This window comes from Limanda limanda, chromosome 20, assembly GCF_963576545.1.
Source record: "Limanda limanda chromosome 20, fLimLim1.1, whole genome shotgun sequence".
NCBI lineage: Eukaryota > Metazoa > Chordata > Actinopteri > Pleuronectiformes > Pleuronectidae > Limanda > Limanda limanda.
In genome coordinates this window covers 3,223,500-3,295,588 of record NC_083655.1, presented here as the reverse complement: position 1 = coordinate 3,295,588, position 72,089 = coordinate 3,223,500, and the positions used below count along the sequence as shown (strand labels likewise).

At 43.5% G+C, this 72,089-nt stretch overlaps 1 protein-coding gene across 2 annotated transcripts; it reads left to right on the top strand.

Moving 5' to 3' along the window:
* Positions 1-15,273: 15,273 nt before the first annotated feature.
* Positions 15,274-70,439, top strand: LOC133026853 (cadherin-18). 2 transcript variants are annotated; one of them, XM_061093832.1, is made up of 11 exons: positions 15,274-15,504; positions 29,711-30,005; positions 34,635-34,754; positions 43,665-43,832; positions 45,451-45,638; positions 46,029-46,282; positions 50,196-50,332; positions 53,054-53,175; positions 54,997-55,114; positions 63,474-63,725; positions 69,934-70,439. In XM_061093832.1, exons 1-11 carry the CDS (start codon positions 15,274-15,276, stop codon positions 70,437-70,439), a joined length of 2,391 nt encoding a protein of 796 aa, XP_060949815.1. The 2 variants fall into 2 exon arrangements, with proteins under 2 accessions (XP_060949815.1, XP_060949816.1); XM_061093833.1 differs by lacking the exon at positions 34,635-34,754 and having other exon boundaries at positions 15,436-15,504.
* The last annotated feature ends 1,650 nt before the right edge of the window (positions 70,440-72,089 follow it).

The window sequence follows — 72,089 nt, the reverse complement described above, 5'->3', positions numbered from 1 at the left end:
ATTTTTATGAGACTGCAGCATTTTGACCTCAGCAAAACACAATAAATGACGAAGTCGGCCGCGTTAAAACCCAGAAAATATCGTAATTCTTCACGAATCATAAATATCCAGTTTGTGATGGTTTCATCCATGATATATGCGATGATGTTTATCAAAGATGTGACGCCTGACTTCAATATGCGTGTCATTTATGATAAATAGATCAACGTGTCCTACATTTGAACAACACGTCGCACCGCTCTGCTTGAGATGATTCTGATTTAACACAAACATTAAAAAATAAAAAACAGGCCTAGTTTAAATGAGTGTTGCAGGGATGCTTGATCTAAATGCAGACAGGAAAGAAAAAAAGATGCAGTAGCTTTAAAGTTTGATGTAGCAGAAAAATGTGTTAAGTGAAAAAAAAAGGAAAGAAATTGCTGCTGCAGTGGGACGCAGATAAGAATATTCCCTATCTGCATATTTGTCCACCGTTTTATGGGAAGAGGTTCTCTGCAAGCCCGTGAAGACAAAGCCGTTTGATTGGCAATATGCTGCATGAATAGTTAATGTCCTATTAGGGAGGGGGGGGGGGGTGGATTTCCATGTCACGTTTGTGAGTGTTTGCTCAGAGACTTTTCCTTGTTTTAAATAGCTCTTAAGGACGAAGCGTCATTATGTAATCGCTGTGCGTGTCTGCCTGGGATCCTGCAGGCGGCCTCTGAGTATTTGTTTTGTTCTCTGCTTAAAAAGCGTCGGGTGGTGGATTTGCCTCTTGGTCACATCCGGGAGGTTTCAGCTTCTTCAAGGAGAGGCGCCTTGTGTTTTGATTCACCTGAGCACATCCTTCATCACTCTCATCCCCCTCTAGATTTACATTCTGAGCTTAAGGCGTTTCGCTAACACTTTCATACCCGGCGATGTACGCAGAATAAATAGACGTGTTGAGCACAAGGAGAGTTCAGCAGAACATGTTGATACACAATTCGGATTAAACTTGTTTTCAGGAGTTATATTTCCAAAAGTTGCAGAAGAAATCTTAATAACAAATTACTTTCACTCAATATTTCTTAATAAAATATGTTGCCTGATTCCTCTTTGTGTCAGAAACTGGTGGTTTTCTAAGCAGTAGTTTAAAGGGACTCTTACCTTTGTTGCATTTTTACACTTTTTTTGGATAAGGTTAAATTGGTATTAATAAGGTAATGACACTCTAAAATGCAAGACAGACCCACCAGGAGTAAAAACAAACAATTATTTCACTCTCATAATATTTAGTGAAAACTTCAACCAATAAAATTCTTCGGACCGAAGGACCTTATTGGCCGACAGACCTGTCTGTTTGCTGCATGGACATGCAGGTTTTCCGTCTGCTTCTTGTGGCGCATTCGGTCCCGCGTCATCAAGGCATGTGAATGTAAATGTATATAACTTACCGAATCCATTGCTTTGGTAAACAAAAACTCACGTGCGTGCGCGGAGGCAGTAATTGTAAGTCTGCTTGTAAATAAAGTTTCTTCAAAAAAACACCGCGGATGGGAACGAGGGGGTGGGGCATTGGAGGAAGGCGGGATGATTTGAATGTGCTGTAATTCTCAAATGCAACAAAGGTAAGAGTCCCTTTAAGATAAACCTCACATGAATTATTTATAACATTACACAACTGCTGTGCTACATTAACTACCTTTTTAAATATTGCTCGCCATGGACTCTTAATACAAAAGCCTCAGAGTGTGCTGTCATGTCAGTGGCGTCGGCGTCCCGGTGCGAAGAAGAAGAAACCCCCCCGATGTGTCTCACTGATAAAACATTAGTGTGCTGTGCGCCTGTCAGAGCTGCTCAGCCTTCACGTGCATCTCCGGGATCTGGAAATGTGAGATAGATGTTAATTGGACCATGTCAACGATTTATGAGAGTGATGGGGGGAGGGGGGTTAGGGGCTGGATGGGGTGTCCCTACTGATCACAGATCTGAGCTGGATGAGAGGAGAGCCAGTAGGGGGGGGGTGCTGTGTGGACGACAGCTGGAATTTTAATAACACCTCTTGAAAAATGCCTGTAAAAGCTTTCGGGTCAATAATGAATTTGATTTAATAAACACAGCAACAGACCTGAATGTGGTTAGATGATTTCAGAGTGTGTGTATGTGCAGGATAGAGAATAGTGCCAACAACGTGCATCTTTTCAATTTGCACATTTACTACATTTCACAATGAACGGAAACCGCTGTTTAATTCATGCAGTCGCTCGGTGGCTGTGAAGGTTCCAGCTGGGTCGGGGTCGTGGGTGTGTGAGCAGATTTTCTTAGAGCCGTCTCCAGAACTGTGATTGAACCATTCACTTTGTAACAACATCTGCCCCGAGTTCTCTGCTGGTGAGCCCGGGCACTGCTGCCAAACCATCACGTCCGGTGCCAAAGTGTCAAGCAGCTCTCTGTGTGAGCGGAAATTAATCTAAACAGAGTCAGGAAACCCGGGTGAGGAGCCATCATTTTTAATCTAGACAAGCAGTCGGTACTAAAACCAGTGTTTATTTATGTTTATGGTGATGAAGCCTCTTGTATGAATGACATTGATAGTGTGCATGCGGATGTGGTGGGAGATCTATCGCTCATCATTTCCATAAAGAGCAATTTAATCCTGTTCTAGTTTGTAAACATAAAATACAAACTCTCCACACCATCAATAATCCATTTTCACTGGATATGATTTTCCTCCCATTGCCAGGTCTTATACTTCTACTACGTCAACAACAAGCAAAACGTCAATTGATTCATGAGTTAACTGACGGATACAATCCTAATTGTGTAAGTACATTCTAAGGCAAGTATTCACAATATTCACACTTGTCCGATGAGATTTTCTTAGTCTTGGATGCTATCAATTTCGATCTGTTGTGGTTTTATGGCTTTTCAAAGGCAACGGGAGCTTGTGATTGAGCATTTCAGGACAGTTAATTTGTCCAAATAAGGCATTGAGTCCACAAACAAAGCACACAAACAGACAGTAGACAACACACCTACACACATCAACAATCCAAAAATACCAACATTCGAAAGAGCTAAAATACACGAGGATCTGCCAGTGAGTGAGTCAGCCGGCGGCAGACGAGTCCAACACCACAGAGGCATGGGCAGTGAAGTCAAATTCACAAATGCAGTTATAAAGTTCATAAACCAGTCAGACTGACCATTTGTTCTATTACAGCTGCTCCACAATTCTTGTGGCTCCTGGAATTCAACCAAACAATGTTTAGTTTGATTAACCATCAACTGAAAGAAGTCAGAGATGGAATTTCATTTTCAACTAGCCCTTGACTAGACATTTGAATTTGAATTCACTAGATCCTGATTTTTATTTGGAAAAAAACAATCCTGTATCTGCCTCCTGATCCGTGTCTGCACCAAAATGTAATGGGTTATTTTACGATCAATATCACATCCTCATACCAAGTTCTGTCGTTATTTGACTCGTTCTTTTTGTGTAATCCTGCGGACTAACAAACAAATTCAAATTAAAACACTTGTCAGAGATTATCAAGAGATTAATAATTATGAGTTTTTTCTTAATGTCACTGCACTTATTCAGAGGACCCAATACTCAAATCTCTCTTCAAAACAATCTGTTGAAGTACGACAATGAAAGAAGGAACCAGAAGAAGAACCGTTGATTTAGAGAAACAGAAATCAAAGTGCAAGAGAATCTCAATCTGAGTCCGAAGTGAGAAAGTCGTGATTCTCACTTTGGGCCAGAAACCGGTTTCTGTAAATAGCTGATTGTGTTTGTTTTCCTCACGATGCTGCAGCAGGTTTTTTAAAATTTTGACAGCGTTGGTAAAAATGCATCGAGAGGAATAAAAAACAGTGTGAGTGTGAAAGCACGACTCCCCCCCCCCCCCCCCCCCCCCCCCCGGCCCACACAACATACTGTGTTTTCTCCTCACACTTCCCCTTCTTCTCTGCCTGTCGTCTGCATCACCAGCTTTTTCTTTATTTGAACAATGAGGTGGCATATTTCCCCCCCCCACACACACACACACACACACACTCTCTCTCCCACGGGCCTGTGTTGGCACCTGAAGAGCAGCGTGCCGAGCATCTGCGAAGCCCCCAAATCTCCTGCACTCCAACCTCTCATGAGGGAATCGACCTGGCAGCGGGAGAGCCAGCTTATCTGTGTATGAAATGCTAATGTGAATCGCCTCAGCCCGACTTTGTGGATGAGAGCACAGGGCCCCCCCCCCCCCCCTGGTTGTAAAGCCCACCTGCTCTGTGTGTGTTTCAGCATGTGAGAAAAGTGTGAAGCCTGCCAAACCGCCTCGGCCCCGAGTTTAGACTTCGCAGACATGAAGAGAAGCGAGTGCTGCCGGGGGTGTGAATACATTCTCATTCTCAACCCACCTGGTCGCCTCTCCTCTCTTGTTCCCGCTCGGCGCCGGGCGACCTCAATCCCCCAAAGCTCGAGAGGCTCGCCCGCGTGGCGCGGAAAGGATTTGTCACTTCATTGATTCGTGGAAATTTATCAACAATTGCTACAACTCATGAATCACTGAAGTCATTTTTTAAGACAATGCGCTTATTAAATTAGAAGATTTTGTGATATTTATTGTTTCAAGGCGACTGCAAAATGATTGTATGTCTTCATGGGTAACCATTTGTAAACAAGTGGCCCAACTTGAGTCCCAATTAGGGCTGCAACTAACGACTATTCTGATAGTCGATTAGTCACTGATTATTGAAACGATTAATCGACTAATCGGATTATGAATGACACAAATTCTCAATAGCTATTATTTAGCAAGCAGCTTTTAAATTTAGCTTGAGGTTGTTCAAGGCATGTGATGACTGAAAATAAAGGCAATAAAGATCGATACTAGGGTACTAGGGTACTGTTGACACAAAAGGGTACTGTTGACACAAAAGCAAAGACAAATCAAGTTTTTGTCCATTTAAAAGCAAGGACAGGCAAAGTGCTAATAAAACAAATAAATTAAAATTCAAGTATCCATTTTTCGTGTTAACAAAAAAGGACAGGGAAAATAACATTAATAAAAACATCAACAAACGAAACTACAGTCTTCTTCAGACTAAATCATTTTGATTAAAACAAGACGTTTGTCAAGCAATAGGATAACATAACGCTTTTAAACTCATTAAAAAAAAGTTTAAACCATATTTGTGTAATGGATGCTAGAATCCTGCGCGCAGGTATATACGTGTGTATATAACATCTGACAGAGGCGAGTCCGCATCGTCTCCGTTACGAAGTCACACGTGCCTCCTCCGCACACGCGCGTGTCATGTTCCATGGAGAGCAGGTCCGCCGCAACAAATACTGCAGGTTGGTTTTTTCGGGCTGCTACGGGTGAAGTTTTCCCGAACTTTTTACTTCCTGGTGCGCGACTGCGCGCGGCAGCGGACGCCGACATTGGTCCATGTTTCGTCGCTATTGCACATGCGCGACTTTCAGAGATAGGAAGGGAGCGAGATGGCTCACTCCTCAGGTACTTCCATCAGCACCTCCGGTAAAACTCTGTTTAGTTCCGCTGCGCGGCACGAGAAACACGCGCTATGACGTCACCAACGATTCATCGACGAGTAAATTCGTCGGCGACTATTTTGGTCATCGACGACGTCGACTAATCGTTGCACCCCTAGTCCCAATACAATAAGATGTCCTGATTTATACTGTCACCAGCCCTGAAATGAGGGGAAACACACATGTTTTGTACATGTCTCCATTTCTTATCCAAAAGTGAAGCATTTTTAGAACAAGGACAAGATGGTGAATACGTTTGAAAGTCTTCTGCACTACCTTGATGTTTGGTTGACAACCACCAGCGGATGGTAGGGACTTTTCATCCGTTGTGTACCTTCATGTCATCAGGTGATACGGCCTTTTAATCACCTTAGATTTAGACCCCCTCTGCTAAGGCTGATCCGACTTGTGTGTGTGTCCTTAAACACTTGGGGCCCAGTTGGGGTCTTTGCTCCGGATCCAGAGTAGTTGACAGCAGCGCTCTGCTCGGCTTGTCTGTGGATTTACAGATCTTTGAGCAACCCGATGGTGGACTGTGCAATAGAAATATCTCATGTTATACAATATCCAAGATAGGAATGTTGTCACATTGCACCAGTGATGGAGGAGTTGAGGCTGCGTTCAGCCACCAGGGGAAATCAACACGCTTTGGACTTACATTTAGGAAGACGTCATGTGATCTGTCTTAAAATACAATCTTTGTTTAGGACATTTTGTCAAGAGAATAATTAATGTGGATAATCGAAAACTGAAGTAACTTTTGATTAATTATTTTTTGGTAATAAAATGTGCCAAAACGTCTAAAATTGTCCTGAAAGTGTTTTTCAGGAAAACCAAGCAGTTAGCGTACTCGTTCAAAAGTTTTACATTTCATGACATTACATTTACCAGAACAATGAATACATTAACTCAATAAATAAATCAGATAAATCAATAAATGATTAGTAATCTCGAGTTGGAGCGCTGCATTCCAGCGGTTGCCGTTTGTCTCGTGCACATCACTCTGACTGACCCGGGTCTGGATGTTTTGCGGCAGCGTTGCGGTCGGATCGTAGAGATGATGGTGAGGATGATGATGATGATGATGATGATGCGAGTTGAAAAAGCGCGTCTCCTCTCTCCCTGCAGTGGCCAGCAGATGGGTGCTGTCTGCTCCATCCCGCCTGATGAGAGCTCAAGAATTCAGCCATTAAACACACAACAGATGGGACAGTTTCCTTCTCCCGCCCAGCTCTCATTAAGCAGCCAAACAACATATAGCAGGCATGTCGAGAGCAGGCGTGTTTCTCTAATTTGAAAGGGGGAAAAAAAATTCAGGATGAACTCCTCCCTGACAAAAATAATTAAGGTTGTTTGACTTGGCGTGTAAACACGAGGAGAGGAACCCATCGGAGGCTCTCCTCTTGGAAACCTTTGGCTCTTCGAGCTGTGTGAGGTGAGCTGCGTTTTGGGTTGGTGGTAATCAAAGCTGAGCGTGAAGACAGATGGCGTTTGGACGGTAGAAGCGCTGGAAGGACAAGTCGCTGCTGACTTTGGGAGACATGGTGGGAGGGGGTGACTGACACACCATCCTGCCCACAAGACTCAGTGGGAGTCATTACTGCAATGGGCCTAATTACCTTCCGGCCTAATCTGTGTTTAAAAGCCTGCTGCTTATTGCTTTTAATTACCCACAAGTGTATTGAGAAAGACGGAAATGCAAGGTTGGAGAATTCGCCTGTTGTGTTTCAGGATCTTGTTTGTCCACGAGGGAGATGTCACAATCTTGACACATTTTTAATTATAGATCTTGTAGAGTTAGTATCTTTGCTGTAGTTCGGTATTTCCTTGAGTGTTTATATATATATTTACAATATTATATTGGTTTTATTCAAAAGATGCTTTTCTCAAACATATCAGCATCTACGTCTATGTTTGCCCATTCCAACATGAAAACCTATCATTTAAAAGAATGTTTACTTCTTATTTCAAGTTCTACATATTTAGATATAGATTTGTTTTCTTTTTATTCATAGATATCTATCATTTCTCCTCAAGCCTCAATGATATGTCTTTGTCATAATAGTCTGATGGCAACATCCGAGAAATTAAATGTCTGAGCGATATCAAACACATTCATAAATATAGCAGATATTAACATAATTAATTATCACAATAAATGTCACATTATTATTTGTTTGAGTTTAAATCCTCTTCTTAATGACAAACACTTGTAACACTACTTATATCGATATATACTATAACTCTGTTGTATTGCTATTTATGGAATTTCATTATTGTTTTAATCTATTAGATATCAAATTTATATGTATATGAGGCAATGTATTGGCATTGGACCCCCCCCCACACACACACATTGTCATTCAGGGCTGTAGTTTACACAGAGGCCTTCAACTCTCCTCATGCTCCGGAGCACGAGTGCGTTTGACAGCCTGACTTTTCCATTTTCATTTAAAATGTCACCCAGACATTTGTATTGTCTGTAGCCTTAAAGCTAAATTATTTTCACTTTCAAGGCGAGAAGCCGAGTCCCGGCTCCTCAGAAGTCTGTCTGACAAGAAGACAAGTCGAGGGGAGTGGGGTCGTGATTATCAGACGATCTCAAAGTTGTTTTCTGTCGCACGTCCTGGGTTATGTAACGTGATGAAAGTCGTATTTTCTGCAGGTGTTTGAATTCAGAGCTGAAGTTAACTTGGGGTGAGAGAGAAAAAAATATCCATCATTTGCTGCTGGGAAGCTGCTTAAATTGAGGTATAATGTGTTTTTCGTTAAATGGAGTGGAGTTGTAGTGCAGAGCCTGAGCAGGTAGGAAATGAGATTGGTGCCATTAGTTCTGGGTGGTGGTGGGGGGGTTGGGGGGGGGGCTTGAAGGTGAAGCGAACGTGCGACGAGTTGCTGGTTCATATTTCAGACGAGCAGCTGCAGAAAACCGCAGATCGGCCCCCCCTCACATCTTTAGAGAAGGTCATTAATATTTTCCTCATTAATGATTTATCAGGTGAGCAGGAATCCACTATTAATCACAGTGTTCATTTTAATGTCCCGAACGGCCGGATCCGTGTCCATGAAGCAGTTATATATACCGAGAACTTAGAAACCTCCCTAGTAACAAGGTGTTTAAGTGTTTGCATTAGCTGATATACTCACCCAGAGCCGGGGTATAAACTCTGAAGTGAGTTAATCCCTCAGACTCTGGGTCTGTGGACACGTTCAGGTACGATGAGGCTCCTGCAAGCCGTGACTGAGGGAATAGATGAACGGCCGTGACGCCGGGGTTTTGCACCTGAAACGTTTCAGATCTGCCACTGAGTGATAGTAACTATGGTAACAGCATGAGACCCTGTACTCAGATAAGAGTCAGAGCTCGATGTGTCATTACCTCCGCCCAGGATGTTGTGTTTCCCCCCCTGTTGGTTTTTTGGATTACACAAAAACTACTGGTTGGATTACCAAGAGACTAGGTGGAAAGATGAGGTGCTAATCTGGATCAGGATTAAGGAATCGCTTGAGGATGTACTGCAAAACAATTGGCATGTTTAGGCGAATGACTTATATATAAGTGTGCTCAATTGGATGCAGCCTGGGCCTTGGTGTCACTCGCGTTTCCTAAAACATGTATTTAAAACTCCAACATGCCTTCCATCCTTTCCAGGGAAGATCTCTGCTCATCCCAAACACATCTCCTGCTGTATCCATGCAGATAATTTCCGGTCCAACAATAATCTCAAGGTGAAACGAGCGTTTTAACACCAGCAGAAACACTGTGATCCCAGCAGACAGCTTCCATCAGTGAAAGCTATTTTAATGTGGCTGTGTCGACAAAACCTTCATCACACCATCAGTGGTGTATCTCACAAACATCACACTGAGATGACAGCTGAAAAAAGACAGTATTTGTTGAACCGCTTAAAACAATCCAGTCGTGATGAGTCGTGATTCACTGTGCGTTTTCTTCCTAAGATGTGAAATGCCACAGTCTGCCGGGGTAAAGCCCCCGGAATCCCTGGCTCCGCTCTGCAACCTGTTTGTCTCCTCCGATTTCACGGGAACCTCGAGGGTGGGCCGCACATTCAGGGGATTGTCTGGCTCCAGAAGCTGATCAGACTAATCTGCTTCCTTTCACAAACAACGAGTCGGGTCAGATCTCCCAAGAAAGACTCCGGGCGAGTGGAGCTCGATACAGGACGGGTACAGATCAATCCCAGCTCTGACAAACTGTTGTGACTGTCAGGGAATCAGGGAAAGAATGCATGAGGCATTTAGTTCTGTTACTATCAACGTAATAAAAAACTAAATAAACCAAGAGTAAAGATCAAAACCAACCGAATGATGGTTCTTTGTGCAAATATGACGGATTCAGACTGATAATGAAAACTAACTCTGTGGGTTTATGTCGATATTCACTGGAACAACTTCTTGTGCAGAGCTGAAATTGCTCTGAACTGAAAGTGAGCGAGTGATTCAGAGTAAAATCCTCTTCTGTGATATGTGTGATATTTCTACAGCAATTTAACCGTCTACCAATCCAGGAAATCTCCGTATGTATGTGGCTCGCATCTGAAAAACCAAAAGGAAGTGCAGTGTTGAATTTGGTGCGATTTGGACAGATGGGATGAGTTCGATATTAATAAACTCTGCGTAAACAGGCGAACAGCGTAAGTGATATCATCAATCAGGACAAAGACACGTTCACGACAAGTGATTCTCCAGTTCGGGGTTCTTCGTACTGATTCGAGCTTCACTGCATTTCGAGTAAACAGCTGAACAGCACGATTCTGCAGCTTCAGGGTCCAGCAGCAGGTGTTTACTTGTTACGGCTCAATGGGAAACGTGCATCCAGCATCAGCACGGGTCAAGGTTCATTGCAAACAGGCAGGTTTAGAACGGGCAGGGCACTAGCAATCTGTTTGTAGCTAATCCTGCAAATTAAACACCAGGGTAGGTCATCACATCATAGCAGAAAGCATATAAAACTATAGTAGTGATATATTCGTAAATCTCTGATTGAAGACAAATAACAAATGTTCCAATTTCTCCCGTTGCAGTCCGTGAACTCTAAAATCTGTAAAACCATCTCGCCTACAATTAGAAATGCATTTCCTTATGGTTGTAGAGAATAGACCCGAACATGCAGGATTTGTCTTGAAGCTCGTTTTTCCTGTTAGTTGCACGCAGAGCTCCGTCTGACTCAGCAGAAAACACACACACTCGTGCTCAGGCCTCGGGAACATTCCACCGAGCGGCTGCAGACAAACACCGGCGCATTTTGCCGTGTCACTAATTTTCTCCTCTGCTGTTTGTGTTTTCCTGTATTTACTTTAATCCTCTTGTTTACTCACCGTTGCTCGGCGAAACATTACCTGACACTACAGGCTGTGAGCGGGTGGGAACGTATTTGTATTTGTTCTTTTCGAGTCAACACAGTCTCTGTTTCCTGGTTGTCTCTCCTCCTGGCTGCTCCTCTTTGTTCCTGATGACAGACAGAGGTTCAGCGATACGTGCTTTGACCTGCCCCCCCCCGGTCCTGTGCTATCTGGTGTTTGACATCGACTCAGAGCTGATGCTGTGAAATCGAATGCAGTGGGTGAGCGTGCAGCAGGAGGCCCAAACACGAGCTATTAGCAGCGAGTGACGGGAGCCTGTTCCAACCGGGATCTCTCCCTCTCTCGCCCCACATCTCTCCCTCTCTCGCCCTCTTTCGTTTTACTTTATCTTTCTGGCTTTTTTAAGTGTTTCACCTCCTGCGGTGTCATCAGTGGCTGCGGCTACGTGCGGGAACTGCTGAGTATCCTCCAGCTGAAGTCTTATTCCACTTGGGACTGTTTACATCACAGGGTTGATTCTGATTCCCGGAGAACGACATTGTGGTTTCTGCAGAAACAAGGATATAAAACAATGAAACACAGCAAATAGATTCTGAAATTATAGATTCTGATTGTTTTTGTCAGCTAATCATCAATCAATACATTTAGCAGAATCCACATTACTATATATTATGAAAGCTCTTCACTCTACAAGTCACATCAACCCATACACATACATCCATGCAGATCTTCTTCTATTAATCACCATCCACACACAGTATCTTGCTCAAGGACACTTCATGCAGAAAAGAGCAGCCAGGGATCAAACCACCCACCTTCTGGTTACTGGCAGGGTTTTCTTAGTGTTCCTAACTCACACAGGAGAAATCACTGTATTTGTTGGGGACATTTAGTGCTCTAGTGCTTATTTACTGCAGCAGAACAGTGGCAAAGATATAACATCTCAACCATGTCGTCCATTTATATGTTTTTCATTCGTTTTTGTTGAAAAATTACTATAATTTCTCATATGTATTGACAGTATATGTAAAAGCAGCATTCACAGAACCATCAGAACTGTGTGTACACGCAGCCATCTTGTGTGCATCCTGCCAAACATCCTAGTGGCTGCCGCTGTGCATAACCCATCGTGTTAAACGCTGCACATATACAAACATGCCGTGGGCAGCAGGCTGCTCAAAACAATATCATCAACATAAAAGGGGCAAATTATTTCCATTGACAGAGCCAGATGCTGTTGATTTCATGGCTCCCTGAAATGTATTTTGCTTAGAATCAGCATGATAATCAGACAATTAGGCGACTGATTGAAGAGAGCCCCAGGAGGCAAAAGTGAAACCACTGGAAAAAAGAGATTCTCATTCTGACACACGCAGCCTGACTCACTCGGGTACCCACGATTTTTCCTCGCCAGCGCTTTGACTTTGTGGGGAAATTGGTTCCAAAGGTAGAATCAAGATTTTATTGAGTCGTAAAAAATGATTTTTGGAGAAAAGGCGTAAAAAGAACTCCACTCGCTCGTCTCTGCAGGGCGTGATATCATCCCTCAGCCACAGAGAGGAGTGGGTGGAGCTCTACCTATGCAGATGAGGATCTTTCTCCAGATTACACATGTTCAGTGTCTGCCTCAGTGTTTATCCTGCGCTGCTTTAATCCAAGTGGATGTGGAACAGACTGGCGCAGCCGGAGCCAGCAGCAGGTATCCTCCCTCACGACGGCTGCACTTAGTCAACAACACATATAGTCGAGCTGGATAATTTGCATGGAAGAGATATGTAAAACATGGGGATTAGTCAGGGGGGTTCTAAGCACATCTTAATCCATATATACGTACAAATATTTATATTCATACAAAATAAAAAAAGAATCAGTGATTATCCCTCGGAGTGTGCGACAGTGGTGAGTTGCATTAGCGTCTGGTTGTAAGGTTTGGCTCTGATGATGTCACATGCATTGTGAGCAGCGGCCTCTGAAGTCTGTCGGCTCTTATATCCCATTAAGTATCAAATACATGTGTTTGTGCTTTCGATAATCCCCACGAAGCTGCCACTCCGCAGCACTTTGAACATCCGACCCGCTCTCCTGCTGCGAGTCACCACTCCAGCGTGTAGTCACTTCCTCTTCTTATTGTGATTACTTAGGAAAAATGGGCTAAAATGTCAATTTTTATTATTTACCCAAAACGTATGAATCCCTTCCACTGAAACAGAAGTGGTCTCCTTCTCCATAAGACTGTATCATGTTTTTACCCCTGATCCAAGTCTGCATTGAGCCAAGAAACTATCTAAACCTCTTATTAGCACATTGCTGTGGCATCATGTGGAGATCAGAATCCAGGTCACAGGTTCCCCAGCTCATCTGGAGCAATGGGCTGCACCTGAGACCTACATCAGCTGGTGGGAATCAGTGAAAAGAGATTGTTGTTTGTCCAGTGTTATTTACCCCACTAACTCTGTGACTCCCACTATCTGTTGGTCCGGTAACATTTCCTCTATCCATTTCATCGAGGATCCTTTGGGTTCTGACAAAGAGTTTGAGCCTGATGTAGAAATGTAAAAAGTTTAGTGAAGGAATAAACTATTTGGATTTTGAATTAGTTTGGTAATTTTCTAAAAATAGATCCAACTTCTTGGTCGGACCAGTCAGTCGGTGTCGTGGTCGTTCTGAACGACATGTTAGTATCAGTTATGTCTCTGTAGCTTTTAAGATAAATAGTCAAAATCTTCGTTATTAAATATTTGTTTCTGCTCAAATAGTTTTTGCCTGGAAATAAATGAAAGCTTCACGTTTTCATTAACCTCTTAACAATGGAGCCGTGCTGCTGCTTCAAGCAGACGAGACAACAGGAGGCAGTGGGAAACTCTGCAGGGACTTCAGGGAACCGTGATGTCCTCAGAACCAGAGGAATCTCGGTCCACTGAGGAGTCTGATGGTTTCATCTGTGACTTTCAGGGGGAGCCCTGGTAATAACAATGGGTCGATGTGTTTATCACACAGTCAACACGGCTGAAAGCTCTTTGAGAGGAGAATAATTTGTCACCCAGCAGGTGCACGGCTGTTTTAAAGTGTGATCACCAGAGCCTGGTGGAGTCGTGTCGCAGTATTATGTGTTTTCTTTTTACTACCGATGCTGTTTCCACCTCGACGTGCTCTGATCTGAAGGAAGACGTCTAATCTTCCTGCACAGCAACTTTAATGAGACTCAGAGTCGATGTTAAATCACATCGAAAGGCGTCTCGGAGCAGCAAGGTCAAATGATGCATTTTTTCTCTCATCAGAAAAGGAAAATAAGTGAACAGCAGCACTTAAACAACATCTAACTCTCTGTAATGCCTCCGTGGAGTTGCAGGGGTGCGATGCACGTTTAATGCAAAGGCGGCGCCGGGCGAGCTCCACTCGAGTGCTCGCTAACACGGGAACCCGACACAGCTCGCGGTTATTTTTTTACTACTTCAATGCCACCTTCAATATACAATTTTGATTTAGAAAAACTGTTTTCCCTCTGTCTTTTCCATCCCAGTGCGTTCTGAGAATCACCCTCCGCTCCACGTCTGAGTGGCTTGATGTCTGCGCTTATCGTAGTAAATGTATTTCTTCCCGCCACACTGATTATTCACCGTGCCGCGGCGCACACTAAGCCTGGCAGTCCCCCCCCCCTCTGCTCATGTTAAAACATCCAAATGCTCCTTCCCCAGATATGTTTTAATGAAGCCAGCTCATCCTTTGAGTTCCAGGGCCGGACGCTGCTCTGCTGTGATACGTGACTCTGACCTCACGTGTCTGCATCAGTCACCAAACACTGCGGTGACCTCATGGGCACGGACGGCCTCTTTTAATAGCAATAACTCCTCAAGTCCAAACTAGTTTGTGTCACCCTGCATAATGGAGGGGAACAAAAATGGCTGGAATACTGAAGCAGGGATTTTTTTTCCGACAGTTTGAAGTGCACGTCCTCATCTGAAAGGAATTCATGAGTTGCAATTTAATTGGAGGGAATTAGCGGACATTTAGCTTCTTATATCCGTCACATTAATCTCTAACTGTGTGTTTCTCTCTCCCCTTGTCTCTCTCTCTCTCGCCCAGGAAATCCAGAATGGCTCCAGGGATTAACCTCTGCTCTCGGTAGAACTCACCAGAAGTTCACGTCCGGGTTTTTTTTTTGGCGGAGCGTCTCACAGCCGGGGAAATTCCATAATGTAAACGCATCTTTTTCTCTTTTCTTTGCTTTTTTGATAAACCTTCGGCTTTTGGGCCATGAACCTTAGAGGAGCTACCGGAACCACGGTTTTCCTGGTTTGGATTTAGATCCTCTCTCGATCCTGGACCACACCCCCGACCTGCAGCGGTGGCCAGTGGCGGTGGCTGTGGCGGTGGTGGCGGCAGGACCTCTCCACCTCGGAATACAGGGATAACTTTACAAAAGCGCTCGCCGCCATGAGGATATCCGCCACCTCGTGTATCTGTCCCTTCCTGGTGTGCCTCTGCTTCATCCAGAGGTGCTATGGTGCGGCCCCCCGCGCCCCCTCCAGGGTGCCGTCCAGAAACCAGAGCAGACTGGCCAACGGGGAGTTGGAGGTGCACCACAGACCCAAGCGTGGCTGGATCTGGAACCAGTTCTTTGTTTTAGAAGAACACATGGGACCGAAAGCACAGTATGTGGGAAAGGTAGGAATTTACAGACTTCCACTGCAAAGAAAAACTAAAAAAATCGTTTGATTCCCATGCAGGGAACTTGCTTTTGAACAGCTTACTTGGCATTTTTTGTCTCTCCTCTTGTTTATTGAGAAGTGGGTTACAGCAGGAACAAGCTGTTCCAGTGAGGTAGACTGCCACGTTGGCATTGTACACGCTTCTGCCTCCTCTGATGTGGAAATTCTGCTCTCATTTGTCAAGGTGTTTGTGTTTCCTTTCTGTCTTTACAAAATCCGACCGAGGTTCCTCTCATGATAATGTCCAAGAAAATGTTTAATTCTCTGTAGTTAAGAAGTCTCTCAGCAGGTCGGCCTCTCCGGGAAGCCGAGGACACGAGAGTGGATTAAGATTGAAAGTGAGAGTGGCCCTTACGTCAAGCTGTCTTTGAACTGAAATATCAGATTTGGTTTCTCTTTGGGAAATGGTCCCAGATCTGATCTCTTTGTAGAAACAAGAACCAGCACTGAAAGAGAAACTGAGCAGGGGTCCATACATAGAATGTCATGGTGTGAATTCTTCTCTGGATGTGATTTCCGTGTCATTCCGGAGTGACGGGCGACGGGAAGCAGTGGGTGTTCTCCGTGCTTCTGCAGAGGTGACGGTGCCGCGTGGCTGTCGGCCGCGGTGACTTTTCTGTTAGCTCCACAATAAGCCACCGGGAGCTGGTTAAGTCCTCTGCTTGCAGATTGCCTGCCCTTATCTCCTGAAATGTGAAAATGTATTTCTCCGCTGCGGTGATCATTATTCCAGGCACTCAGGCGAAGACTAATCCCCTCAACTGCACTCAGAGAGAAAGAGAAGGAGAAAGGCAGGACGCCCCTCTGACTGCACGCATGTCTGTATTTCAACAACAGTGGCGTTTTGAAGGGAAAATGAAAGAAGCAGGGACGACGCTCGGGGGGGAAAAAGGTGCGAGGGAAGAAAAGGAAAACACACAACGTGAGCAAATATCACCTTATAGGTCGGTTTTTGAATAAACCTCGTGAAGAAAAGGCTATTTACTGGTGAGGCATGTTTTTGCTAATATTATTTGACGCATGAATGAACCGTTAAATTCCCACAACGGCAACAAAAACAATCCCTCAGCGTGTACGAGACAATGTGTCCCGAGTATCAGACAACACAAAGATTCCCTTCTTATTTTTACCGATGCACTAACGGTGACAGACGTTCTTATTCCAACATTAAATTCATCCACTGCTTTGAAGTTCAGGTTGTTTGGTTTGCCGGCTGCTCGGCTGATCTGCTCCTCTCCTACCTTAAGGGTGTTGTTGTTCTCTCTGTGTGTGTGTGTCTGTGTGTGTGTGTTTGTGTGTGTGTGTGTGTGTCTCTCTGTGTGTGTGTGTGTGTGTTTGTGTGTGTGTGGTGGGGATGCTGCTGCCGCTGCCGCTGATGAAAGCAGAGTAAACATAAACAGCTAATCCTGGATGATAATAAAGCACTGAGAAGAAACATAAACATTATTAAGGAATCAATTTGACATGCATGTTTAAAGAGATGAGGTCTCCAGATGGTTCGCAGAGAAAAAACATTTAATTATGTGGGTTGGGACGGGTGTGCTGTGTCCTAATGTGGCCAGGAGACAGAATGACCCTTAATTAGACAGGAGAGGAGGAGGAGGAGGAGGAGGAGGAGGATCATTAATGCACTCTGCTCGTACAGCTCTGTAATGTTTTTGTACGTCCTCCCGTTGCTTGATTAAAAACTCTGGACATTAGCGAGCTGCAAATGGACATCACCACTTCAGGGATAATTGCTTTCATCAGAAAAACATGACATTTTAAAACAGACTTTTCATAATAAGATGTGAAGTTTCGAAATATAATTCTAATTGTGGCTTTGCAAGGTCAAACAGGACACTTCCATCCCACAGTATATACGACATGGGAAGGCTCCGTGCTCTCTTTACCGATCCTCTCGCATAAAGGAACTTCTGGGGATAAGTGAAGCGGCCAGTCTGTCAAGAACATGTTTAATCCCCCTGAGATGTCCCATAATCCCCAGTGACACCTTTCTGGGGGGGGGGGGCGGATGCATTTGGGAAATGACAGCTTCGTGCATGAGTGAGACGCAAATGCTCGGCAGGGGACAGGGCTCGTCCAGAAAGCAGACAGGAGACAAGCCACTCTCCCGATGGGAGGTGTGGATGTCTTCACGTCACTCCGCTCAGCGTGGCGCTCTGAGGAGATTCCGGCAGGTTACAGACAGGATTGTAATTTTCAGAAGACGCATGCAAATCCGCCAAACTCTGCCTCTGAGTGTGAGCTGCGGTGAACTGTCTGCGGCTGTTTGTTAAACAGAAACAGATCCTCGGTCAGAAACCCACAAAGTGAACCATCTTCTGGTTTCTGGCTGCTGCTAAGATACATTGGGATTTGACAGAATGGGGAGGAACATCCTCTCGTCTTATCCTGTGTTAATATGCAGAGCAAAGTTGCAACCTCTAAGAAAAGGAACCCGAATGTTTTATTCTCGCATCTAAAAATGGATTAGGCTGTGACAGAATCAGGCAACTGTCTTGTTGTATTTACAGTAATAACTCCACAGTGGGAGAGGAAGATGAAACAAAAAAACAGAGCTGAAGTGCAAACTGGATTCTTCTCAGTTTTTAAACCACTCTGGTGTCACATGAAATACAAAGTTTCTGGAAAAGAGAAGCATCCGGAAAACAGTGGAAATACCAACTGATGGAAAAAAAGCTTTAACGAGGATGAGATGTGCACATATGTGAGGAAGAGTGTCATTGTTTACATGTGGGGCTACAAGCAAAGCTCTCGTTTAATTACTCTTTTGATTAATGTGGTAATTAAGAAAAATACTTAGCAAAGCCTGTGGCACTTTCCCAGAGCTCAAAGCCTTGTCTTCAGATAGCATGAGAGAGAGAGAGAGAGAGAGACTGCTGTGGTGCAAAATTGTCTGTAAAATCCTCGGCTCTCATGCAATCACACAAAATAAAATGCACACAGTGTAGAAAACAGCACAGAAGAATAAAATACTTTATTAATCGTAGTATTCCAGCATAAAATCCTCAAATCATTGGCCTCCTCTGTTGCTTACATAAGAACGTCCGATCCATCCAATAGCAAACAGCTGCACCTCAGAAAGAGTCAAGGTCAGTATCGACCTTCTGGAACCTCGAGTGACCACAAGCAACAGATCACAAAGAGAAGACACCGGATCTGAGGCGTGTGTTCTGTGCAGCGTGCTGAGGAACCGTTCACAGCCGGCGTGTGGTATTTTTAGAGCGATGCAGTTTCAAGGCCGACAGAGAAGCAGAAACACTTAACACAGTGAATAAATGATACACCTCCACGCTTTATGCTAATTCACCCTGTCAGTCCAAAAAACTGGAGAAATTCTATTCAGAATAATGTTGGAACAGAAAAACTAAAGTGAATCCTCTCATTTAAGAAGCTGCAAACAGATTTATTTACTCCATGTTTTCTGGTTTTAGTCATGTTTGAGTTTTAAAGACTTCTTGAGGCTGCTGTTCAGAACTGGAGAATTATCATACAAGGGGATTTAGCACTGGAGAACATCTGCAGCTACATCTGGAAACAAAGTTCTCTGCTCATGAGGAGTTTCAAACCTCCAACAAAGGAGCAAAAATCAAATCTGTAAAGTAAAGTAAAGTAATCTGTAATATTCAGTCAATATAAAACAAATCCAAAACCATTATGTCAAAAAAATATGACATTGAGTCTTGATATATCACAATTTAACTGTCATGTTAGTAAGAAAGTGTATAAATATATAGTATAAGTAGCTATAAGTTGTATTAAAGACCCAATACTGATATGTCTGTGAGGTTAATACTGGTTGACAGATAATTGATAATGGTTTTGCCATGATCGGGACCAAACAGTGAAATTGGTGATTATTAAACCAAAACATCAGCTGAAAGACTGAAAAACCCTTTTACTACCTCTAAGAGAAGTAGCTTCAGACTTGAATCTTCAAACAAAGAATAGCTATCAGAATGATTCAGTGAGTAATGTACGGTCAGAGGATAGAAATGTTTCTGTGCTGCTGCGTCCTTGATACAAAGGAGAAATCACAAAGCTGAGCCAGGTGAATTACAGTTTAACATCCTTCACTCCCACAACCGCATTATAAAAACACACACACACACACACACACACACACACACACACACACACACACACACACACACACACACACACACGTCAGCTGTGTGTTCAGGAGCGTGCGTCATTTCCAAAAGTGCGTTCCTCTGTCTTCTGGCTGGAATGCTCAAACAAATTAGCGGCGTTCAGACACTTGAGACTAAACCTTTCCCCCCCCGCTCGCTGGCAGACACGTCATGTTTTCCCAGAAGCCGACGCCCTCACGCCCGTCTCATACTAATGTTAGGGTTTTAGCAGCAGTTAGAGGCAGAGCCATTTAAAAACCAGTGTCGAGAGTCGCATCCGCAAAACCCTAATAATCTCATTACTGCACATCAAGAAGTCAACCATCCTGCTGGGAAGACCACAATTCATTCCACACACCCCCCCCCCCCTTCCTCTTCCTCTTCTGCAGATGTCAAAGTAGAGGACACAACTATTAGGGCGGATCTCTGTGATGAGCATCAGTCTGCAGCTCCCCCCCCCCACTCATCACTGTCTGTTGATGTATGGTCATTAGGCTGGCGTTCCATCATCAGGGTTTACTGTGACTGTAACAAATCAATGGAGGAGAAGGAGGGGGGGAGGGGGGGGGTGCTCAGAGGAGTTGATTGGTGATATGTGGTGATAATCAGACAATCAAGCATGCCCACATAAAAAGTGATTAAGTCCTCTCGAGTGAAGTAGAAGAGCTGAGATTTAATCACAAAAAACGAACCCACCCCCTCCCCCTTCGCTAATTGCAAATATGAAGCCCAGGCTCTGATCATCAGCTCGGGCACGTCTCTGCTCATCGCTGCTTCTCCTCCTCCGACTCCTCTCGCCCCCCCGACTCCCATCGCCCGCTCCCATCCGAGCGCCGGCCTTGGGTCCAACATCACAGCGAAGCAGCTCTGATGAATCTTTCAGGAGGAAAACATCTGAAAGTAAAATGTCACCGCAGCTGCTGCCCGGTCGGATTGAGGAAGTTGTCAAAGCACGATCCAGAACACGCAGATAAACAAAGAGGGGCTATTTGTAGCGTGTGCACGTGGCTGCAGGAGCTCAGTGCACGTCATCCCTGAGAAGACACGTGCACCAACCAGACAAACGTGTAGTAAACACACACACAACTCGGACACAACCGCGGCAAAGCGGCGTCCTCTCCGATCAAACCAGGCTGGCGAGGCACATACATTACGTGGATCTGAGCGGCGAACGCCACCGAGTGATTACAAATGGCGTTCAGCAGTAATGCAGTTCCAACCAGGCACATACATTATCAGGATCTGCACCACGGAAAGGACAAAGCCATTTGAGGAGCGAAAACAAGTGGAGGCGCAGAATAGATGAAGGTCAAGTTGTGTAGCTGCTAATAAAGCATCAGGATGGGACTCAGCAGAGTGTGTCTGCAGCCGGGCCCGTGTGTAATCAGGAAGATTGTGTTACATGTTGTGTAGTCCTGAACCCAAAAGTTGGTATTTTCGCTGCTCTGTTGAAGTTCTCCAGTAGTTTCAGGAGTTTTCTTGCCTCGAACCTGCAAAGGGACACGAGTGGATTTGAGCTGCAGACGCTCCTGAGCCGTTTGGATGATGATCACGGATCCGTCTGTGCAGCAGGAAAATAAAAGGATTTGGCAGCGACTGAGTAATTGGCACGATTGTTATGACTAAATCAGGAGTTAACGCTGCTCCATTTTGTTTTTTCTGGCCGCTGAATGGAGACGAACGTTTCAGCTGCTGACGGGTGAACAGGTTCAGTGGCGATTATGTAAATTAGATCATGAATTGATATTTGGTCCAGTTTACTTCAGTTAATTTATTTTAATGCGACTCAAACATTAACAAAATGCAGCAGTTCTTCATTTAGAATTCTTAAATTCCAATATGGATCATTTATTTGTGTTTATTTACGTATTAATATTTACTAATTATGCAACCATATTTATAAGCTGGTAATCATAATAACATCCCATTTTAAATCTGTATTTACTAAAGTAAGACATTCAAAGTAAGTGAAAACATAAATATGTAATGACTCTAGTGGGCAGTTAATGTCGAATGTGTGGCAGCTTGTTGAGATCATTTCACACAAATATAAATACATTAAATATTAAATATATGTGCATGATGCAGTAGAAACCAGTAGTGGCTTATACAAAAACATACAAGAGAAAATTGGACCTACTAGTTTATTTTCATACGAGCAAAAACCTTGTTATGTTGTCCTCTGATCTTTTTGTAGTAAAGGTATATTTACTGATTCGTATCAGTGTAAATTCCACTCTCGACATATCATTTTCCATCAACTCTGACCCACTGGATGTGAAACTCTAATCACATGTTTCAGCTCTGGTCTGATTCCTCTTGTGACCCTGCAGCTGTATTATATTTACCCAGCACTGAATCCCAGGTAGAATAGAAACCACCAGTGAAATGTTGCAGCGATGGCGTCGGGTCGGTGGATTCCTCTCGGGTTAAAAGGATTCTTCTCCTCCTCAAATCTCCTCTCTCTCTCCCTAATTGACTTAGACACCTGACAAGTGGTACAACACAGCCAAAGATAAACTTAATCAACTTAGCCATATTTATAAGCTGGTAATAATAATAACATCCTATTTTAAATCTGTATTTACTTAGTAAGAAATTCAAAGTTAGTGAAAACATAAATATGTAACGACTCTAGTGGGCAGTTAATGTCCAATGTGTGGCAGCTTGTTGAGATCATTTCACACAAATATAAATACATTCAATATTAAATATATGTGCATGATGCAGTAGAACCCAGTAGTGGCTTATATGAAAAACATACAAGAGAAAATTGGACCTACTAGTTTATTTTCATAGGAGCAAAAACCTTGTTATGTTGTTCTCTGATCTTTTTGTAGTAAAGGTATATTTACTGATTCGTATCGGTGTAAATTCCACTCTCGATAGATAATTTTCCATCAACTCTGACTCACTGGATGTGAAACTAACTCTAATCACATGTTTCAGCTCTGGTCTGATTCCTCTTGTGACCCTGCAGCTGTTTTATATTTACCCAGCTCCGGCTCCCAGGTAGAATAGAAACCACCAGTGAAATGTTGCAGCGATGGCGTCGGGTCGGTGGATTCCTCTCGGGTTAAAAGGATTCTTCTCCTCCTCAAATCTCCTCTCTCTCTCTCCCTAATTGACTTAGACACCTGACAAGTGGTACAACACAGCCAAAGATAAACTGTCGGGCTGTAAGCACCAATTAGCTCGTGAACACAGTTTAAGGCCACTTTTCACACAATGAGCACACGGAGCCAGAAAACACCGGAGCCACGCAGGTTGCTGACGAAACAAAGTCGAGATCCAGCTGCTCCTCTGGGCGACGTGATGGAATTATAAGTGAGGTTCACCTTGAGATTGTGGAGTGTTTTCTTTTTCGCCGGCGACTCCAAAGCCCCCAGACTCTGCTGATCTCTTTAAAGTCCTCAGAAATGCATTGCCAGCTGCCAGCCGCCAGCCACATGCCAGTCATCTATTCCACTAGTCTTTAATAAAGTCGCCCATGAGACCGGGAGATAAAAGACAATCCCTTGTTGTGATATCTTGTGGAGGGAAAGGATTCTTCTAAGTCTGAGCGGGGGGGGGGGACGATCAAACCACACGGTGGCCGAGGTCCTGATTCACCTTCATCAGATATTTCCATTCTTCGTCGATTGTATTGGCCGGACACTAGGGGTGGGAATTGGCAAAAATGTGACTATTCAATAGTATTGCGATTCGATTCTGCGATATATTGCGATTCATGTCCCCCATATTATTCAAAGGCATTACAAAAAATGAGGAAAATAAGACTGCTCAACTCACTTCAAATGTCACATTTAATTCTGTGAACAACATTGTCTTCTACACATTAACTGAAGTGCAAAAACTTTGTCCTTGAACATTCAGGACACAGGACCTTTGTAATTATTTTCTGAATAGGAGACCTCTCACATGAACACTGAGCTCAATCATATAAATAAGAGGAACCTAGAGCTTCAATCAAATTGAGACCTGCAAGGTCATGACCCAAAATGTTAAAATAATTTGGGAATATTGGCATTTTTGTTCAGAAAAAGGAGTTGGTCAACATGCTCAGATGTTAAAGTTCCTCTGGGCCGTTACTATATCTCTTGCAGTGGAGAACATCCTTTCCACATACACACTAGGTATCTTTTAAACTCCGAAACTCTCCTCGTCATGCTTTGCCAGCCAGGAGCTGTTACATATATTTTTTTTTTTAAATATTGCAATAGTTTGTGCTAAAGTATCGATATAATCGCGGGCGCAAAATATTGCTATACTGAACAGAATCGATTTTTTCCCCCACCACTACCGGACACTAGTCCTGATGTTAAAGCTCATATCTGCAGATTAACTAAATGACCACACACTACCTACGACAGGCGGGAGAGTCATTACATTTTCTGTATGATCAAAATTAATGAAGAATAAATAAAATATCCCGGAGCTGAGAAACCGCAACAGCAGCAGAGAAATTGAGCCTCGTGTTTAAAAAAATCATGTGACAGAAGTTCACCCTCGGCCTGTTTCTGTTCATATCAGCTCTGACTAAAGTAGTGAAGTATAACCCCCCCCCCCCCTCTCATCTCTTTGCTGTCCTCTGGCATCCAACAGTCACAGATGGTCAGTAAACATCAGAGCTCTCTCCTCACAGCCGGGGGAGTATATCAAGTATCTATCACTATTAGATCCATAAACTTGTATCAATACCTCAGCTTCTTGTCTCTACCCTTTTATTCACTATTCGTTATTTTACTGGATAATTGGAGACTTCATCGTCTGCAGGCTTGAGTGAGGAAATCGACCGATGGATGTATGGATCTTCTATAAAATGGTGGAAAGGATCTGTACTAAATCCCAACGTGACATCTACAGATATTTATTTTGACCAGTTAATCGATTGATGATAAAATACGGTGAAGCTGCCATAAGATAAAGTTGCCTTCTACAAAGATTATAGATTCTACATCAGTTTATTGGCAAAGCATATTATGGCAGTGACCGCGTTGCCTGAGCGACACAAACTCAGACCGAACAATGAAGTTCAATTTGTGACTCATTGCTCTGAGTGCCGGTAATAACTGACTGTGACCTGAGCACATGTGCAAAGTGCTGCTGAAGAGCCCAGGTCCCATGGAATATTGGCAGCGCACATTATCTGGATCAAATTGCTATGTTTAATAAATAATACGCGGTGGGTGGAAATAGATCATTAACGATAGGAGGTCTATTTCAGAGTGTTATCGACTTTTACAAGCAACTGCTGACGTGAAACCTTCCTCACACATCTCGGGAAGACTCGCGACCAAGAAATGTTGATTTGCATAAAGCTGGAAGTGATTTCAACGGGTTTAAATATTCATCAGTCCACAGTTACAGAGACAAGCTCGGAATGAAAGGGAAAAAAGGTTTTGGTCTGTGGCTTCTCTCCCTGGAAGTGGGCGTCCGGTTGAGATGTCTCCAAAGACCTCACGCAGAAACGCTCAGTGAGGTTAAAACCAGCCCGAGAAGCAACTTCAGGCTCAAGATAATACAGAGCTGGTTGATGCTAATCAGGAAGAAGACGTCTCTCTTCAAAAACACGTCACGTTTGTCAACTTAACCCTCAACAATGAAACTGTGGATTGATGAAACTATGGTGGAATAGTGTGTGAAGTGTAAATGGAAATATCATCCAAATCAGGCGGTCGGATGGAAGGAGAGTCGTGATTTGGGGCTCGTTTGCTTCCTCTGGACCTGGGCTGCTGTTCATCATCATGGATAGAAATTAATTCTCAAATTTATGCTGCAGTAAACAATGAAATAAATGTAATACAGAATGATTTCCAACAAACGAATCCGCCTTTTCGGGGTTGACCCTATCAGACCCTGAGCCTTTAACCCAATAGAGAAACTAGAGAGTGACCTCAGAGAGCTGTTCACAGGAAACACCATCAGAGCACGTCTGAACTGAGCTGTTCCACAGGAGGAATGGTGCAATTCCTCCTGAACATTGTGCAGATCGGATCGGCAGCGAGCTCCAGCTCTCGTGTGTTATCGCTGCCAGAGGAGGTTCGGACTGTTATTAAATCCAAAGGTTCTGCAGCACTGCAGATGTTCAGGTCTGTTCAATAAAGAAGATTGTTATTGCGTTGCTAATGGTGCTAGCACATTGTGATTGTCTGCTTATGAAGATCAGATCATAAACCAGCTCATTCCAAAGGGTTTACATTCGTCACATACAAGTTCCTGGAAATCAAATAATCAATAAACAATATATATCATGCAAGACAGTAATTACTAAAATAAACAATATCTAACTTGTATTGAGCAACATGTGGTGATTCATTCTGTCGGTCCAAAAGATTTATATGTTCTGTTCTAGAGATAAAACCCTGATTGAATAGTCCTACTCGCTGAAAGTGGATATTACCCAAAATCCTCGGCTTCCTGAACCAGAAGAGCTACAGCTTCAACAAATCCACCGAACTCTGTTTAGAGTCCTTCATCTTTTAAAAAGTTTCCTTCTGAATATAAGAGATAAACATCACTCAGCTTTACTCTTCAACTTCGTACCCACTCACGAAGGTTACACAGACCAGGCGTTCAGGGTGAAACATTCTCCATATTCAACGAAAAATATCAGACTGTTTCTGAAGTTTCTATTCAAAGAAAAGAAAGTTGCATAGTTTTGCTTTGACAAGAGTTTAAACCACCGAGAGCTCTAAGTTGAAGGCTGGACATTGTTTGTCTATCCTGACAACACAATCGACCACGACATAGTGTTATTGGATTGTTATTATTATTATAACCCAGCAGCTCCGCCTGGAAACACTTGTGATCCGGCTGCCTCCTTATCGCTCAGTAACTCCTCCCTCTTTCCAACCTCCTGTATCTTCATATTGTTCTGCTCTCTGCTGCTCGTTCAGCCCGGGATGTTTGTGTAATGGCGCGCAACCTGTTGACACTTTTATCACCCATAGATTTGGGCAGGCAGCAGTCGCCATATGCATCATTGCTTCGCACTTTGCCGATCTTGATTTATTGGCTCTCGCGGAGGAAGACATCGGCTAAATTAGAACTCTGACCGGAGGCAAAATTCCATTTACGGGCCGCAGCCGGACTGAAGTGGATTCATCCTCGTTGTAGCTGTGGAAGCTAACGGCCCTTACGTACTAACTTTTGCTCTCTGGACTGAAATGATTCAGTTTTATAGGCAGGTTCAGACCATCAAACTATTCTAAACAATATTTCCCGGTGCAGAAACGGGCCGAACCTTGTCAACACAGTAACTGGGCCGGCACACAGACAGCCACAGATACGCAAACACGGCCTGATTTCTTCCTTTAGTGGCCGTGTTTCCTTTTGCTTCCATTCAGCAGCTGATTAACGACCTGATTCAACAGGATCTTTGACTCCTGGTGTAATTACAGGCTTGATATTTTCCACGCAGAGGACGGTCTGCTCTCATCAAGCCTTGCAATCAACAGAGGCTTTCTAATTAATCATTAATCTGCGAGTCCAGGCTTTGATTAGACGCGGCCTGAGGACCTTGGGTGTTCAACCTGTTTCATAACGTGTGTCTCTGTGTATGGCTTTGCATTTCATTTAAAATAAAAAATTGTCTAAATTCACACGTCCTTGGTTCTACTCAATATTAAATGAATGGAAAACACACCCTGGCTGTTGGGGGCGGAGCCGCCGGGTCGGTGAGGCAACACAAGCTTCTTCACTGAGATGTTCCACTGCACATGTCTCCTAATGGACTTTATAGGTATACACGTTTCCGAGTCATGTCGTTTCCCAGCTGTGTGATGGAGGTCGGGTGAAGAATTCGCTGGGGCTGACATCACGATTAATTATGTAACAAACAGACAGAAAGGGAAAAAAAACAACGTGTAACGCTCTTTGGTCGATAAAAGGCTCGGTGGTTAATGGTCTAAATAAAGCCGGGCGATATGGTGATTAATTGATTCTAAATTTGGGTTAGTGTAAAAGTAGACTGTGTCCCAATTCAGATGGATTCATGAAGGAGTGGGTGGTGTGCCACTTGTGTTTTGTACAGGAAAACAGCATCTTAATCACTATGTGTAATTTAGATGGAGAAAATATTATCGCTCAATATCAACATATCGTGAATCACCAGATTAATTCAGTTGCTATTTCTGTTGACTTATTAGGCTGTGTTGAAACGGCACATCTACGGCTGAGGATTTAGAAATTGGGTTAGATGTAAAATATTGACTCACATAGATGAGGACAGCTGCAATTTATTACACGAGCAAAACATATTTTAAATTGAATGTGAATTTTTGAAAGATTTGGCTCAACCTGTAGCTGCTGTTTCTATTTGTACCTTATTTGTTATTTGAAATCAGGTAACAGATCATTTGGCTTCTGCAGAGTTTTCAGGGTTTTTCACATCTTCCTTGTTGGATGCAGACTTTTCTGAACACAAATAACGTGTGAAAGCTTCTTAAAATGAACTGGTTAATACATTGTCTTTAGAAAACAGAAAGACCACGTTTCTCTAAACTCTTTATTGCAAAAAGTGGACAAATACAATCGTCTAATTGACAACACGGCAACATCAGACACCAACAGATGTAAACAATGTCATGAAAACTTGTGGAACTGCTCTCAGATGTATATTTTACTGTATATAAAGAAATTGGCATACAACAGAAAATAAGAGTTTCAATTTGATCTTTGTTCTCCTCCCCTGATACATCTGTGTGCTTTGCTAACAAAAGTCTTCCATGATCATCCGCACATATTTATATCACAAAGGGAGAAAGAACATATCAGCTACACACAAGCCATGAATTATTCATCTGCTGCACGTGTGTTGCATAAATCCTCTTGGATCCAGAACGCAACTCAAAGGTTATATTCACAGCTCATTGATGTGCACCTACAAATATGAAGCACAAAAAGCCAACGCTATGTAAAGTGTTGCGTGTGCACAGTAAAAATGGATCTGTTGTGCTCAGTGGTGAAAAAAAAAACCAGTATATCTCCACATGTTTTATTCATGGGTGAAAATGAAATTGTTCAAACGCTGGTGGTGCCCTGGTTTCAAGATTCCGTGGTATTGTTAAATACATTTGAAAGTTTAAAACTGCAACCCCAGCTGAGCGATTGGCATGAAAGTCCTAATCCTCTCGGTATCAATTATGGCTGAACAAGTGGCTCGGTCTGTCCTTTATTCCTCCCTCGCCTGGTGAGAACCAAGGCAGCGCTCTGCCATCTTTAACCGTCTTGTAAGGATTTACCCCGAAACTTTAATCTCTAAAGATGCATTTCTTCTGCGATGCTCGGGTACAGTCGAGCCTGAGAGCAGAATATTCAATATAGCGATGTCGGATTTGGATGTTGGGAGTTTTTTGAAGCTGAAGAATAGTCTGAGCATCACAGTACTGCTGCAAAGGAGAGTTCTATATAAACTATAGTATATTTTAAATCCACTTTGTAGATTATATCAGAGTATAGGAGATCAACTTGACGCTAACAGTACAGATGATGCCGGGTGGGGCATCGGCGAGTGTGCACATCTGATACCACTTCTGTAAAGTACATTAGTTTTAAAACTGCAATTTTCTTTTTTCAGAAATCAATCAACTACTTCTGGTAGTCAAGCGTTATCGAAACATCTGTAATGTCCTCATCTGGAATAAGGTCGCAACTGATAAATAAATATTGATGTGAAGCTAAATATTGATCCAAAAGATGTTAAATATGAAATGATAAGTAAAAAATACAGGCTCAAACAACAAAGTGTTTGATGCTTGTATTGTAGCTATTTAAAATAAACATTTCCTTTTATGATAATGAGTCCACCACTTGTTTCTGCACTAATATGAACATAACTGTAGTAGAAGTCCTTTCACCTGCAGCTGTTTCCCACCAGTTCTCTACAACCAATTTAAATGTAAAAGCCACGAATCATCTTCTGAAACCGTGAATCAAACACAACCCTAAGAAGTTATGTTTGCTCTGTACTCACACACCCTCTCTCTCTCTCTCTCTCTCTCTCTCTGTGGTTTTCCCTCGCAGCTTCACTCGAACTCGGATAAAGGTGACGGATCCGTCAGGTACATCCTGAGCGGCGAGGGAGCCGGGACCATATTTGTCATTGACGAGGTGACGGGAGATATTCACGCCACTAAGAGCCTGGACCGGGAGAGGAAAACGCATTACGTCCTCCATGCACAGGCCTTGGACCGCTACACGGAGGAGGCCCTGGAACCAAAGTCGGAATTCATCATCAAAGTGCAAGACATCAATGACAATGCACCCAAATTTCCGGACGGACCCTTTGAGGCGTCGGTGCCGGAGATGTCTGAAGTGGGTGAGTAGAGCCGCAGTGTAAACGGACCCTCACGTGATTGCTGTCCTCATCTTGGCTTTAATTGAACTGGTTGAGTGTTGTTCTCTTATGGATTCTTAGATATTCTCCATGTTTATAATAAAGTCCAGGACATGGTCAAACACTACACACCAGCACGTTCACTCCGCTCTGCTTCAGCTAAACGACTCGTTCCTCCTTCACTGCGAGCTAAACACTCATCAAAATCACGACATGTTTGCTGTCCTAGCTCCTAAATGGTGGAATGAGCTCCCACTCGACATCCGGACATCTGAAAGTTTACACATCTTTCGCCGAAAACTAAAAACACACCTCTTCCGACTGTACCTTGAATAAAAAAAAAAAAAAACAATAACCACTTTTGAAAACTAACACTTTGGTAGCACTAAGATGGCACTTACTTATAGCACTCTGTAGTTTTGCTTTATTTCGAAGAAATTTTACTGTCTTGATTCTTGTTGTTCTTGGTTTGTACCCTCAGGGTTGAACGCACTTATTGTAAGTCGCTTTGGATAAAAGCGTCAGCTAAATGTAATGTAATGTAATGTAAAGTCATTGTAGCCAGATCTGCGACTCTACATCCTGGGTACGCTTTACGTGTGAACTCCTGAGCGAGAGCAGCTGCCGGATGTTTCTAAGGAAGGTATTAGTGGTGCACACGGGGATCAAACATGTTATTAACCTGAGCAGCGCTGGTTTGTCCCTCCTGTGATGGCGCTCTGCAGAACGGCTGATCTCCCGAAAGCCCGCCGGGTCCTGTATTTCATCTTTGTTTTGCGGCGCTGTGGCGGTTTCCCCGGGTGGGCAGGTCTTTAGAAAGCACTCAATAGTTCCTCCACAGCCACGGAGACAGAGGAGTCCTCCACATCGCGGTGGAAAGAAAAGCCTCTATCCACCTCCTCGGAGACAGCCGCTGCCCGGCCTCGTGCAGGCAGCCATGTATTTTTCATTTTCTTTCTTCTGCTGTTCTGTTTTTAGCTCGGCTGAACAGAAGCCAGCCCTTCTCCACCCGTCTCGGCGCAGCAGCTCAAACCTAAAACTCAAAATATTTCACAGAGCCTCCCAGGTTGTTGTCCAAAGCGGTGGCCAAACTGCTGTCAGTGGGATTCTTACCTCCAATGCACTAGAAGATAGTGAATCTGTGGCGCTCGACAGCTTGGTGAAAACATTCAATTTATATCCCTGTGTGTGTGTGTGTGTGTGTATTAATCCCGTCAGCTGCTGAAAAGGAAGTAGAAGAAGTTATTAAAGAAAACGAACGGCAGCGAGAAGATGTTAATGTGCAAAACCCGATTAGATATGCAAACCCCAATAGACCTGTGGGCGCCCCCCTTTATAAACAGTCGATATCTCCCTGGTTGCGCTCATGAATATTCACCGGCGCTCAGGCCTGACACACATACAGCTTCAGTAGTCGGTGTATTGGTTTCTAACTTGGATGTGTCAAGTGTAGGTCTTAATTTGTTCTGGGAGTGCTGCCTGTGAATATTATATTTTTCGGTTGGTGCTGCTACTGTAAGACAGAAACATGTCTTCCTGTTATAAAATGGCTCAGAACATTATAACTCGCTCGTGAAGCTGAAGATAACGAGAGGTGCATCTGGTGATTTTAAAAGTCCAGTTATAGCTGGACTGATATGTCTTGCTGCTCGATTCAAAAGTTTCCGTGTCGGCTGCAAACTTTATCGTGGTGTTTGCACCAAAAAGAATCAATCAGCGCTGATGACCCGTGGGAGGAAATCAAGGACTGTGAAGGGGAAAATAATTAGCCCTTCCCCCCCCTTTCTCCCCCTCTTTTGCTGGCGCCCATTAGAGGAACTCCTTTTCGGTTGGGTGTCTGCGGCGTCGAATCGGCTGTAACAATCAGCTGTCCTCACACTCCACAGCACTAATCCCCCAACATTCGTCAATACTGGTGCTCCCAAGTGCAGGAAGGGGCTGACTGGGAGTGTGGCAGCTAATTGGCTGTGATGTTCTTACCCTCCCCCCCTCCCCTGTGTTTGAATTGATCAGCTGGACACGTGCCTGCTGATCTGACGCTTGGAAAAAAACCTTCTACACCATCATATTTCTTGAGATGAAAGCTCTGTCAGCTCAGCACCATTGTATGTGTCCCAGTTGATGAACTGGAGTGAAGGGACGTGCTGGAGATAGTGGCTCTGCTTTCCTGTCAACTCTTCCCCCTCTGGGAATATCTCTGTTTGATGGTGGCGGCTTGTTTAGATAATGAATTATGAATAATTAGATGTTACTTGGAGCTAATGTACACGTGGATAAGAGTCGAACCCTCTGCAAATGAATTCAAATGGAGATCCAGGGTTTATTTATTTATCTCCCTCTGTTCTCCTCTCAAGTCGACGCTGCTATCCATCATACAGCACCAATCAATTGAGTTGTATTGCCCACACACGCCCATATTTTCTAAAATGAAGTTATTACACACTTTGTTTTGCTTTCAAAAGGAAAGTCTGTTTTTCATTTCTGAAGACAGGCCACTTGTCCACGTATCGACGTCTTTTCTCCCATTAAGACGACATCTTATTCCAGCTCTTTGAGTCCGAGGCAACAGCTCTCAGACATGATGCTGCTTCGTTAGCAAGGGAGTACGTTCCTTTCTTTTCAACACAGAATGAAAGCGGTGATGAAACGACCTTTGGCTCCGACTGAGGACGAACACGAGAACCTGCTGATATTTAAAACACTTTCCATCACCAGCCTTGATCTCTGTACAGACTGCATTCTGCTCCGTGGTCAGAGCGCTAAGTTCACTGAGGTCAGAGCAGGTAGATGGATTGAAACCTGAAGGAGCTGATGAGAGTCGATGATCCACAGGAAGTGACACGGTTTATAATAAAGAGGAGGATGTTAATATTTCATGTTTTTGCAAGAATTGCGTAGTATTAGATGTTTGTGTGATTATTTTCAAAAAGGACTCAACTCGACACTAATGACAAGGTGTCTCCCTGTCTGCTGTTTCAACCTTGAAGTGAATGAATCGTTAAGACTTTGAACCTTTCAAACTAAACAAAAAGAGTTTATTTTGCTAATCATGGTGTCTGCACATGTTGGGTGTTAAACTCCAACAAAGATTTGTCTAATTTTCAATAATGACAGCACCAACCGAGATTTCAAGCGACAAGCTAGAGTTTTCCATGTTCGATTGTTGTCACTTTGTGAGAACCTTTGAATAATCATGGTCACAGAAGTCTGTGGTACAACCCTCACCCTTAAAACTCCTGAGAACAAACTCCCAGCTGAGTCTTTTTGAGTTTATGAAACATATTTTGCACAGGGAGACTCCTGAGAGCTCAGCCTTCAACGTCTCGAACCATCAGACCTGTTAGAGATGCACCCATCACCTCAATTGTTCCACAAATAAAGAGCTTGAATACTCAAGTTGAAGTGTATCGCATCTCTTAGAAGAATGTGTCTGTACGCTGAGATTCATATTGTTGCAATAAGATGTGACAACAGACCGATTCAGAGTTCACCAATTAACTGACGCTCTGACTAACGAGCGTTCCCAGACAGATGACTCAGAACCGCCGCAGCCTCCAAACCCAGAAAATGATTAAGTTGAAATGATTCCCTGTGCAGTTCTCTGCCGCGAGGTTGACGCAGATTCAAACTGCCCGAATATACTGTGGAGTACACTGCTCATTATGGGCTGGCATTTCACTCTGCTCCTTCAGGTTCACTCCAAAAAATTGTTTTTAAAATAAAGTCAAAATCCGGCCGGACACAGTGGAGCAGGTTTCACATAATTTTAATTTATTTTAATCCCCAAAGGGAAAACAGCAACTCACATGTCCAGAAGATTTACAGGCCCAAAAAATACATGTCTCCTATCATTACCGCACTGTGGATTCCTACATATACTAATCCATTATATAAGCTTGTAGTGCAATTACAATGCACTCATTGTGCAATTAGAATGGGTTAATGAAGCCTGTAATGCTGTTTGAGCAACACTTGATGTGTTAAATTGAACCACACTGGTTCATACACAGTATTTTTAAATAACACTGTAAATAATGAGCCATCGCTGCAAGTTTTTAGATCATTTGTCGATGTTGTCGTGATTTTTTGCAAAGACACAACTTGGACTTGAAGCATTTTTCCCATTTAAAGGCAAAAACTTCAATGTAAAATGTCCCGTGATGATCTTTCCTTCGACATAGGTCATTGCAAGTTGTAATTACCTTGTACACAAAACTGCATCATTACATGTAATTATTAAATAATGTGATTTTTAATGAAGGCTTCATCATGTTGTCACTGATGAAATCTGATGTTTACATGAGGGCAACATGTCATCTCGGTACGTAGGCACCATGATATGTGTAATACCAGCTGCTAAAGCAAAGTGTGTCTGCAGGTTTGTGTTGTCGTTAGTTGTTAAGACAAAATGTGTTGATTCATCTTAAAGCTGCTGCAGAGTTTGTCCACAGAAATGCTTAAATCACGATTTCTTGGAGATTTTGCTAACACATTTCCTTTATACGATAAAATTACTTTACTTTACTGTCATTTGCATTTAAAAACCTTTGAGACAAAGAGAGAGAGAGAGCGATTGTCAGGGAATCATTTTGATGTTTTCTTCTCTTTCAGGCACGTCTGTGTGGCAGGTCGTCGCGCTGGACGCCGACGACCCCACCTACGGGAACAGCGCCAGGATCGTCTACAGTATTCTACAAGGACAGCCATATTTCTCCGTTGACCCCAAAACAGGTGCGTTGTTACGATTACGTGCATTTATCCACAAAGTGAGCACTCGTAGACCGCAGCCATGGCAACTGGGACTCTAAACGTGGGCAATAACTTTCTCTTAATTTCTGCTGCTCTGATCTCCTAAAGCGACGTGTAAATCAGGGTTTCGAAATCTGTCCAGCATGTGTTTCTCAGCGCCGACATCCTGTTCTGTTACTGCAGCACGTCAGACATTATAAAAGCTCAAGCAGCCACAGTAGAGTCACGGACGACTCGTAGAAACTGCTGTGGTGTGGAGCACGCAACCCACTCTGTGCACCATCACTAACTCCTCAGGGGTCACAGGAGACAATTGTGAAGAAGGTCTTCGGAAAAACCATTGTTTCCTCCCGTCTGAGAGGAGAAAGCCATAACGGGCAGTACTCAGGGTTTTCAAAATCCATCTTCCTTTGTGTGCGGGTCCGCTATTAGATCTATTAATTGTTAATAAACCCTTTAAAGTGCAAGACAAGAATGTGCAGCGAGCGAGTATCTGTTTGTTTCTCTTTGTCTTTCCAACGTGAGTGTGTAGTTGAAGTTTTTCCTGCTCGCCTCGCCTCGGCTGCTGCTGCTGCTGCTGGTTAACGTGAACAACAATCCACTTGTATGAATTGATTCATTGCCGTCTGCAACAACTATTGGCCCCTGTGAGACTTTGCCGCCCGTGTAAAACATGAAGTCTTTGCTGAATGAGCAACACAAATGAATTGCTGAATATTTTGGCTTCACCTCCTGGGAACAGGCGGGCGGGGATTGATGGAGCTGTTTCTCGGCGGCGGTGCGGTGGAGCCGAAGCGATGCAAACCGGACGTCCTCACGCGACGCGAGCGCAGCCTCCTGTCGCTGGAAGTTATTTCAAAATCCCATTTTGACTGTAAACAATATTCCAGCGTGAAGTTATTCCTCTGCACTGGGCTGTCGGACACATCACACGACTGGTTTCGCTGGAGCTGACTCTGCATCTTGTCTGCATTATAATTCAGCGCTGGGCGTGCAGAGGAGGAGGAGGAGGAGGAGGAGGAGGGACGTGATGGAAGGCCGAGCCAGCTGCACTCCCTGCACAGCGCCCTTCCTCCCACACATTCTCATTTATATAAGTCGGCTGCTGTTTTCGCCACTGGCAACCCAGCCTCCCTCCCTCAAATTAGGGCAGGGAACTCCAGTGGTCAGTGGGAAATGAGCAAGGGGAGGAACTTGTACCAGCAGGCGATCTGTATTATGCTGAGCCGAGGTCTTGGAGCAGTCGTGGTTCTGGCAGCCTGCCACGATGGAGCATCTCGTTCCGGGGAAGCGGAGGCTGCTCCTGCATCTGTCTCCCAGTGCATTAGCTTGCTTACACCTCCTTATAGCCACATGCACCTGGCTCCCACCATGCTCAGACTGCACAGGCACCAGCACGGGGAGCTTGTGTTTAGTGAGCAGATTACCAGAGCACACACACACACACACACACACACACACACACACACACACACAACACCTTTCATTTTGACCTTGGTCTGGTGGCCTGACACAGCAGCCACTGATTCTACAAGAGCCTGGAGCTGCAGGGTTTGAGGACAGAGGGTAATGGCAGCATTTGGCCCCCGACATATGGCTCTGGAGGAATCCCTAGAGGAGAGTCTCAGACTTGACCTAAATCCTCGGCAAGCAACAAAGCGAACCGCCGTCTTTCTGTCTTTGTGGTTTGTGATAACGTCGTCTCAAACCTGCCGAGAACAAGAAGGACAAACGAGCCACATTTACAGGATGAAGCTTTTATTAAACCTTGGAACATGAAGGAGTTGATGGAACATTGCTGCCTCGGTAAAGAAACCGTGAACTTGTGAAACTTGGTGTTTCTTTGTTGCCTTGCAGCTCTGAAATTGAAACATTGTATCTTAACGACCTTATTTCAACTGTGGAACATCTGTGAATCATGACACGAGATGTTTTGATTTTACATCTTTCATTAACTGGAGAAGCTGAAAGGCTGCGAGGCAAAAAAAAAATGTTCTAAAACCGAAGCATTGTTTGAAAACGACCTCGTAAAACCTGAGGGTTTCCTGAAACACATTCACTGAAACATGAAGAGAAAACTTACCCATGAACTAAACTTTTGTCTGTTATTTAGAGTCATTGTCCTTGCCTTGGAAAATTGATATGGTTAAGCACATTTGTTAAGATTTCAAAAACTTGCAGTTGAAAAAACGTCCCAAAATTCAAACAACCTCCTGAGACAAATTAGTGGAATCACAGTGAATTTTATTGGACTTCTAATGACAGGAAAATAAAACACATCTGTCCAAACACAAGCTGGAATTACTCACATTATTTTTATTAAAGCTAATCTCAATAAATGAGTATTAACTTTGTTTTACATTTGTAACTTTTTTCTTTTATTATTTTGCCTAATTTGTGCCTCGAAAATACATCATGTTCAATAGATTAGTAAAGTCAGACGTGTTAATATGAAAGTGCTCTCACTTATAAATGAGTTTTATTTCTTTATTGACTAATTAACTCGGCTGCTTCGTCTCCAGCAGAAATAAGATTCAGTCTTGGATGTGATATTCTAACTGGTGAAGAAACATTGGTGAATGTGGCAGCATATTGGTTTTATTGATATCATTATTGAAAGAGTATTAATCAAGGTCATTTAATTAAGAAAGTGAGGAGCAAATGTCAAAGTAAAGGTTCTGATTGAGGCAAAATAGTCAAATTTGATTGACACACGACTATTTGCTAAGAAATGGAAATTCTCTCAACCAGCTTTCACTGGGATGAGTTTTGAGGGAAATGGCTGATATCCAAGAGCAGAAAACAAGAGCGAAGACAGGAATAGATTTAAAAGGTTTAATGTACAACTTCTCAGACAGAATGAATCGATACTGAGAATGTTCTTTGATTCTGGTAAAGTTAGAGGATCCAGCAAATTTAACTCCTGGAAGCTGGATCCAGTAAAATGAGGGTTGCAGACAGGAAGAGGATGGATTCAGGCAGAGTAACATGAAACCTTTCTCTGATAAGTAGAGTAATACACAGAATGTACTTCTACCACAAGGTGAGCGACAATATCTGATTGATTTGGTGCTGGTATACTTCAGAGTCTGGTGGTTGTGATTAGAAAATTGAGCTCCGGTGTGTGGGAGTATTTGCAGGAGATAAGGGATCTGGAGTCAATATTCCAGAATCTGGTTTTATTGCCAAGCAGGTTTACACATTCAAAGAATTGTAAGCACCAGGTGGGGGGGTTGTACCATACATTGTTAAGATGAGATGCTTCACCTTTTCCTCAAATTGCAGTTTTGTCCTCAATCAGGAGCAGATACTCAAAAGAGCTTGTGTATGTAGTTATGTAACCTAAATACTGTTTTCAAAAATGCAAAGCAAAATCAACGAAGCATTGGCTTATTTGTACAAATTTAAAAATGAGGTGGTGTCACTTTGCATTACATGAGGTGCAATTTAGACAGCTATGATTATTTTTAGTTAAAACTGCTGATTTTCATTCTCACTTCACTGAGGCGTTGATTATGTCCCATTCAAAACAGGTGGAAAGCCCAAATCGTTGCAATCTGAGACTCCCTCTCTACCTCATCACCGATGGAGCTGCGATTCATTTGTGATCTAGCAAAAATAGTTTTGAAGGAAAGATTTAAGATCACCTATTTGCTTTTGATGAGTTGGATCAGAAGATCAATACCACATTATAAGTTATTAATAACTTAACGTGCACAAAAACAACAATTTTGGTAACAGATGAATCGTACAATCATGATAAAATGTGTAAGTAATCTTTTATTACTCATGAATAGCTCATCCAGAATTCCAAGCTTCATATTGAACAGCTTGTCTAAGCCAACTCTGTGTTTACCCAAATATCAAACTATTCCTTTGAAACTCCTGTTGCCTGTTTACAAAGACGCCGTTAAAGCAGAGAGTTTCCAACCACAATCACAAATCCTGGCAAGGTGTCTTTTAGAGAAGGATCCAGAACCTGCTGCCTGCTGCTCCCGTAGGACTTGACTGGGGACGTCGGTCCAAAACAAGAGCAGGTGCACAAGGACAACTGAGAGACTGACACACAGACTGAACCTGGATCTGCTCACTGAATACAAACCACACAGCATAAAAGCAAAGATGCACATTTCCCCTGCTTCACCAGCCCTGTCACTTTTTTGTCTGAGCAATATTAGGAGATATAACCAGTCCTGTAATGTGCTGAGCTTAGTGTCATGCTAACCGCGTTAAGAATGTTCACTGCAATGGATTTGATTACATGCTTTGCAAATTTCAAAACTGCAAGCCTGGCACATTTAATAAGAGCTTTCTGTATCTCAGCAGAAGCACATCTCAGACCGCGGCTGCATTTATCCTTTTTATAGTCGGGTCATAACTCCTGTCTTTCCCATCACTGCTGTGCATCTGTCACTTACCCGCAGAGACACTGAGGGTGTTCCTCCTGAGTCCCGTAGTCGAATGCCCTCCAACACCCCCCACCTCACATCTGTGCTCGCACACACACACACACACACACACACGGAGGCAAGGCCACACCGCACTGCACAACCCTTAAGTCCCTGTTGCATCCTAAATAGGCTAATTTCTCTGCTGATCTGGGATTTGGGAGAGTTTATTGAAGGAGCTGACACAGATCAAGATGTTCCGCGGGGGGGGGTTAAGCCTGGCTGCTGGGGGGATCGATGGAGGAGCTGTCACTTTGTCAATCAGCTGCACTGTAGCCTTGAGCACTCTGGCCAATTCCTCTCCATCAGATATATATAATCCAATATACGAAAAGAAGAATAGTTAGAAAATAAAATAGACGACGTGTTCGGATATTATTTCTGTGATTTTTTACGGCTGCTGCTGGTGATGATATCTACCTTTCCTCCAGAAACTACTGCAGGAGTGCAGACATACAGGGATAACATCGTATTGGATGGGGCAAAAACCAAGATTCCTGAAGCTGGAGATTGAAGAGCGCCTTAGTAATCTCCTATAATCCTTTTTGTTCACCCAGGAGATTGTCCCCCTTTAGAAGTTTCCAGCCAGACAAAGAGGTGGATAGTGTGATGGTATCAACTCTAATAGACTGGGGAGGTTGAGGAAAAGGCTAACCACCTCCACTGTGTCAAATGGGCCCAGGTTCACGGAATCAGCTCTTTCTCAATTATTTTCTAAATTAACCGAGGCGCTCCGTGGAGGTTCGGTCCCGGGAGGTGTTTGGGCTCAGAGACGGTCAGGAGAGCGAGTTCAGGGGTGAGACGTTCCTGTCAAAGTACTGACAAACCTTTCAGGTGCTGGCACATCCCAAAGAAAACCCCCGTGGCCTTTCTCGGTGTAGTTAAAATAAATTAACTTAAGAATGAAAGCCGGTGAGTGATTGTACGTTTGTAAAAATCCCATCGGTCTTCCTCCTTGGTGTTTTGTTTGCTGACTGGTCAGAAGCAGCAGATCCATCTTGCTGCTGGGACGACAGTGGGAATCTCTTTGTGTGTGTTCATTGTTTCCTGAAGCCACTGCTATGAAATATTGCTCGGGAGCGATGTGCCTTCGTGTGTAAAGGGTTAATAAGAGACTCGAAAGGTCAGATCATCCGTCGTAGAGTTGTTTTTAATGGAAACTTTGGCCATTCTCGAAGGTCTGTGTGTTTTCTGGACACCGGGTTAAGTAATGCTACGACTGCAGTTAATAACGAAGGATTTCCAACAGAGCCGGCGTCATTAGAGGAAAGTGTCTGCGAGCACTTTGAGAAACCAAGAAAATCAGCCGAACAACACTGAGTCCTGGCATTTGAAAAAAAACAGTGTGGCAAGAAATAGATGCTTCTGATTTTTGGAAATCTTTCCCCGAGCATGTGGCGTTAATGTCTGTTCTCGGGCGATTGATTTTATTATTTAATTTGTCTCGCAACAAGGACACAGATATGTTAGGATATTTATACATGGGACACATCGTCACATCTCGGCAGCTTTTGAAATCCCAGAGAATCCCAATTCATCCCCAATAGTGGTGTTAATTATTTACCTGCACTTAATTCGTGGCTGTGACATTTCCATCAGGGCAACGTAGTGATGATCTGTCTCATCAACTCAACCACAACAGTCTGTCGCTGTCTGCTCAGCCTCTGAAAGGAATAATGCATCGAGGTCAGTCAACTCCATTTCATTAGGATTCATCGTTTATCTGGAATCGGAGATGAATTATGGAACCACAGTCTAACACAAAACAAATCTCAATGCAGCTTCAACAGAGAGGAAGCTACCTGGCAGTCAAAGTAAATGTATTGACTTTGCCTTCCTTTGGAATAAAGCCCTGTAACACATCAGCCTGTGTGTGTGTGTGTGTTTGTAGCTTGCTGCCCCACTTAACGGTTTGTTCTTTTGCGAGCAGAACTAATGCGCACAAAATGACAGCAGAGAAGAAGTAGACGCTATCAGAGTTGGAACATTAAACAAACCTGAACCACCTCAATGTAGCCGAGAGGATCTCCCGGAGAAAGAGTCTGAATCTGTTCCTTCTCTACGTCACGACTTCTTTCACTCAGCATTTCTCCGTCGCCTGGAGGAGGAATTTAAGGACATTGTCGCATTTTACTTTCTTACCCAGTCGTCCTTTTACCTTTTTTATGAAAGAAGTATCAAATCCAAGATATATATGAAAAGGAGGAGGAATCAGAAGGTGTGTTTTCTCAGCTGATTCATAGATTTTTTTATTGGCTGCAGAATGATACGACATCAGGTGAACTTCTTCTGCTGGTGCACTTTCCTCTTTTACGTGATGTGTGTATGATAGTTAGATGATTCCATTCTGCTCCATCATGCTGTTTAGAATATATTTGATATTATCGTTGATTCACCGGTGACGAGTCCTCAGATGGGACCTCAGCTCCGTGGAACCCACGATCGCCCGGATCTTAATACCGTTGGCTTGCTCGCTCCTTGACCCACTTTTAATGATTATTCTGCCCGAGGCGAGTGGATTAGTTTCTGTCTATAGACTCATGAAGAAAGAAGCAAATTACCTTTTGTTAAAAAAAAAACACAACGATACCTGCCTCGCTGGTGAAATTAGGAAATCATGAAAATTGGATTAATTTGCTCCAAAATTAAGTTTGTTAAATTTAAGCTGTTGAGGTTTTAATTGGAAAATTAGTCACTAATGGAATAACTGGTGCAAAAGATCATTTACTCAGTTTGATTGAGAGCTTAACGATTTAATTGCGAAATATAAATATAACCTGTATTATTAATAGTTTGTCCAATGCAATTACTTTGCTAAAATGTTTGCTTTGAATCCAGCAGCCACATCCAGTTTTTAATACTCATATGTAAGTGTGTTAAAGTGGGGATTTTTTGTTTCCTTGGTTATTATATTCATATCTATTCATATGTCTTTGTATGTTGGTGCTGTTTGTAGTAATAATGGATATGTCCGAGGTTTGTGATATTTAATAGCAAATTCAAAGCTGCAATACCTCCCTATCTTCACATGCTGGGCTCATATTACCACAGTTTAAGCTCCTTCCCTGCTGTGTGGTGTGAGTGCACCTCCAACAATAACAGAGAAACATTAGCAGTAATTCAGAGTCATGTGTTTGTCCACCTGGAGAATCTAAGACGAGTAGTTTATTTTCTTTTAGCTCCGTGTTTGGTCTCCACCATTTCCTAAGGGAAATATCTGGCGGAGAGCCGGTGGAGTAAATGTTCACCTGCTTGATCCTAACGGCCCCGGATTCATTGTTATTAGTTTATTTTTGCTCCAACCAGGATCAGAGGGCGATTTGACACAAGGAACTCATACTAACCGTTTGATTATCCTCTTTCCTTTGTCAATGTAAACCACTTCAGAAAATAATCCTTCAAAAGGAATCGATTCATTTTCTAAAGCCACTCGCTGTGATTTCCACTCTCAACAGGAGGTAACAGCAAAGTCCACCTCACGTGGGGATCGATGCCGTGTCACGTCCTCCCGGGTCTCGCCCGTTTTACCACTGTGTGCGTTATTACAGGGTTCACAAGTTCACAGGAACACAAGTTCAATGGTTGCCAGAGGCTCTTGGCTCTGGGGAAAAGGGAGATTTACACCGAACACTGATGTAACAAATGGAACATATTAAATCAGGCTCCATGTGTTGATGTGCTTTCAGGAGCTGAGGTGGGGAATTAACCCTCTGGCACCGAAACAGACACACAAAACTAATATATACTAACAGACGTGCACACAAAGACACAAAGAGAAACACACAAAGCAAGACATGTACCTATTATATTCCATAAATCACCGACCACCCAGCAACACAGGAAGCAGATTCTGTGTGCGTCTCTTTTAGCTTGTTTCCCTGTCGCACACAGTTTCCTCTGCAGTGGCTCAACGTGCAGCCATATATCACCGGGCTAGCATTGTGAGAGTTCACGGCTGTGGTTCGCTGTGTTATTGTAGTAATAAATGTGATTGAATGGGCGACTTAGAAAGTTGCAATCTGCTCCGATCCAAGGTTGCATAGTCATTTTAAACGTGATATAAAAGAAGTAAAAAGAAGAGTCGAGGCTTTACCTTGACAATGAATGAGAATCAAAGATGAAAGAGACACATTTGTAAAGTGTTAAAGGAAAGTGTGACTCTGTGAGTCGTCCATAACTGAGAGGGTGTTGCTGGAGAAATATTAAAAGAGTAACATCTTGACAGCGATAAGCGTTTTTTATTTCCACCCTCTCAACAACAATTTCTTTGTGTCTTAATCTAGATGTTTATTTTCACTTTGCTTTGCCACCGACTTGTTTTGTTCCTTCTCAGGAGACTATTATTAGTCTCCGTTTCCCACTGACTGGTTCATCGTTTAATGCTGATATTAATAAATGTCTCGGACACCTTAACGAACGGTTTGTTTTCCTTCCACCTGTGCAGGAATCATCAGGACTGCCTTAGCTGATATGGACCGGGAAGCCAGGGAACACTACATGGTTGTTATTCAAGCCAAAGACATGGCAGGCCAGGTCGGGGGTCTCTCCGGCTCCACCACCATCAACATCACTCTGACAGACGTCAACGACAACCCCCCCCAGTTCCCCCAAAGTATGTAGAGCTCTGCAGGAAGAGCACATTCCATATCATGATATAGATAGATAGATAGATAGATAGATAGATAGATAGATAGATAGATAGATAGATAGATAGATAGATAGATAGATAGATAGATAGATAGATAGATAGATAGATAGATAGATAGATAGATAGATAGATAGATAGATAGATAGATAGATAGATAGATAGATAGATAGATAGATAGATAGATAGATAGATAGATAGATAGATAGATAGATAGATCACTTTATTCATCCCCGAAGGGAAATTAGCAGCCGGTATATTTGAATACAATAAAATACAATACAATAGAATAAAATAAAAAATATTGAGGTAGAAAGAATAAAAAACAGAAACACAAGATAAATAGGTAGATAAGGTGCATTGGCAAGATGATGGTAAAAGTACTGATGATATGATGGTAATGGTATGTTAGACAGTATATAAGAATAGTACAGTATATATAGTATATAATATAACATAATATATATTTATATATGATAGTAATTATACCAATATAAAAGCAGTATATGGTAATGGCAGCAACAGTATATATAATAATAATGGTGATATAATAATAGTAATTATAACATGTAACAGCTGACTGTGGCATATAGGAAAAAGTGGCAAAATCCCATTGGAGAATTAGAGTAATATGAAAGTAGATAGTGTTGGAATAAAGTTCTTTAGTTGTTGTTGATCATTACCTCCATTCCATAAGTCTCCTCTGTTATTGCACCAGACACAGACCGATTTAGATAATCGTTTGTGGCCACTCTCAGGATGGATGGAAATCAGAATAAATGACCAGACTCATCTGCAAGAGTGAATAAACATTATTTTACCGACTAGCTTTCCCCGGCAAATCGGTTTTGGAACTTAAAAAGTCAGATCGGTGCATCCCCAGTAACAAAGGCTTTTTTCACTGTGCAATCTCTGGTTTTGCAGCTTCAATGAAAAGAAGCACCTGAATATGTCATTATTTGCAGAGACCAAATTATTTTAAATGTTTTTTCCTTCATATATTGATTAACCATTTATCACAGATTATTGAGACCTGCCCTCATTCAGCATTCCTCTCTATGATGCATTACTCTTAATTACCGTGTGGCTCACTCGTCTGATATTGCAGTTAAATTAGCAAAATTAGACGAGCATTCATCCAAACCCTCTGTTTTGCAAACTGAATCTTCCCCATTTCCATGATAAATGTAAGCAATGATTTAGTTGTGCTTCTTTGCCTTTGAAAGTGCCTCATCAAACACAATCCGCCTCAGTCCAGGGTTTCTCATTTTCGTGCTGCGGGCGGAAAACAACTATTTCAAAACCATCAACATTTTCTGAATAATCGTCTGCCTCCGAGTTTGATCTGCTCCACTGCAGCGCTATCTACCTCAGCTTAGCATTTAGCTTCAATAGAACCACTGCAGAGTATTTTAATGACATCCCCTACGGAACAAAGGGCGATACATTCAAATTGCCTAACAAAGCCCTTTTTTTGACATTCAGAAAATAATGATGTGCAGCAGATCAGTCTGTGTTTAAAACTGTTTTTTTTTTTATTATACAACTTTCTCTAAATGGCTACACATCAACTTTTCCTCCACAGAAAATTACCAGCTGTACGTCCCTGAATCCGCTCAAGTAGGGAAACCTGTGGGGAAGATCAAGGCCAATGATGAGGACCTCGGCGTCAACGCAGACATCAAGTACAGCATCATTAACTCCGAGGGAGCCAACACGTTCTCCATCTCCACCGACCGGGACACGAGGGAGGGAATCCTCAGCCTCAAGAAGGTAACAACACGCTCTCATCAACTCAGAAAACAAGATCTCTGGGAAATATATGAGATTAATGTGCAGGAGAATGTCTGTTTTGTGAGTTTTGACCTTGAGTGCTGCTGTAGAATCTTATTTGCATGAGTGCACTAAAAAATCCAGCAGTGTTTCAGTAAATGAGGAGAAGAAGGAGGAGGCCAGCTGTGAGAAATAAGACTTTCTCAAGGTTTATGCAGCAGGAAAAGACAAATGAGGTTTTTAACAATGACAACTCTGCATTTCTTCTCTACACACATTGGCTGATTAAGCAGATTTGCAGCAAACTATCACTTGCACGGTTCAAACGAAGTGCAACTACATCGTACGACTGTGCTAATCACACGTCCCCGTGGTTCCTCTTCCCACCAGCTCCTGAACTACGAGAGGAAGAAGACCTACACGCTCCACATCGAGGGGACCAACACACATGTGGATCCTCGCTTCTCCTTCCTCGGCTCTTTCAAAGACACCGCCACCCTTAAAATAACTGTGGGAGACGTGGACGAAGCCCCGGTCTTTTCTATGGATTATTACATCATGGATGTGTACGAGAACACCCCGAGAGGCACGGAGGTGGGCGCCGTCACGGCTCGAGACCCCGACAGCAGGAACAGCCCTGTCAGGTAGGACCCTCACCGCCGAATGTAGATGTGCGTTCAAAGGGGAAATGATTACAAATGGTGGGAAGCAGAGCTGCTCTGTAGGTGCACGGTCACATCGGTTATGCATCACTGCACAGAGCTGTTCCAAGACGTGTCCGGTTAAGTAACGTCGGTGGAGAAGTAAAAGGGCAAAGAGAGAGAGAGTGGTTGCTAATAGCCTGATGCTAATTTTAGGACTTTACACTCGTTCAGCTGTGACCAGCAGCCAGACGTCACTTTGTCAACTAATTGGTTTGCAGAAAGGTTGAAAACGACTTTGCAGTCTTCACCAGATGGAGGAATGTATGCAGTATATGTATTCATATAGAAATACGTATTATTTATGCATCTTTGGGGGTTGAATGTATTCTTTGGCAGTCAAATTAGTGAAATCTCTCCTGCTGCAAAACAACGGCTGTGGTTCCGCCCACTGAGATTTAAGTCGACTAATTAGATTATTTCTGCCTCCAAGAAAATGTTTGTCTTCCTGAATCTCCCCGGTGTCATATCTCTGTAGAAAATCATTCAAAGACGACTTGACACGATCGTTTGAATTGATTTCACCGATAATAATGAACCCTGCATTATTAGAATCATGCAGAAGCCTTGGTTTTGTATCTCTAAGCACCACATGATGACTAAGAGTAGGATTTCTGGTAACTTTGAACTTTGAATAATGTAAGACAGATTCACTGCCCGGTGCTAATTAGTCTCTAGTTTCTTCAGGATCCTGTTCTGCATTCGCCCCAAATGATTCTCCTCCAACATAATCTGTAAAACGCAAAATGAATCTGTCTCGTTTTTTTTTTTTTGCATCATCAAATATGTTTTTATTTTGTTGGCAAGCCTGTGAAGTAACCCGAGGCGATACAACAGCTTAGCACATCTGTATGCGCTCTAAACACATGCTTGTGTACTGCTGGAGAGAGATTGATATTAGCCTCGGGCGGCGGACTAATCTCATATCTTTGCTCTGCGCAGGTACATCGTTTCATGACATTACGCTCAACTCCGCGCCGCTTGGGTTCATTTAGACTGAAACTCCTCATGAGATTGTGTTTTGCCGATATTTTAATAAGAAGCGTTTGCAGTTGCGTGGTGTAGGATCAGAGTTTAAAGCCTCTGCACACCCACACAGGTTTAACTTTAATTACTGTGACTGATGAGACCTGGTCAGGCTGAAAACAGGTGGAACTACAGTGGGAATTGATGATGTCACACAACTGTACCAACAGGAGTAATAACAGGTCAACCAGGGGAGCTGGGAAATTAACAAGAGTGGAGCTGTGGAGCCGTGGAGCTGTCAGTCAAAGCCAATCTGTGCTGATGAGAGGTCTAATCAGGAAGGACCTGTGTGGGTGGACTATAGGTGTGCAGAGACTTTAAAGTCCTGCCATCGGCTGCAGAGCAGCAGGAAGCTCAGACATGAATTATATAACACGGCCCCCTATGTTTTACAGAGGTGAGATCTGCGCCTCTACGTGAACGATGCACAATTTGAAATGGCAGGAACACGTGAGGTTAAGAAGTTTCTTTTGATTTTAGGACTTGGTGAAAGATGTGTAGTAAACAAGATGGTAATCTACATATGAAAGGGTTTCCCTTCATCTCCTGGTGGGATACCTCCTCTTCGTCCATTCCTTCAGTTCATCACTGTCGATGTGTTCACGGCACAGAGACGAAAGCACCGGGAGGTTTTTCAACGACAGCCGCGTGAACCCGGGCAGAACAAAACAAGCTGAACCACTGTGCCACTGCTCCGTGTGCCTGTGTGAGGAGGCAGAATGCAGCCGGGATCAGAGCTCGGATCGCTTTCATCTTCAGAAGTCGGCCCATGCACCCGTTGAAATAAACATGTCATTGAAGTGACACGTCAGATGCTGCTGTGAAATTGACGTCTAAATATCCAATCAAAGCTGTGATGGCTCATTACCTCTGGCTGCTCTCACATATTATTATCATGATCACCAGAAACAGCTCTCATCCTGTTTGTATTAACTACGACTTTTATCTTTGGTAGTTAATTATATAATGTATGACATGATAGCAGATTTAAAAAACAAGAATCGACCTCTAAAAGGTACAACTCAAAGAAATGAATCGTTATGATTTGTTAATATCTTATACGTTGTGTTGTTCTCTGCAGGAACGTTAAAATAAACCTCAACAGATCAACATGCACAAGTAGCTGCAACGTTTTTCAGCCGAGCCATAAAATAACTTTTACATCTGAAAGCTTTTTTGCTGTTATGAACATTTAATAAATCACGACAACATACACTTGTAAGCAGCCTGTGCTTAAAAATGAGTTTATTATTTCAAAACAATCCGATCCTGGCATTAATATCCCTTAATACATATTTCTGTTTTCCATACACATTAAAAAGGTGAACTTGGAGTCTGTTATGCTCAGGAGAATGAAAAGTGGTCATTAAGAGATGAATTAGGAAAAATACGTCAACGCTCATGATGTGCTTGAAGTCATGAGAAGTCATTTCTGCTCTGTATTCCCCCGGCTGCTTTGCTTCTCGCTTGATGACAGCATTGCTAGAAAGCCATTACAACAGAGTAAACACTGCCTGCAGGACAAATCGTCTTTTGTCATTAAATATTGAAGATAATTGCTCGACTTAGAAAACGGCGTACTTCAGAACATTCTGTCAAGAACTGGAGTCCATTTAAAAGCAGCTGGGATTATTCTTTTCATGTATGTGCATTAGAGGTGCTGCGAGACTTTTGAAATGGAAGCGTTGAGAACATTCCCTTCGGCTCCTTTCATTTCACCGCCCGGTTTTTGATTTCTGATCATTAATGCGAGGTTTATTTTATAGTTTGATAGTTTTATACGGAAGTAAATGGATATTTGTTTTTCTAACTCTTCGGTAGCATTGGTGAACTGAAGCACGGCCAATGAAACTTTGAGTGCCCGCATGGAGATGAGCGTTTAATGAAGCTGACTGCTCGGCGTCTGATGAGCGAGACCACTTGTGTCTTGCATCATCCGCGGCTCCAGAAGCAGCTTTCAGAAGTTTTGAAGAAACTAACTTTGATATGATCAGATATTTGGAGTTGGCCTTACAGAATGCTAACTACTATCAGAAAGCCTGTGTTCCGAAGTTCGGGCATCGGGCTTGAAAGACGCTGGTTGCATCAAGGGAAACGAAGGTTATAGAACTTTTGGACTTTGTGCATATTATATGTGTTTCTTATGAGTACTCTATTTTAGTTAGAATACTAATACCACACTTCAAGATACTGGTCCATATTATAGGGCTCTGCATGAATACATTGCAGGTTGGCTGTGGTTGGAATCAAATCTTTGAATTTGCAGTTACAGTTCGACCCATTTATATCATGGACATCTCAATGTCAAAATCCTTCTTTTGCATTATCAACTTTTTGACCACAAAGATTAAATATGTCTGTTTTTAAAAGACTTTGGAAAATACAGTTGTTAGTTATTATTGTCGAATATCATCTCTTCTGTGTTTATATATGTCAGTAGCTGTGTGTGTGTGTGTGTGTGTTGAGATTTTTGGTGATTTGTAGGTCATAAGAAAAGTAGATATTGGCAAAATGTGGTTGTTACATATGATCGTCTTTTCATAAACATTGCAATCCTCCTTATCCCTGTAGTGCAGATTTAAAAACACAAAATGAAATGTGGTCAATTAAATTAGCTTTTTCAACACTCAACTTGAAAGTCTTTAATATATATTTAATATCTTTAAACCGGCAAATCGAGAATTTCCTTCTTACTCAGAACGGCTAACCGTAGCCTGCAGATTCTCCTCCTTCATCTTGTCCCTCATCTTCTTTGTGTCCACCACTGCATTTATTAAATGATCCACCTGAAGTGGAAGCATTGGATAATAATCTCCTTTCCCACCGACAGGTATTTCATGGACAGCGAAGAAGAAGGGAAGAGGTACTTCAGAATCGACGAGAGCACTGGAGTGGTGCGGACCACGCAGCCTCTGGACAGAGAGGAGATGCCGTGGCACAACATCACGGTGATGGCCTCGGAGGTTGGTAGGTACCGAGGATACTTTCCCTTTAAGTGACTGCTGTGCGCCTGCTGCGTGTGTTTGCTCCTGTGAGAGTGTTCGTGAGGTGGAGGTGTTTTCTGTGAATCCTGACACTTAGACACAGCACTTGAATCTGCAGAAAGAATCCAAGTTTCATCATCGTCCTGGAAAGTTTAGAAGGTTGAAGATGTTTCCGTGCGAATAGAAACTTTTGTGTAGTTGTAAACCTTCAATTTCAGGCAACAACGTGTAAACGTCATTGTTTTTACCCAGAAGGTTTTGTTTCTTCTGCTTTCCTACAAGATAACGAGACTCCACGAGGGGATCACATAGTCAGAGAGAAGAGCGCAGGTTCAAATTCATGGAGTGTAAAACTGGAGTCAAAATCAATATCAACAAAAAGAAAAAAGGTTCAGTCAAAACGGAACAACTGTGTGAGACCCAGCTCCCCCCCCACCACACCACACCCGTCTCCGATAACTACTGAATAAAATGTGAAGCACAGAGTCGGCAGATATTCACTTTAACGTGTTGATCACACACACTTCACTGGGACACTGTAAATGTTGATGGACACACGTTCACTGTGCAGAACACCGAGGGAACACAACTGCTTTTACTGGCTGTGACCTGCAGCTTCTTCACTTCTTTACTGGCCATTGTTCAAACTTTATCCTCGACCAGTCCTCCAACCTTTTAAGGGAGTATGACAGTTACTACACTGTGCGTTGAACCTATTTCCGAACACACAAATGTTTTACTGTCATGCTTTTTCGCAGTCATAGTGTATTTATTGCACAAATATGCCCCGGCCAAGAGTAAAACAAAGCTTAAATCAAGAAAAACACATTTGTTTGGTAATTTTAAAGTCTTTTATCATTTTGAATAAATAATTTGGTCGATTTCCAATCTTCATCGGTGGATCAAATTTGCACAAATTTCCAATTTGAAGAAGCAAAGACTGTTTTTAAAAGAATTATTAACTGTAATCAAAGACCAAAGACATCAGATGAGTCAATAGTGAGATTAACAATCAAAGTCTGCAGAAAACTGGGATGAATGAGTTTATTTAGCATTTTGATTAGAATGCATTCAAAGTGCATTTTCCTTATAATTACCTCAAAAAAATCAAATTAGTCCCAATTGTTTCAATGTCCTCTCCTACATTGAAAATTAATTAAAATCAATGCAGGCCCCGCTAACTTCAAGAATGGCTATCAGGTAACTTGGGTAATTTGTAATCACAATTAGACGAATCTCCTGCCAACCGGCGAAGGAGCTGAATGCTAATGTGTCTTTATCTCCTCGGCTCTCCTTAGTATTCAAGGCTACGGTTACACACCGAGACGCCGTCCAGAGGCTCAATGATACAGTTACACCTCTTTAACCATTCCTGAGTGAACAAGGACACAGGGCTGCAGACACAAAGCACTCAGATGCACCAAATACTGAAAATGTGCTTAAATTCCATAGAAAGTAAGTCTTTATTTTTGACAATGGAAGTAGATGAAACCTGGAAGGTTCCTTCCATCTGTCCATTATCTATGCAGCTTATCCTTTGCCGGGGACAAACCCAGGACTGGTTGCAAGTCCATCACAGGTCCAACACACAATGACAAACCCCTCACATGTTTTAAGCCTCCGGTCTATTTGGAGTCTCAAGTCAACATAACCCCAATTTGCACGGCTTCACGCAGAGGGAGGAAGTCGGAGAAAACACACAAAGACACGGGGAGAACATGCAAACTCCACACAAAAAGATCCGGGCTAAAGCCTTACAATTCTTATGTCCAGGCCTTGTTGGAACACACTGTCCCTGCACATTAGGACAAAAGACACATAACAGAAGGATGAAGGTTGTTGGTCCTGCAGCACGAGGATGATTCACAGAATTAGAGGATGAGAACCAGCCTGCGAGGAATTCCTGCAACAGGCAAATATTAATTAAAACACGGCAATAATTCTCATTTGTCATAATTTGCCTTGTCGACACTGTAAATGTGAACCGCTGCTGGATTCTCTACGTTTCATTTTAGAAACCCTGAAAACAGCTGGAGCATTCTCGAGGTTCTAAACCTTTTGACCTTCTCGACACAAGATGACGTCAATAAAAAGCCTTGAGCATTAATTTAAAAGAGAGACGGCTGCACCTGCACGGCTCTGTTCTGCTCGAGGAGGGTCTTGCTGAGTGAGCATGCTATATCTCTCAGTGCCGCCCTGCACACTGCAGAATATAAACTCACACCTGGAAGCCACCCAGTAAATCTCCTGCTCCTCTGCTGGGGACCCAGGGACCCTGCTGGGTGAGAGCCCACCACCTTGCATAGGAGCTCCGTCCATTTCCATAAAGCAGAAGCAGAGTTCAAGTGTTAAATTACTCTATTGTACTGCTCCACCAGAAAAAGACTTAGGCGATGTACTACATTAGAGCTGCACACACCAACTGGGACAACACAACGCTGCACAAAGATGATCAAATGTGCTTTAACACACACTTCTGCTTCTGCGTCCCTCAGTGTTTTTAAAGTGACGCAGTCTGAGACAAAGAACATAAGCAGTCCAACCCGAGGAGCACAGTGTGTCCCAGTTTCAATTTACAGCGCTGATGCTCCACTTTGTTATTACGGCTCACATTTGACTTTCATCTTCCCTGTCACATGCTCTCCCTCTCCCTACCTCTCTCTCTCTCTCTCTCTCTCTCTCTCTCTCTCTCTCTCTCATCCAGACAACCCCAGCCTCCTCAGCCAGGTCCCTGTGAACGTTCAGGTCCTGGACGTGAACGACAACCCGCCAGAAATAGCCACAGACGAGGAGGTCATCGTGTGTGAGAGCTCGAGGCCGGGACAGGTGAGGGCCGAGTACTCGCCCGAGAGAGAGAAACAATGTGTAACACCTGTGTGTGTGTGTGTGTGTGTCACCGTGTTTGTCTTCCCCTCTCACCTCACACGTTCAAATCTCTCCACACCTCAGAGGGAAAGTGTCGCGAGCTCAGCCCTCCCTGTGAATACATGCATTCTGTTCGGAGCTGTTATTTCCCTCAGACGCCCGGGCTGCTCACTGAGATCTGTGTCGACGCCGCAGTGAGCTGCTTAATCATCCCTCATTCAAAATGAGTATCTCATCAGCAAACCATGACAATCCTGAACCGAAGCTCATTCCAATTTGCTGTCTGCAGTCTTTGATTCATTTGAATTGAGAAGGGTTTCGGAGATATAGAGCAATCAGCGGCTGGAAATGGCCGAAAGAGGGTTTCAGTGAAAAGGATGATGGGAGTTAAAAACTGGGGAGACGCAGCTAAATACATTTTTAATAGATTCAAGCCAGTGGAAGAAAAGTTTGAATTAAAGTTTACGTTCTGTTTGAGTTACGGTTGCCGTGTAGCCTCCGGATCCGTGGCCCAGTGGGATTAAGTGGGAAGAATGATAATGTGTTGAATGAGACAGTGAGAGAAAGAATGGAGCAGCTCATTAATCTTTTAAAATCTGTTTGCACCTCAACGCTCGTGCCACTGTGCTCGGTATTTTTCTAATTAGTTGCCAAGTGTCAATCCAAATCAACACTTCCCATTAAAAGTTAAATCGCTGTTTTAATCATAGGTCTTTTAAACCGCAGGTGAACAGAGCAACAATACAGCAGTCGAATATTATACATTCATTCAAATGATGCTTTTAAAACACATTCACACAATCAAGATTAGTGCTTTTAATTTTGAACTGAAAAAATTAAATGATCTGTTTTTTGGATTAGAGGAAATCTGGTTGTGTTAATACTTTTTCCTTTCCTCACTTCTCCTCTGTAGCATCACGTGAGATGATCTACATTTGCTCTCTGAGTTTCCTGGAATCCTAAACAAGTGCGCTAATGTCTTGAAGAGCTGCTCCAGCTAATATATAAAGACTCCGTCAACATTTAAATATTCTCAGTGATTTATCAGTTATAGTTCCGCATTTAGGTGCAAACCCTATAGTTCAGCTATAAGCATTCTAAACATGAAAGTGTACAGACCACCAAAAGATCAATGACTTCCTGGATAATAGCAGAAACACTCTCATAATGTTCAAAACCAAATATTACATTATAGAGAATGAGTTTCCACTTAGAAACCAACAAGGACGTGATGGTTTCTCAGGTCCCATAACGCTGCTTCCCACAGATTAACTTAGTGTTTTCTTTTCCTTATCGATGGAAAACTCCATCAACCGGAACATCCACATAAATGAACCCGAGCACAAACAAAGCTCCTGGTTTCACTGCACAGTCAAACACAAAGGTTTGTTCGAGAGTGCACCAGCGGCACAGCGATGCCTGGAACCTCACATGGAAGATAAGACGTTCCCACGGTGACGGAGGATATTAGGTCATTTTTCTCTCACCGGCGGCTCCATCCCCGAGCTCACTGTACCTTTTACCAATTAAGGATAACAAGTTGACGTAAGTGTCAGCGAGGTGGACCTGAGAGCTCCCCGGGCCGTGTTAGATGCCAGCCACATGCCACATGCTCTGGAAGACCAGTGCCCCAACCAGCCACTGTCTGTCAGGGACGGGTGGAGGAAGATATGTTACAGGACCAGTTGGTGTAACTTGTCCTGCTTGTAATTAGAGGGGATCACACGGGGGTGTAATGATGGAGGTGTTGTTTACCCGTCCTCTTGTCTCCCTGGACGACAGGTGATCCAGACGGTCACCGCGGTGGATAAAGACGACTTTGCCAACGGACAGCGGTTCAGCTTCGCTCTGCCCAGCCAGCTGCCGGTGAATCCCAACTTCACCCTGAAGGACAACGAAGGTAATTACACTGATCAATATGTTTGTTTGCATTTCTTATGAGGCAGCGCTCTGTCCTCATCGCTCACACTCCCCGAGATCCAATAAGCTGCTGTGATCTCCTGATACCTCGGGGGTGGGACGATAATACGCCTCTAATGGGAAAAGCAGAGATCTCACTGGGAGCAGTTGAGTCGTAGATGTTTGAGCGTTCTGTTGTCGAATGGATTACCCAGTTTCCACCCAACCCACTGGGTCCAACAGTGGGCGTTACCGTGGCAACCCTCTCCGTTTCAGGTGAATACAGAGCCTGGGGTTGGTCTGCAATCGCAGGTTGTTGTGATTTTGAAAAGCTCTCAGCCAGAATATCTCACCGCTGAGGAGAGGAGTTCACGGCTCTCCAGACGAATCTCTGAGCCAGAGAGCGGCAGGGAAACAGATAGAGAGAGAGAGAGAGAGAGAGAGAGAGAGAGAGAGAGAGAGAGAGAGAGAGAGAGAGAGAGAGAGAGAGAGAGAGAGAGAGAGAGAGAGAGAGAGAGAGAGAGAGAGAGAGAGAGAGAGAGAGAGAGAGAGAGAGAGAGAGAGAGAGAGAGAGAGAGAGAGAGAGAGAGAGAAACCTTAAAGTGATATTTAGAGATAAGTATGTTTGGCCCTCGGACCGGTTGCTTTCCACCACAATCCTTCCCGGGCACCGGGGACACGCCCCTCGTCTCTCGCCCACCGCTCTTAACGCCGAGATGAATCAAACAAGGATCGACTGCATCGCCGCCGCACGTATCTCCTCAAGGACAATAAATTACCATTTTTTAAAAGTGCAAATCTGTTATACATAATTTATTGCGTAGTAGTTTGCCTCAGTTTTACACATATTGACCCAGTAGAGCTGTTGGAAGTGAAATGGAAAGTGTGATGTGTGTATTTCCGAGGAGGAGACGACGGCATAATGACTTCACTTTCTCAGATTTGATCGTGAGACATTTGTCTTGGTTGGATTCTTCAGTGTCTGTTGCAGGAGCCTTTTAAAAGATTCAGAGCTTGGTTGAAAACACCTGGTCCAAAAATCACGTCCCTTTTTCATCCCATATAACTGAGGATTGGTCGTTTTGCATCAGTTTACAGGTGTGAGTCTGTTGTTTGTGTGTGAAACGCACCGCGGTGCACCGCTACTCGCCAAACCTCTCGTGCTGGTTCACCATATGCTACGTGAGGGAATCACAGTGTGGCATTGAAGGGGAGTTAATAAAGGTAATAACAACAATCTGGTCACAGTGAGGCAGCCATTCTTTGCTACTGTTGTGTAATAATATGAGATATGAACAATATAGTGTAAATAATAATGTCCTTTATGGCCACATATTAGATATTATGGATGATTTGTGCCTGATGCTGATATTAGGGAGTCAACAAATTAAAAAATTGCTTGTGTTTCCTAGAATCTCCCCAATATGGATTTTGAGGAGCTGATGCAATATTAGGGAGTAAAATATCTCTTAAACAGATGTATATTATATATGAAATCTAACCCTTATGTCAAAGAAATTGGATATTTTACCGATAAAATGATACTATACACCATAATCTGCCATTTGAGGACCAGCATCTCCGGAGACGTCTGCTCGCATCATGCAGACTCGAGGTCTTCCTTGTCCTCTGTCCTCAAAAACTACATTTCAAATCGCCAAAAAAAACCAGAAATCTGAAAATATCTCCCACTCTCTCCAAAGTGTTTTTGTCAAGAGATTTCTCACAGCGAAGCCATCTGTCGCAAAATATCCCGAAAACATTCAGGAAGCCAACCTTCTTTCTTGAAGGATTGATAGGAATATTGTTTTTGTTCTTCTCAAAGCTGTTTGAGTAATATTACCTTTCAGTTTGGGTTTTATCACCTGCTGCTTACCGTCCCACAGGCTCTTGTGTTTGTCAAACTATATGTGAGATAATCCCGTGTGGGACGGACCCGATTATGTTTCGCGACACAGAAATAAAAAATGTGTCATATTTGAATCGTTTGTTGCTGAGAACCTGAAGGAGACAAAGGGAATCAGTTCATTATGTGAGCCACAGAGTGGGATAAGTTAGGGATGAGGAGAAGGAGAAAAGAAGCAATGCAACAATGATTGTTCTTTTCACCCTGAAAAACCTTTGGTTCATCCGGAGCTGAAGCACAGGAGTGGGATTTAATCAAATGGGATTCCAACAACCACAACAAAAAAACACTAACATAAAGGGACTCTTGTATTTCCTTGTGCAGCATCCCTCCCTTTAACCAGGGAAGCTGTTAAAAGAGCATGCTGTGATTTAGAGGATGGTTAGTTGACCAGGGGAGAAGGGAGGCAGCTGCCGGGAAAGCCTCTGACCACAGAGCAGCTCCGCTGGAGCAGCTAAACACCAAAAGGCACATTCAAGATAGTTGTTGGACTCCGGAGGCGGTCGTGAATTGAACAAACACTTTTTTTAAGACATGTACCAACATTTCGAGGAGTTTTCCGGAGCACAAATTGCCCAGATGCAAATGGAGACATTTTTCAGAGTTTTTCCCGTTGGTCTCCTTTTAAAAACTCTGGACAATGAGCCTGTTTGAGAGTCAAATATCATCCTGAGGATTCACGTAAACTGAAAAAGAAAACAAATATTTCAAGATTAGAAACAGATGAGCTGATGTGAGAGCTTTCAGCAATAATCACTGATGTTGATGTTAACAGAATAATGATTTCTGCAGCAGGATTTCTACTTCATGTCCTGCATGCTCAACCTTCACCTGATCGCTCTGCAGATTCTGTCCAGACTCAATTGTGAAGACGTCCTTTGGATTTCATGTCAAGCTTTAGAAACAGATGCACAGTCAGAAGCTCATCAAGGAAGAACGTAAACCACTGTCAGACTAAAACTCAAATTACAAATCATGTTTCAATGTCCAGCTTGGGGATTTATCATTTTTCTCTGCACTCTTGCATGAATTGATTTGCTTCTACCGTTACTTGCCCACCTCGAATAACTCAGTAGTATTTTTAACTCCTGCAGTCTCGTCTGCACGACTCCCTCTCGTAAAGAAAAGCCGCTGCACCCGTCTCCAGTCACTGTGAGGCTGAGACGTCAGAAGAGTCTCACAGCGTTTGACTGCCACGGTGTATTAGAGGTTATTCTCTGTGTTCATGATATCTGGGTGAGAGAGAGAGAGGGATAGAGCGAGAGGGAGAGAGAGGCACAATGCACCATACTGTTGAATCCTGCGTCTGATAATTAAAGTAAGCTCTTCACACTGGAAGCAGCTTCTCTCGTCGCTGTTGTAGCAGACCAACAGTTGGTAGCGTCTCCGTGCCAGCGTCTAATGCTTCCCTCTGTTGTTGTGCAGCTGACGAAAATCCCTCTCAGTCACTCACAGAACTAACTCTCCGGTGACCTCCTTTCCTGCTCAGTTAGAGTTCGCTCGCTGTGGATCCTCATGGAACTCAAATCTATTTCCGTGGCTCGAACGCTCGGCTACGATACGGCAATTTAGCAACTGTGACTTTTAAAAGAACCCGTTAGCAGAAGCTTTTTTTTGCTCACTGGCTGCAACCACATCAGATTCCTTGAAGCTGTGAACTCGTTCCAATTGTTAGACACGTACCAGCTCTGTAAAAAACACAGATTCCACCTTAGAATTAGGTCAAGGCCATTTCACCTATTGGTTTGCAGAGATCAAACTCGTCTCCTTTCGACAGCCGTCCCTTTCCAAAAGAAATATCTCTACATTTGTCCTTCGTTGTACAAAATATCTCCAACCCGATGAGAACACAAAGAGAAATCAAACCTCCATGAGATACAACAGAGGAACAGAGCTGCTGTCTACGTCTCATCGGGTGGTGAAGGCGTCTGTGGAGTTAAATTTAGCCTTTTTACAAATCTGCACTCTGGAAAACGTTCGTTGAAATCTCTGTTTTATAGGAAAATATCCATTTTGCTCAATATCCACATTCTCATGGACAAGATGTTCTGTATTAAATGCAGGTCAAACTCCTGCAGAAAACAACGCTTCTGAAAAGCTGAACACCGAGGCAGATGCTTCTGCTAAGCAGCTGTTTAGCAGCTTTGTGACAAACCTCTTCTGCTTAAATGCCTTTAAATACAATCACCTTGACTGCTCCCACTTTACAACGCCGCTCTCATCTCGTCAGCGGTCACATTGCGATGACATTTGTTTCTAAAAAGGCAATTAAACCGAGGCTGTGATCTCCAAATAACCCACATACATAAATAGATCAATTGATTTTCTGAAGGCATCTTCTTCCAGGAGACCTCATAATATTACAGTTAATCAGCTGTGTTGAAACAGGAGCTGTCAAGTCATAGAGATGTGGGACATTTAATTAGCGTGTGTGTCATTCACACTTCACTTGCACCGGGTGTGATGCAGCGAGTTTCCAGAAAGCCTGTAATCTGCTGAAACAGCAGGATTCTGCGTGAAGAGGATCTGTCCACACTCGCTTTGTTCAAACAACACAGAGCTGGAATTTATCACAATCGCACTCTGAGATGTTTGATTAGATTTTTTCCTGTTATCCAAGCAAAGCTCAGGTGTTTACCAGGTCATTCTGATTCAAGAAATAGGAAAATATTGCTTTTGCACGAACATTGTTTAATAGCTCGGAAGTGGCTGCACGCACAATTTGTTCCTGCACAACAAAGGAACATACAAGTACATCAAGTACACAAAACACAGCCTAATGAACACAAAATGGTGACAGCTCTTCTCTTCCTTTGTAACGATCAGCCCCTCCTCTATCTGCTGTCACCGCCGGGCTTGTTTTGCTAAGCTAAGCCTGAGACTGAGTCAGACTAATCCCTATTGAATCTGAGGGGCTTCTTTTAAAGGAGATCGTTATGTTTGTCTCCTGATTGTTATTCTGCACAAGATGCTTATTATTCCTGCACAAAATGATATTAGTATTTGCACAAAGCTGAGCCACTGATCGATAGTCAAAGCTGCTTTTTATTAACGCCGGGAGGTTTGAGGAGATCTGCTCCTGCTTCTCTGCTCCTCCTGGTGCTGAAGGTTCACGCAAACTAAATGATTGAAGCCTAATTTAGCTTTAATGGACTAAACACAGGTTTCATCCTCAAGTGTCACAGCATTTCCAAAAAAGGCCGTTTTCAGCCAGAAGGTTTTGGCAGAACGTTGAGAGTTAATTGCTGGTGCAGATGCTAATGGGGGGGGGGGGTGGCCATTGTTCAGCTCAGTTCAAGTGACGTCATTTATCTGACATTAGCCTGCTAATGTATTTCATTTCAGGATGTGAAGAGGGCTAGTTACATGGTCTTATACTTATTTATATTCACCATTTACATACAGTTGCTAAGTCCAGGTTCCTTCTGAGTGGAGATGGATGTTCTCCACGTGTTTCTGTGGGTTTCTCATGATGTGCAGGTTGGGTTCATGTTGATTGGAGACTCTTAAGGAGTGAATGGTTGTTTGTCTCTGTATGTTGGTCGATCTCAAGATTCAAGAGATTCAAGATTCAAGATTTTTATTGTCAAATGAACAGAGATAACATGAAGTAGTCACTGTCTATGAAATGCTTGGGTCACACACTCTCTTTAAGCAATGCTCAAGTAATTTCAACCCAAAAAAATAAAATAAAAATAGAAATAGTATAAAATAGAATAAAAAAGAATAAAATAGAATGACAATGAAATAGAATATCAAAATTTAAAATAGAAAATAAAATATATACATCTAAATATATATCTTTACAGATGAATGTTCAATTTGTGCATCTCTGTGATGGAGTGGCGATCTGTCGAGGAGGAAGCCCCGCCCCTCGCCCACTGTCCTCTCTGATTGGCTCCCCCTGTGACCCTCAACAGGATAACCAGTATTGACATTGGACGGACATTTTGTCTATTTGAATGAACCCATCCACTTCCAAGCCAATACTCCTGATCCCTGATCTGTATTCACGAGTGACTGTGGGTTCACTGACTCAATACAATCATAATGAACCTTTTTCCAAATATAGAGATATAGATGTAGATTTAAATACCCAACACTCGTGATCTCCTCTAAGTGTGACCCAGTGTACAGAGCAGTGTGGAGCACACAGCTTCGAGAGTGATCCAGAGAGAGAGAGAGAGAGAGAGAGTTCGTGCTGACTCCCATCAGCGGCACCTACACACACGCACCCGGGTTCACAGGTGCATGTGTAGGCAAGTGTGAAGTCTGCAGGGATGTGTGTGTACTGTTGATCTATTTCAGGGTTTTCGTGATGCTCGTTGACACATGAGATATTTGCATTCATCATATGGAAAATAGCTTTTATTATTACTATTGTAAACCAGGGAGGAGCTGTTTAAATGCCCTCAGCGTTAGGTTAACTCGTCATCATTTAACCTTTAAAAACCCAGTGGAGAGTTGAATATGACCCTTTAGATCCGTGGGAATCGGGTGTGAAAGGTCAACTGGTTCCACCCTCAGTCCCACACATCTCTGCCTGTAAAGTTTAATCTGACGCTGTGGAAGCAAACCTGCCTCTAACTGGAGAGGGAGAAACAGGGAGAAGCATAAATTATACACAAGTTGTGTAAGTGATACTGATGCTAATGCTTATGGAACACGTGAGGCCAGTTAGTGGTTGGTGCTCCGGCCTGATGAACCCGGAGCTCAGGGACTTCTGCAAGGTTGTTTAGAACAGAACACACATGCATATTAATACATTATAAAATGTGCATTTTATTATGTGATAGAAAACCAGTCAACGGCATGAAAAGAAACGAGAAAGGAGGAAAATTGTGAAAAGCGTGAAATGCTCTTAAAAGCATATTTTTCCTTCCTGGGGGGGGGGGGTGGTCACCTGCACATTCCACGGCGAGCTGTCACAACACGGTTAAACTGTGGCGGCGCTCCCTCGTGCCGTCTCTGCTCGTGCGTGGAAACGCCACGTGGCTGCCGACGGCCCCCCCGACTCCTCGCCGCCGCGGCTCTTCACCCCCCCCCCCACCTGCGACGAGAGGCGGTTTAATGTGGAATTAGCTCGACATCACGGATTGTTCCTCTTCCTCATCGTGGTCGGTACAAGGATCCATGAAGAACACACGTACACACTGGCTGTTTCTCTCCCTCCTCCTCAGCTTCCATCTCTTCTTCTCTCTCTCTCTCTCTCTCTCTCTTTTTTTGGCACAAACGCAGCCTCCACTCCCCCCTCCTCCCCCTCTCCACTCCCCATCTCTTCCTTGTTATTTGCATCTTTCACTCTCCACTCCCCACTCCCCACTCCCCTCCTCCCCCACCCACCCATCTGCTTGCTGATACGGTGATGCCGCGAGTCTGACTTAATAAAGCTTGAAGTACATGTTGTCATTCCAACTGTCGATCATTATAATTATTCCGAGATGGAGCGGGAGATTGGAGTGGGAGCCGAGGTCTCCGAGCTGCGGCTTGAAAGCACAGCAGCGGCGGCGGCGGAGGTGGTTTCTTTTTTTTTTCCTTTTCTCCTGCCGGGTGGAAGGGAAAATGGTCGCCCTGTGCACGATTCAGCAGTTTTTGTGGGGGAAACTTAAAATATCCTGTTTATAAATTTGTCAGCATGCAGTCTGTCATCTGCAGGTTTCTACTGAGGAAACCAAATTAGTCGTTCAGGTATTTGAATCACAGAGGCACGTAGTTTAGGTTGTGATTTTTCTACTCAAAATGTACAAAATTTAAAATGAGAACATATTAAGTCTGTGGTTTGTTTGTGTTTTTAATCCATGAAGAGAATATGATATGTATACAGCTGCATAAGAGACAAGTTAAAGCCAGATAAGGACGTCAATGTGTGGTTGTGCATAGCCAGTCTGCTCAGAGCTTCAGTCTCACATGAAGCATCAAAGAAAGCAGAGACATCACAATTTGCACAATGGGCTTATTCCGAAGCCGTATTTTACAAGTATATACACGTGTCAGATCGGTTTGTTTATCCTCCTCCTCTTCTCTGCTGACTCTCCAGCTCTCTGCCTTTTATTCGCCTTTTCTTCTCCGTGAAGTCAGCCTTTTTATTTTGGTTTATCTTTGTGACATGTTCCATTACGAGAGGTGTTTCTGCAGAGGCCAAGGTGAGCTGCTCTTTTGTGGCGCCTTTGAAATAGTAAACGCACACCTTTTGAAATTAATTAGCCCTGGCACAAAGAAATCCAGCGGCAGAGAAACACAGAAAAATAAATAAAACACCGGCTCACAATGGAGACTGTTGTGAATCCTTGTTTGTGTGACAATTCCTACCTTTAATCTAAATGGCTGTGGGTATAAATATGTAATTGCAGGCTTCAGTGGGAGAGTGATGCTTTTGCCGTTCAACAGGAAACCATCAATTAGTGTTTTTTAGCTGAAGGGTCTAATTTCCCTTGGCTCTTTGTTTCCATTGCAGACAGCACAGCCAGCATCATAGCGCGGCGGAGGCGTTTCAACCACCTGACCCAGGAGCTGTACCAGCTGCCCATCGTGGTGTGGGACGGGGGGGAGCCGTCGCTGAGCGGCACCAGCACCTTGACCCTGCGGGTGTGCCCGTGCCAGCGCCACGGCCGGATCCGGATGTGCCAGGGCGAGGCGTTCCTCTCCTCCGCCGGACTCAGCACCGGCGCTCTGATCGCCATCCTGCTGTGCATCATCATCCTGCTGGGTGAGTGTGTTGGGGACTGCAGCGGGGGGGCGGGGGGGTGAGGGAGCTGGGAGCCGCCCGGGGCCAAATATCCCGAGGGCTCGGACGGAGGAGATGGACCAGAGAGGAGAAAGGGAAGGGTTTGAAAAGGGTCTGACAAGGGCAGGGGAGGAGGAGAGAGAGAGGGATGAATAGACTCGCAAGGACACAGGTAGAATTTGGAATGAGGTAAGAGGATGTTGGCGAGGGCGAGGAGAGAAGAGAAACCTGAAGGGCGGAAGAGAAGAGGGAACGAAGGAGGGAGGCTGGAGGAGGAGAGGTGAGGTGAGGAAGAAGGCAGCGAGGTCAAAGACGGCAAAGAAGCGACTACAGGGTCGGTGCGGTTTGAGGAAAGGAGGCGAACACAACTGAGAGAGAACTCAGAGAAACTCCACATCGAGAGGAGAGAGAGGCTCATGTTCCGACAGGCTGCTCCAATCACAAAACCAGATCAGACCTCGGATCACGTGTGTCGAACGATTTGAAATTCAATTCCAATCCGCTCTGTTGCGATGCAGCTGACTCCTCCTCCCCTTCCCCCCCCCCATCCCGCTGCGTGGCGAGTGTTTGACATCGCATGTTGTGACTCGGAGAGCGGAGGACAGGCGTGGAGGAGTGTGGTGACAGACCAACACAGATACCACACTTGTTGATTTCATGTGTGACGGACGCGTCGTGCACCTTGAATACAAAACAGCCTCAGAAACACGGGGGAATAGACACGGTTACCTCCGTGGTGCCAGGCCGCTGCCACAGCGCCCGCCAGGCGTGTCACCGGGTGTGAGGGCCTGGTTACCATGGCAGCCAGTCTTTGAGGTGACGGCAAATTATTATAAACACACTCACCAAGCTTGAATTTGGAAAATAATGAATTAGAAAATGTCTAAATTGTGTCAAACCGAACCTCAGCAAAACAGGACTGGATGCAAACCGTCCAATAACTCGTCTGCACCGTCCCTCCCTCTCTTTAGCGATTGTCTGTGGATATTAGTGCGTGAAGGTTATGAATATTCATGCTGCCGAATGCCTCCTCCACGCCAAAGCCTCTGGCTGAGTCGAACAAAAGGCCATCGCCGCTGTTTGGAGCAGACGCTGGAGTGAGAGACTCACACGCTGAATCACTAATCATCAGCACGCTGCAAATAGTTCGAGAGGAAGAGAAACAGGAAGAGAGACTGGAGTCGATCACACCTAAATATATATGCTGTCAGGGTTTGACCTGTGTTGCATTCTGGGTTCACACTTTCCAGTTGCACACAGCGGAGGTTTGGTAACACAACACCTCGGGAGACGTGAGATTTGTCGCAGTCGGAATAAATCAGACTCCAGCTCATGTAGCAGCCATTTATTTGGCTTTTCCTGCATCGTTTTTCCTAGTTCACCCTCCGTGGTGCAGATGTATGTACAGTGAGGACCTGGGTGTCCTGGAGGTTTCAGATGCATGAGGAGTAACTGTGAAAGTCTCTGTTTAAAACCCTCTGGGGACCGAAGCTACATACCTCCCTCTCCCCCCGGGGGTTTCATCTCTGCTCCACCAGGTTCAGTGTTGAACGTCAGGGTTCCACATGGGATCTGATCCTGGATACATTACCTGTACAGTGACATCTAATGCACTGGTTTATTACAACAGGGTTTTTATTAACTGGTAAATTAGAGAGATTGAGTTACTGCAACAACTAGTTATTCACTGAGGTTGTTTAAGTCACTGGCATCACATGTTAATGTCAGGGGTGAATAGTGTGGTCATAGATATTGGGCATACATAGGGTTGCAAAATTCCGGGAATATTCAAAGTTGGAAACTTTCCATGGGAATTAACGGGAATATACGGGAATTAACGGGAATAAACTGGAAATGTTGTGGGTAATTTATACTAACTGTATTTACCTTGTCATATACTGACATAAATATAAACATTTTGTTTTGTCATAGGCTGATTTGAGCCCTGAGGAAACTTTGGGCACTTGACTATATGCTTCTGCATCGTTGTGTCATTCTTAACATAGGTCTTTGCACAGTATTTGCAAATGTACACAGCCTTTCCTTCTACATTGGATGGGGTGAAATGTCTCCACACATGAGAGAGTGCACGTGGCATTGTTCTGTAGAATAAGATGAGAAAAAAGTTTGTAAAAAAACACTAATGCAATGCCAAACATATTGTTAGCCAACCAATTGGAATCAACTGTTAACATATTTTACAATTGATGGATAAATGAATGGAAATAGTCTAGATGAACAGATGAACAATCCTCAATCAGCATGCTAATATATTTTCCCAGTAATATCATGGAAACTTACCTGACTAGTCCTTCACTCTACAGCAGGCCTCAGTAGCCCTGCTGTAGAGTGAAGGATGCTGGGAGTTATCTGTGCATGTGATGGAAGAATGACCAGTGGAGGGTTGAAACTCAACGTTCCATACATCTTTAAAATAGAGTTTTTAATGATGTTTTTATTGCTCAGCGTTTAATTTGCGTAGTTTTTTTTTTTTTTCAAAATTCCCAAAATTCCCGAGCTAAACTTCCCATGGAAAGTTTCCGGAAACTTTCCGCCCCTTTGCAACCCTAGGCATACATTTGTAGTATTTAGAAAATGTTAAGTTTGGTCTTTAATGATGTAAATATGGAAGATTATCTCACTTTACACTTTACTGTAGGCAGAATGCTTTCTGTATATTGTGCTACAAAGACATTGAGGCTTTTTTAAATTAACGAAATACACCAAACACAATTATAAGACAATCATGGGTAGTAAATAAAGTACTCAGTTATTTGGATTTTCTGGCAAACTCAGCCCCAAATTGACCTGAATGTAAATGACAGAAAAGCAGCCGAGTCAGCACATCAGCATCGACATCACTCACACGTTCAATCCCTGCTCGTTTCACTTGTCACTGTGATTTGTTTGAGTCTGATTGTTTTTTCCATGCGCCCAATTAATGTTGGTATTTTATCTCTGCCCTCTAATAAGCCGTCCTCATTAAGCCGGCAGCAGAACCGAGAGGAATTCAAACTCTCAGTGACTTAGTTGATAACGTCGGCCTTTAACTTTGCTTAAATAACATGAGATATCAATACTTTTCATTGGATTTTACTTATGAGTTCAAGGGACCAATTGGGTTAAATGAAGAATTTGGAAAAAAGCATAAAAATGTATTTCTGGACTCAACTAATTCGTATCAGTCAATGTTTCTCTTGAATTATAAGTTTGGGACCAGAGTTTTGGACCAGACGCATTATTTTCAAATTCCAGACACTCTCCCAGTGTAGTATTCAATAACCACGTTATGAATGCAGCATAAATAAGATTCTCCTGCAATGGTCCCTGCAGCGAATAGATATTTGGAGCCAGAAGTGGTGAAGTGCAGCCGTTAGATCCCAGCCGGCCTTGTCCTGGCAAATGAAACGACCTGAATGCACCATTGAGGGAGCGTTAATGGAGAGAGAGTGCATTACACTGTGGAAGTAGATCACAAGCTGAGGAACAGTTAAATAACAAAGTAATAAATGGTGCATTATCCCAATCCTAAATATGCAAATTTAATCTCTGCCTTGTGTGATGTGTTGCTTTAAACATTTCTCAAACAAATAGCTTCTCTCACCCTCTCTCACCATATTAATCACATGCAGGTAGATTCTGTGGACATTTCATTAAAAACATGAGCGTGGAAATGCACCGAACAATGAAATATATGTAGATTGTCGTGGAAATTACCTGAACATCATCAATAAGAGACAGAGAGTGTAGCTACGCTGCAGTAGATGAGTGTAAAGTTCTATATTGAACAGGAAAGAGGGATTTTCGCTTGCACAAGCAGAGACAGTGAGGAATCCTGAATAACAGTAAAACAAACCTTTTTAAAACCTTGACAGATTTATGGTCAATATCAGGAAGCACTCAGCCTCTTATATACTGGACCTATAGAATCCTGCAGTGCTGGAGAGACGGATGAACTCCCACCACAGGAATATATATAATGAACGAAACGGGTGCAAAAACAAGTTTTCAGTTTATAATAGTCAACTCTAATTCCTCCAAATTCCACAGACTCTATGTCTTTTTGTTTTATTTCTATATCATCTCCGTAGGGTTTATCATGTTCTTATATCAACAACGTTTTTGGTGTCTAATATCTTTTGATATTCAATAAACGTTACAAAAAGACCTCTGCATCAATCCAGACAACGTTTTACCCAAAATTACTTTATTACCTCCGACAAGGATGTTTTCACCTATTTCCCAGGAATAGTTCTTGAATCTAGATGGAAAAGAACAGCACATTCAGAGGCTGATATCAATGATTGTGAACAACTCGGTTCAGCGTGATTAAATGTAAGGAGACTGTTGGGTCTTGGCGGAGCTGTGAACTCCTCTTAGTGCTGTTATGGGAATACTTGGGTTCCGAGCACAACTGCTGGCTCATACGTGTCAATATCTTCCTTATGCCCAAGGCTGGATTATCAGTCAGGCAAATTGTAAAGCCGCTCCACGGACGCCGACTCTTAAGGGTCCCACAGGATCGGCTCTTTTGTCGGTAATCCTGTGTTTTCTGCCAGAGTCTGAATTGACACTCGGTGGGTGTCACTGCTCAGTTAACAGGCTGCGTTCAAACACAGGCAAGCAGTTTGTTCCCTTTTCATGTCTGTCCCTAGCAGGCAAATCTGAATCCTTGATTACATCCATTAAAACACTGGAGTGAATTTGGCTTCTCGGTTGTGACCATGTTATTCCGTGCCGCCACATTTCTGAACAGCATCCCTCTCTCTCCAGGCCGAGTGTATCCTCAGTGGAGTCTCTGGTGCTCCAGCTCCTGCACCTTCCGTCTAAATTTAAATCTTCCAAAGTGTAGTGGAGTCTGTTTGCAGCTGCCAGAGTCACCACAGCATGTATATAAAAATGGATCGCTTGTGTAAGTACAGTAGATCAGCCCGATGCATCATCGCATCCTGGGAGTCATGTAAACTGAAACCTCCACCTCCTCTCAATCCACCACCTCCACCACCTCCACCACCTCCACCACCTCCACCACCTCCACCACCTCCCTGTCTGTCTGACAGCTTCTCACCTCCCATGTGTTATGAGGTGACTCCTTCTGAGAGGAGGATGTTACACATGTCGTGTGTTGGGATTAAGGTGGTATGGAGCAGATCCATGTAAGATGCCAGGATGCCCAGAACATTAATACCACCTTAAACAGGACGAGTTTCTCCTTCCTGTGAATCCTGTATCCTGCTTCTAACACGACTTCATTATGAAGCTCACTCCTCTCTGCAGGAACACTGATCTGTGTGGCTCCTCTCTGCTGATGGAGCGTAATGAACTCCTTTTGGATATTACACTGCTGTAAAAAAATGTGCATCCCATGCTGACAGCCTTTTTTTTATTAAATGGATGTTGGTGTTAACAACTTGCAGAGGGGTCATCATTAACCCAAAGTCGCATAACTCTCATTAGCTGCTGGAACAAGTTCCAAGCCGGCGTATCTCATCAAATATTACTTGGCTCCATGATTTCATTAACAGTCGGAAAAGTTATTACAGAACGTGAGCTACTTATCGGCAGAGTTTTTGCCGTATTTCCTTTGATGTGGCTCGACTGGCACAAGCAGCGATGAGGCGATTACACGAGAGGCACCTCCGCACGATTTCCCCCCCCGACTCCACGGCGGGTGCGCGGCGGGATCGGCTCCTTGTTGGATGATGATGATGATGATGATGATGTTCACATTGTCGTCATCTTGAGAGCTCGCATTCAAAGTGCCATCACAGCCGCGATGCTAATGTCGGCTAATGTGGGAGTTGATTTACAGCTCGGCGACGCCCGGCCGGGTTTAGTGTCCTGATGGGAGATTGGATAGATGCGCACATAAAACAGGCTCGTGTTCATTTGGTTTGCTGTTTACGAACCACTACATGTTTGTCTGTCATGAGCAATGAATTAACAACAACATCACACACACACACACACACACACACACATTGGAATTAACATAAAAGAAATGGCTGAGCGCAATAACAACATTCGGTTGTTCCCATTATGTGTCGTTGTCGTGCTAAGCGGTTTGTTGATTTAATCATTGAAAAGTCTGATTCTCACTTTATCCTGTTTTCCAGAATTATGTTTGGAAACAAATGATGATTGTTCTTTTTGAGTTCTGCAAAATAACGCGTGTCCCTCTGTCTCGCAGCCATCGTGGTCGTCTTCATCACGCTGAGGCGGAGCAAGAAGGAACCACTCGTCATCTCCGAGGAGGACATCCGAGAAAACGTGGTGACCTACGACGACGAGGGCGGCGGCGAGGAGGACACCGAGGCCTTCGACATCATCGCCCTCCGCAACCCGGCCGCCGCCGAGGAGCTCAAGTTCCGGCGGGACATTCGCCCGGAGGCGCGGAAACACTGCGTCCCGCCGCGCAGCCGCCGGAGCCCGTCGGCCGAGGTGGACGAGGTGGACGTGCACAAATTCATCAAGCAGAAGTTGGTGGAGGCCGACATGGACACCAGCGTGCCGCCCTACGACTCGCTGCAGACCTACGCCTACGAGGGTCAGGGGTCGCCCGCGGGCACCGTCAGTCCTTTGGACTCGGCCGGGACGCAATCGGAGCAGGATTATAAGTACCTGGACGACTGGGGGCCGCAGTTCCACAAACTGGCAGAACTCTACGCAGAGGCAGAGTCCGACGCCACCACCTAGTGTGCGATGTCACTCCCGTTCAAACCACAGCTGTTTGAAATCTGTTTTTGCAAAGTTGTGAGTGAACAATACAAACAAACACGAGATGCTCTCGGACTGCTCTGGTGGATTTCTGTCGTCGAGCCGCGGACTCTGCTCGGTTTTTCCTTTTCGTCGCGTCGTTCACCTGGAAGCGTTGGATCCGATTTTGAAGATGGAAGAACAACAATATGGGGAAAAAGGAAAATGGTATTTTCCTCGGTGTATATTTTTTATTGCTCAATAAAGTCCTGAAATCCATATGAGTGGATATGTGAAAAAAACAAACAATGGTTCTTTGTCTTCTTCCCCCGAGAGTGGATCTGCAGCGCTGCGTGCAGTAAAGATTACAGAGGTGGGAAGTTCATGATTCACCGAGCAGAGGATGAAGCTGAGCTATAACACAACCTGAGTCACAGGAATATAAGTTGAGTGTCGGGAGTCTTTCTGGCAAATTTTAGGAAAATCAGCCCTATGTGGAAAGGTGAGGTAGAAAAGAATAAATTGGACACAATGTTAAGTTTAAGTTCATCACAACTGAACAAATTAAACAAAAAAAGCAACCCTGGTTTCCTGAGTTGTCTCCAGGGTGTCCTCATGGTCCACTGTCCAATTGACTGGGTGTCTGAGGGTCTGTCTATAGGAGCTGGTGTCTCTGCATTGGTTTATTAATTTGCATGTGCGTGAGGCTTTTTGAAATGGGACCAGAGGGCTCACGTCCCAAATCGAATTCTCCACACTAACACTCAGGAACTGACCTGTATCAGTGTGGAGGAGTTCTTAGTGTTCACTGTTGTTCTGGACTCACAGATTCAAAACCATCCAATTCATTTACTTCACTATAATACATTAGTGATGGTTATGTCACTTTTTATAATGATGAGTTCGATTTCTTTTTTGTTGCGGTTGCAGTACCTTTGTCTGCCTGCAAGAGTATTTGAAAAACTACTATATCCAATTTAATGAAATTCCATGAACCCCCAAAAATATTTGTTGAATTTCTCCAGAGATTTGGATTATTGGGCAGATCCAGAAATGTTTTGTACACTTTTGTAAATTTCTCAAGAAAGAATGCGCAGAGTAAGAAAGAGTCTGCACTATTTAGTACCATTCATGCAAAAATTCATATATATATATATATATATATATATATAAATATGATGTAGGACCCGATTGCAATACAGGGAATAAGCTGATAAAGTGGCCAATAGAACATAGTGTAGGTATACACACGTCCTACTTTGTTCAGTGATTGTTGAAGGTACATAAATCTTCTTCTCTATGAAGATTCTTCATGTGAAAACACAGAGAAATGTTAATTGTCACATGTGACTTCCTCTGGAATCGCTCCTTCTTTATTTGGAGTCATGTCTGGTATGTTCCAGTCAAAGTGTCACCAGTGACATCTTCACGACACCGAGTGGAAGAAGCTTCGCTCACATCCATTAGAGAACAAAGCTTCACATTCATCACTTACTCCATCACACAGACAAGAAGAGCCAAACTTCAGAGCGGTGTCATTTAGTTCAGCCGGGACTGGAAGCTGCTTTCATTCTGTGCCATCGAGCGAATTTGTAAAAAACGGGTTCACGTCTGGAACGTTCGATGGCTTCCACTCGTTGTTCACATCGC

What these genes read in the sequence shown, in the direction of transcription:
- LOC133026853 (XM_061093832.1), top strand. Translation starts at nt 15,274, where the DNA reads ATGAGGATATCCGCCACCTCGTGTATCTGTCCCTTCCTGGTGTGCCTC. An exon ending in AGCAGGAACAGCCCTGTCAG is followed by an intron (nt 46,283 to 50,195) that starts GTAGGACCCTCA and finishes TCCCACCGACAG; the next exon opens with GTATTTCATGGACAGCGAAG. An exon ending in AGAGCTCGAGGCCGGGACAG is followed by an intron (nt 53,176 to 54,996) that starts GTGAGGGCCGAG and finishes CCTGGACGACAG; the next exon opens with GTGATCCAGACGGTCACCGC.